This window comes from Rutidosis leptorrhynchoides, chromosome 3 (assembly GCF_046630445.1).
Source record: "Rutidosis leptorrhynchoides isolate AG116_Rl617_1_P2 chromosome 3, CSIRO_AGI_Rlap_v1, whole genome shotgun sequence".
NCBI classification, from domain to species: Eukaryota; Viridiplantae; Streptophyta; class Magnoliopsida; order Asterales; family Asteraceae; genus Rutidosis; species Rutidosis leptorrhynchoides.
This window is the reverse complement of record NC_092335.1, coordinates 381,833,375-381,905,463: the sequence shown is the minus strand read 5'-3', so window position 1 is coordinate 381,905,463 and position 72,089 is coordinate 381,833,375. Positions and strand designations below refer to the sequence as shown.

General features: G+C 35.5%; 1 protein-coding gene and 1 non-coding gene across 6 annotated transcripts; both read left to right on the top strand.

Annotated features, from left to right (window-relative positions):
• The first annotated feature begins 39,707 nt into the window (after window positions 1-39,707).
• On the top strand, window positions 39,708-39,814 carry LOC139903742 (small nucleolar RNA R71). Its single transcript, XR_011778537.1, has one exon. It is a non-coding gene; the product is annotated as a small nucleolar RNA R71 (small nucleolar RNA).
• Window positions 39,815-58,780: 18,966 nt separating this feature from the next.
• Window positions 58,781-63,279, top strand: LOC139897666 (protein JINGUBANG-like). 5 transcript variants are annotated; one of them, XR_011776722.1, is made up of 6 exons: window positions 58,781-59,617; window positions 60,507-60,987; window positions 61,470-61,562; window positions 61,629-61,642; window positions 61,993-63,183; window positions 63,218-63,279. XR_011776722.1 is itself a non-coding variant. In XM_071880361.1 (4 exons), exons 1-4 carry the CDS (start codon window positions 58,863-58,865, stop codon window positions 61,716-61,718), a joined length of 1,419 nt encoding a protein of 472 aa, XP_071736462.1. In that variant the 5' UTR covers window positions 58,781-58,862; the 3' UTR covers window positions 61,719-63,197. The 5 variants fall into 5 exon arrangements, 3 of the variants coding, with proteins under 3 accessions (XP_071736462.1, XP_071736464.1, XP_071736463.1); XR_011776721.1 differs by having other exon boundaries at window positions 61,629-63,183; XM_071880361.1 differs by lacking the exon at window positions 63,218-63,279 and having other exon boundaries at window positions 61,629-63,197.
• Window positions 63,280-72,089: the final 8,810 nt, after the last annotated feature.

The following is a 72,089-nucleotide window of genomic DNA, read 5'->3' as shown; positions in this document are numbered from 1 at the left end:
CTTCAAGTCAAGCGAATAATGGTCCAGAATTCGTAGCTATACATTTCGGAATGAACATAGTTAATGTTCTAAGAAAGAAATTATAATGACACGATCTTGATTTGTCAAATTACTAGAATATCTGAAAAAGGCCGAATCATCAAGAAAAGTATTTTCTTGATATATTTAGAGATTAAATAGAATGAAAGAGTTATGTAACATGGTTCATGATGAGGGTGGGATCTGTGAACCTTTATCACATTCCATTAGAAACTCAGCATGACTTACTGTAATATAATCACATTGATCAAGTGTCGTTATATTATACTAACTCATGCTTCAATTCCCAACATTACTTCAAAACATCTATTTTTCGAATTTTTCAGATTTTAGAAACTAAAATAGTTTCTTTTATGATGTAACACATATAGCGCAAAGAGATGAATGATTTAAGATAATAGTGGGTATAAAAAAATATCTTTAGAAATATTGAGGATATTTATAATGAAAGATACAATGATATCTTAGAATTTCTAATATCAGAGGATGATGCAAAAATCTGTCTGTGAAGGTTTAGAATAAGAAGTAAGGTTCTTACTAATGGTTTCAGCAGACACTAAATTATTTGGATTCTTTGAAGGTAGATTTCGTCCTTGTGATTTTTCCACAGCCTCCTTCATAGTCTGCTCAATCCGTTTTCCAGTTCCAAACCTTCTCTTTTTCTCAGCTTTACCACCATACTATTCTTTATCATCAAACTTTTGATTGTTAAGGCCATTTACAGTTTTTGCTGCTTCATCAGTATTGTTCCAATTTCAAAGAACTAGTTCATAGTTTGGGATGTTTTTCAGAAACTTCACTTTCGAAGTAAGTAAGTCTAGGAGATAGACATTATATGTATATATATAACTGTTGGCGTAGAATTGTTGCGAGATTCAAAATACTGATTGCTAATTCCCGGTAATTGGTATGGCAATGATTGATAGAAGATGTAGACGAGTACATGATAGGGTTCTAATGAGTATAATAATTTTTTGGAAAGTCAAAGATCAGTGAAGTTGTTGGTAAGTTTATTTGTGGTGGAACATAAACGGTTCCCTGGTAATGATGGCGAAAGGGGCAATGTATATATCAAGGTTATAATAAGGCTGTTTCGACTGAAGAATTGAAATTGACTTGCCGGGGCTGTGACAAAACTGACTACTTTGTAAAGGGATTGCAAAGTTATTTTAGCTAATAAATGCCAAAGGGTCTAACACGGATACGTGTTAAACTATGACTTTGGTTTCAAGAGTTTTTCAGGTACATAACTGTGGGTAACATATGGTTGGATCATCATCTCGATGATTCATTATTTGAAGTGTCTTCAGGAATTTCGAAGGGTTTGAACACATATTGTAATCATTAATATACATATAATGTTCTAGCACAGTTTTGAAGTCAAAGTATAGCTTTGAAAGATGTAGAGATCTAAGAATGATGTCACCCGTTAAATCTTGACTTGGATTCTGATCCGTCAATATCAGAATATGTAATTGAATTTGTATGGAAACGATTGTATATCACTGTGAGCATAGTTAATAATTTTTTTTTAATCAAAGTTGAAGAATGTACAATATAACATATTAATTGTGAACTTATATATTTCCCAGGAATTACCTACCCATTAAAGATTTCACAAGTAATATTTTGTACAAAAGAATTTTCATTAGTCTTTATGAAAATATATGTATGTATATTTCTTCAGATGTAATACGGATTTAATGAGTTAATATCATATTAAGCTCATTTGATTTTCGGCTTGACTTAGAAATGATTAATCTCTAAAACATTAAAGATTACATAATCTTTGCGGAGTTTTTCACTAATGAAATCAACACTTCATTATTTAATCTTATTGATATTCCTCGGTGAAGGATGTTGGTGCTCGTGGAATTTTTGTGAACCTTTCAAGGCACAGATGATGTTTTCTGTAAAGTTTCGAGTATATCAAAATTAAAAATGTAAAATCAATTATGTAATTGATTAATACACTTGGTTTATTATGAAGTGGAATTCATTGGGTTGAAACAGAGATTGTAGTTAACAATGGTTAAGTTGTTAAGGAAGGATGTACATCATTGCATATTAGTAATATGAACTAACCGAGTAGTACCTACCAGTTAAGATTCACATGTAATAGCTTAGTATGAAAAGATTTATTTTGATTTCAAAATTCATATATTAAATATACATAAAATTTCTTCAGGGGAAATGAGTTAATACTTTATCGGTTATTGTTGCTGGTATTTCTTGGTAACTACAGTGCGTATGACGTTGATGCTCGTGGAAAAGATTGTGAAGTTGAGGTTTGCGATGCGGATGTTGTTGGTGGTGGTAATGGTACTGTTGGTATTGTTGTCGGTGGTACTGTTGATGCCGGTGATGCTGCTGGTGCTTGTAACCTTTGCACCATATTCTCCAAAGCCACTACCCGAGCGCGAAGCTCGTTGACTTCTTCTACTACACCGGGATGATTGGCAGTTCGGACGAGCGGATGAATAAGATCCAGAATTTGAGAGAGTATATGATCATGACGAGATATTCTAGAGATGAGAGAGAAAATGGTATTACGAACAGGTTCGCCGGTAAGTGCTTCAGGTTTTTCGCCAAGAGGGCAATGTGGTGGATGGAAGGAATCGCCTTCTTCTTGTCTCCAATAATTAAGTAGGCTACGAACCCATCCCCAATTCATCCAGAATAGATGATGGCTAATTAGTTGATCCATTCTGGTTACACTGTCTTCGAAATTCAGGTGAATATCCATATCGGAATAGCTGTCAGAGTTTAAGGAATTTGAACTAGATACGGGATCCATCTTGTATAATTAGGGAGATGATTTTTGATATGAATTAGATTATAGAATTTAGTTTGGTATTCTTTAATACATAATTTACATATGTATATATAATACCAAATTCCATAAATCACGGAGAAATTTTTGGAAGATGTCAGGAAAAGTTTACAGTAACAGATATGTTAAGATATGAATTTTGTCTATACACTATTCATGCAATAAATGCAGGAAAACGTGTCTAGACTTAAGAATGATAAGCATGTAATTTTTGACAAGAAATGATAAGCAAAACTTTTAACATGCAGACACGGTCGAAGTCCAGACTTACTAATGCATCTTAACAACTATCAGTTAGACACACTCATGCAAGACCTGGTTCGCTAGGACCAACACTCTGATACCAACTGTGACGATCGCTCCAAATCCATATGGACGAACACGTCATTCATCGATTTCCTTGCGAGGTATTTGACCTCTATATGATACGTTTTGTAAACATTGCATTCTTTTGAAAAAGGCATACCATAAATGAATATTTAAATCAAAGGTTTTCGACATCTGATGATTTCTACATATAGACAATCACCGTAAATAATAGTTTACAATAGTACTTCCATTAACAATGCAGTCAAAATAAGATACATGGTGATGATTTGGTGAATGCAACGTTTCCTTGATAAATATGCCTTGTAAGACTCCATGCACATAGCTTGTCTAACATATAAGAAAACAGCGGAAGACTTCTAGGAACCTGAGAATAAACATGCTAACAACTGTCAACACAAAGGTTGGTGAGTTCATAGTTTTAGTGTTTCGCATAATCTGTATATAAAAGTGGATCACAAGATTTCAGTTGTTTCATCCAGAAATGTTTATCAAAATATTCTACGAAATTGAGTACTCTGGTAACTAAACTTAACCAATATATAATAAGTACCCATGTTTTAACATACATGCAACCAACATGTACAATACACGCAAACCAACGTGTACTAAACTCAAATAGCATACGTCCGCTTTATAGTTCAGGCTAGGGTCTCTATACCTGGAACGGACGGGGATGTCAAGCCCTATGGATCCATATACAACTATTCGCGCCCACCAGTTTTTATAACTGGCAGCTACTAGTTACCAAAGCTAAGGGATTTTCGGTTTAAACTCAGTGTAGAATTAAGTATGTACTTGTATCCATTGCGTTTAAAATAAAGTGCATGTATAGTCAGCCCAAAAATATAGATTGCAAAAGCAATTAAAAAGGGAGCAAATGAAACTCACCTTAGCAGCATATAAAGTCGTTCACCAAAATGTGATCGAAACTCGGATTACCAAATAACCGTAGATCTCAACGTATCAATATTTAGATTCAATATTGTAAGAAAGTACGTAGACGTAACGGAGATGATAAACACTAGTTTGACTCACGAGCAAAACCCTAAAATCATACCCATAACCTCCTTAGTAATAACCCATAATTTCCTTAGCTCTAGCTTACTCGAAAACTCGTTTTGAAATCATTTGGACATCACTCCGTCGTAATATTTTATGTATATTATTATTTTTGTATCGTAAAAATAATAATACTAATACTATTAATAATAAGATTAATAATAATCTTAATCTTAATATTAATAATAATAATAATAATAATAATAATAATAATAATAATAAAAATAAAATAATAATAATATAAATACAATAGAGAAAGAGATCGAGATAGTTGGAGGATATGAAACTGAGCCAGACTTCGAGCTTTTATACATGTGTCCTGAAATCTACTGCCATGCGATCGCATGGCTGTGTAGGCATTTTCCCATGCGATCACATGGGCCATCTGTCCTGCACTAAATTGATTTGTAATCTAGTTCGTCGACATAATTAATTATAATATATATAATATATATAATTTAAATAATTAATTATATATTATATTAAATTCACGTGTATAGTTCACTTGTAATTTTTGTTCCGATGACTCGTACGTCGTCACTCGACTTATGTCCCGATTCCGGTTTTTCGAAAGTCTCTTCGTACGCTGAGAAAACTTGTAATTTATATTTTGGGACACGTACCTTTGTCAAAAATTAAACTTAATCATTGATAAACTATGTCACTCGAAGTGTAGCTTTAATCAATTAAGTGTTTTGGTTATTTGCTTCTATAAATCATCATCTCGTAGTATATACATATACGTATATATACATTTTCATTTTGAAATAGTGTTTTACTGTAGCAAAGTTACCGTAGCAAAGTTCTTTTTTACTGTAGCAAATAGTGATTTTCGAAGACACTGTAGCTTTTTGGGTAATGTAGCAATTCAAAAATACTGTAGCAATTTAGTGTTTTACTGGTTCATCTTAAACGTTCTAGTTAACTTATCTAATTATATCAATCAGATAATCAAACCAATAAGTTTAATGCACAATATCATATACACAACACTTTGTTACATTTTCAAGTTATAGTATATATATATATATATATATATATATATGTGTGTGTGTGTGTATCTATTTACATATAATTGTTCGTGAATCGTTGAGAACAATCGAAGGGTAATTGAGTAGTTCAAGAATTTTGAGATTTAACTTTACAGACTTTGCTTATCGTGTCGAAAACATTAAATCATTTAAAGATAAAGTTTAAATTTGGTCAGAAATTTCCGGGTCATCACAAGAATCTTCAAGCCTAACGCAGTACCCAGTGACATGTCTTATGACAGGGGCGTTTAGGACTAGTGTAATGAATACAAGGCCTCTGCCTATTCATGAGCCAGCATTCCATAATCTCGGTAGAATAACTGATGAAGTCATAGTATGCATTCAATTTAACCTTATCTGAATTACGAATTTTATCGCATTTACTTTATCTATCTTATAATTTAGAAAATCCCAAAATTAAGTAACCACTACTCCGTCATAACTATCTTAGGCTTAAATATAGGTTCGATTCTACTGATATCTCAAAAATACTACTCTAGGTCATACTTTCCTTACTCATACTAAGGAGTAGTACGATTTAGGCCCCGCTAAATATAAATTTAAAACAGTACCACCCCCTTGATGGTTGATTCTGGCGTGCTGCGGCCCGACGACACCGCACAAATAAAACCGTCCGTTTCGGCCGTATCAAAGGGGAGTCTAGTTTTTGGCACCGCTGTCGGGGAACTGGTATCAGACAATACTTCTCTCTATCAAACTTATTCACAAGCATTTAGTGGTTTCTAAGAAAGACAATTATACACGGACTTGGTTGTTGGATTTTTCGAACAGTCTCCAATTATATTGGGACCAAAAGGATCCTGCCTCTTCGTAGTCAGCCTGGCCACTTGGTTTGTTGAATAGTTCGTGCGGAGCTCTGTTATCAAAAAACCAGGGAGTCAGTAGCCAGAAGCAAAAACATATTCAACCATAGGATAGTTAATTAAGTTAAATTAGATTACCTAAGACTAAGACTACCTTAGATTAGATTACTTTAGACTAGTTTAGACTACCTTAGATTAATTTAGAAGTTTAGTTTATTTGCTAAAAATTAAAAACGAAAAGGCATACCCAGTGTATGACCCAAACCCGATCTAGACCAGGGCTGTTGTTATTCGTACCTGATCCAGACGCAATAATCTCTAAAGCACGCAAGGAAGCACGAATCAGAAACCGAATGGCGTTACGCATTACTTTAGCAGAAAAAACCAAACCCTCGATTGAAGGTCGAGGAGGACCGATCAGATTTCCAGATATTCGAGGACACTCGTTCGAGTTAAAACATCACATCATCCAACTCATCCAGAATAGCTGTCAGTTTCATGGATTATCGAATGACGATCCTAATTCTAACCTTGATTAATTCATATCTCTTTCGAACTCCTACAAACAGCCAGGGATAGGACAAGATATAGTCCGGCTATACTTGTTTCCCTATTCTCTCACTCATCATGCTCAAACATGGTTCGAAGGACTGGAAAAAGATTCCATCACGTCATGGACGGAGATGGCTGCTAAATTCCTAACCAAATATTTCCCTCCTTCTAAACAAACCAAACTAAAGAATGACATCATTAACTTCAAACAAAGTTATGATGAATCTCTTTACACTGCATGTGAGCGATTCAAAACCCTACTGAAGAAATGCCCTAATCACCTGCTAGAACAGTCAGCCCAAATCTGTACCTTCTACAATGGTCTTATGGTAAATCATAGGACGACGATCGATGCATCAGCTCAAGGGAATCTGATGAACCAAACCGCAGACGAAGCAAAGGAATTGCTCGAGAACATGACAATGCATCATCATGACTGGAATAGTGGTGAAACAACTTCATCATCTGGCCCACTCTCTGCACTTAACAATCAAACGGAGGCCATCAAATCCCTCACAGATAAGATGGAATCTCTTGCTAAACAACTCGGAGAATTGAAGACGCAGCCGCAGCAGGTCAACCAAGCTCAGGCTTGTGTTAATTGTACCAACTCGTAACCTACTGAAGAATATCAAGTTGAGTACGAAAACCCTGAAGGTTCAGTATGTTACGTTCAATACCCAGCTCGTCCACCGAATACCGAATTCAATCAACAACCTAGGGTTGATCAATTTCAATGAAGCAATCATCCTTTTCGCTATCGCTATCCACCTTATCCAGCCCAATAATCTCAATTGACCTATAATCAACCACTTCCACTCACTGGATCACTAGTCGAGGAAAATTTCCCTACTACCCAGATTACAAAAGCAACTGACCCCACTCTCGGAGCTGATGATCAGTTAACTCAGTTCATTGAAGGACAACAACAACTAAATCAGAGAACTGCAGCCAGAAAAGATCAGACGGAGATACTAATGAGAAATCAATTGGCTCTGCTCAAAAGTCTAGAGACGCAGCTCGGACAGTTATCACAACGCCTTGAAACCCGACCGCATGGAAGGTTACTAACTAATACTATCCAAAATCCCCACATAAAAGAAGCAAATCAAATGGATTCCGTAATACTAGAGGAAGAACCACGGAGAAGGTCAGCCAGACTCAAGAATAAATCAACATATACTCAGAAGCTGACCCCTGAAACTCCAGTTCGAGTACCCTATCCTGGAAGGCTACAGGAGGAGCCATCCAAGCTTGATTCCTTCAAACTTGATGGAAGATTCCTGGACACTATATCCAAAGTCCCCAACCAGAAGAGATACATCCGAAATATTCTCTCTACAAAGGAAAGGATACCAGATTCTAACAAAATTCCACGGAGTGAATAATGCTCTGCATTACTCAAAAACTCTCTACCACCAAAGCTAGGAGATAGGGGCCGATTCGTTTTCCCGTGTTCAATCTACCAATCTGGTACCATTCATGCGCTAGCAGATTTAGGAGAAAGTATCAACCTAATCCCCTACTCTCTACAAGAGATTAGAGTTAGGACACTTGTCACCAACTAAAATGACAATCCAACTCGCCGATCACACAATTCGATATCTTAAGGGAATAGTTGAGAATGTCTTGGTGAAAGTCGACAAATTCTTGTATTATTAAGGAAGACCTACACACACCAGTAGTGTTAGGAAGACCTTTCATGATGACGGCTAGGACTGTCATTGATGTGTACAATCAAACCTTGATCTTACGATCACATGGGGAGAGCGTTACCTTCAAAATTGACCGACCAACCGATCTTTCTGGACAGGCAGAGATGTTTGCTATTTCCACCAGATGAATCACTGTCGATGATGAGTTTTGACCACCAGCCGATGATATCGAGATGGGTGTCGAATCACAGTCTGTAGACGACCCAGAAATGGAAGAAGAGGATCTCAGCGAAGAAATAGAGGAAGAAGAGGAATCTGAAGAGGAAGAGGAAATGGGAGACGTAAAAGAAACTGCTACAATACCCACTTTAAGCATTAAGCGTCATGAAGAATTAATGAGGCTTGAGACGAAAGATCGCAGTTTAATCATTCGCTTCAAGAAGAAGACCGATAAGGCTGAGGTTAAGGATATAGAAATTGATCCTGCTAGTATCAAAGTGGAGAATCAGAATACTGAAGAAACCCGTCCATCAGACGCATCCTCAGAAGAACAATATACCGATGATGATGAGGAAGAGCAACATGAAGACATTCTGAATAACTCACACTCTCCAACTGAACCAGATCATGGGGAGCCGGACTCTTCTTTAGATCGAATTCCGATCATATCCATACACGCAGACATGATAACCTTCATCAATGATACCAATGAATTTGAAGATATTATCGAAGCCATCTGTAAATCAACAATTGATTTTACGCTACGCCTAACGGAACGAATTATGGCTATCCGAGAAGAACACAACCTCTATCTCCAAAGAGAAGACAATGATGTTGAAATCCTAGAAGAACGCATTCAAGACTTTATCAATTCTCTTCACGATCATATCTACCAAGAAGAAAGGCAACGAGAGCACAATTCAGTGGTTCGCACTATTCTTGAGACAAGATTCTGTCGAGATCAGAAGATCATTTACTCTAAGGTTTATAACGCCTTAACCGGATCTGCACTTCCGTTCTCAGCAAACCAACGAGCACTACTGACTCTCATCTTATGATGACCCGAAAATTTCCGACCAAATTTAAACATAATCTTTATATAATTCCGACTTGATAAGCAATGAATTTTAATAAATCTTGAACCTACAGAAAGAGTTTTACACAAGCTTTTGGTCACCCTTTTATTTCGACGATTCACGAACGTCATAACTTGATTTAATTGTTTAATTTTTTAATTATTGTGTATATATATGGATTTATATATAATTAACTTGAAAATATGATAATTAAATATCTCATTAAGTATATTAACAAAGTATTTTATATATATATATATATATATATATATATATATATATATATATATATATATATATATATATATATATATTTTCATACTACTAATTTAAAGAGTTTTCAAACAATATGTATATTACTATTTAAACGACGTAATTAACTTATGTTAAAATGTATTTACATATAATGTATTACGTGTGTAAATACATCCTCACAATTATTGAATACACTTTATAATATACCAATACATATAAAGGATAGCTATACTCATATTTCCGTTCAATTTTCTCAAGAATTCTACTAGCATTCATACGGTATTTTTACCCGTATTATACACAGCTTCTAGAAGTATTTACTATTGATATATACCAATAAAAATCTGCAATTATTTGTGTAATATGTCATCCATGACCTAATAAATTTAATATGTCATGCATGACTTAATACAATTTAACTTATCTTAGATATTTTTACTAAAAGCCAAAATTATAAGCTTATAAATAAGGACCATTTTAACTCAATTTTACTCCACATTTTCTTAAACTAAAAACACACACTTGAATGCTCTCATATCATACTTTAATCTCAGCAACTTTTCTCTTCAAAATCAAGGTAAAATACTTCTCAAAATCCTTGTTCAATTCCTTATATAGTTGATATCTTATTAGACTTATAAAACTTGTAAAAACTATAACTTGTTTTGGTGAACACCAAGCTTGTTTGAAAAACTAATCTAATCTTTCTAAATTAACTCTAATAACACTTATTTATATGTATTATGATGTTATATTAAGTTAATATAAGAACTTATAACTTGTACATATGAAGAACACCTTGAAACTTAACATATATCCTTTAATCTCCATTCGGTAAAAAGCGGGCTATTTTGGGTTGGAAATTAAAAACCTATCTTAGACTTTGAATTCAAGTCTAAGACTTTGGAAATATGTTAATATATGTAAATAAGACTTCCAGTATTTTTTCATGATTTTAGACAAAGTGGAAGTATTTTATCAAAAATCATATATTGGGTGGATGCCGGGATTTTTCCAAATCTGTCCGCCGACACAAAAAGAGGTTAAAGCTCTAAAAATTACTACTTGGGATGAACTTTTTGAATTGGTTTTGTAAAATTTAATTCTTAATGAATCCATACCAATTTTATTTACTTTAAACGGAGTTTTATTGAATATTTAGCGAGCAAAACAAAATCTGCTAAAATTAACGTTGTATGGACGAAATTTATATTATAAAAACTATATTAACCATATCCTTGTTGACTTTTCCTATATCCTATATATATTTGGACATGTTATCAGTAGTATAACAAAATATTATAATCTTGGTTAATTCTGTGATTGTATATATGTATAATAATATTCTTGGTACGTCCTAACACAATAAGTATACAATACGTTTTGATAAATCCTAAGACAACACGTACACAATATGTCTTAGTTAATTCTAAGACACTACGTATACAATACGTCTCTGGGTTGATTCAAAGACAATACGTATACAATACGTCGTAGAGTAATTCTAAGATTATATATATATATATATATATATACCGATTATTGGACTGTTGGACTTTTCGGACTATTTTGGACTACTAACAAAGGACTACTAACAATGGACTACTAACATAAAATGTTAAAAATTATTATATAAGTATTCTATGAACTTGCTTTATTTTATTCATATGTCGTATTATTATCTGAATTGTTATTATTGTTATAGGTTCGTGAATCCAAGGACGACGGTCATATTTTTAATAAGTTGAAAACTTATTATTAATATACATTTACTTCTGTGAGTATATAGTCCCATTTTTAAACTCTTAAAATATTTTGGGATGAGAATACATGCATTTTATGTTTTATGCCATGGACACAAGTACTTCAAAAATATATTCTACGTTGAGTTGTACCACCTTGCATATCTTCCCTAATAGCTTGGTAACTAATATTTACATGTTGTAAGAACATGTAAGCGCGAATTCTATTGATAGATCTATCGGGTTTGACAACCCCAACCGGGCTAGTCGCTCTAGTATCGTAAACGGTTGCATAGTACTTCGTTTTTACTACACTTAGTACAGTGTAGGGAGATTTCATAATAAAGGGAATATGTCACATTAATGGTTAAGTATGGTTACCGAAGCGCTCAACAACTGATGTGCGTGATCGTGTCCTTTTATTTTGAACAGATTTAGATTGAATTTATTACACGAATTAGTTGTGATTATATGGCTTTTTTTATGATTTCGGATTGATTTCACACATATAGGCAACTTTGTCCTATCCGTATAGTAATATTTTATTTGATAAATCCTGTTCGTTCTACAGGGAAATGGAGTTTTCAAGATTTTTAATTGCTAAAAGTTAAACTATTTAAAAGGGGGATTTTGGATTAGGCTTTACTTATAACTAAACGCAATAACTAAATTAACGATACTAAATAAAACTACAATTTATACTAATTTGTAAAAAATAGAAGAACTAAGGTTTTTCATGGCAATATAGTAAAATAGTAAAAAGTAATTAAAATTTACTATATGGTAAAAAGTAATACGGTAGAAGTAAATAAAATTTATCTGCGTAGTAAAAAGTGAAATTGATGAGATTTAAGATAGAGTAAAGTAGTGGCTACTAAAATATGTCCCCTCTGGATTATGGATTGTTTTTAAGTCCGATTACGATATTTTAATATATATCCTTATATTTTATCTTTCGATTTATAAAGATTTAACTAACTAAAATTAAATCTAACTTTCGTTAGATATTGTTTTAGCGAATTAAATTATACCCCGACTATTCAAATTGAGATTTAATCCGATTTTAACTGTCGCTAATACCAAAATTATAACGGTCTTCCCTTTTTATAATTACACGATTATATAAACTATAATATTACCCAAACCACCGGATCACACTTCTAAATTATTGTCAATAATTTATCCATATGTCCGTCTAGATCACTAAAGTGTTGAAGCACAATTTATGTAAATTTAATTAACTTTTGCTTATCAATTTTAATAAATCATGTGATAGAGGTGAAAATATTAAATTATATAACAATGGGTCGGTGATTAAACTTAATATTAAATAGTCAAAGTTACATCATAATATTATAATATGGTTCAATCCATTTGTCTGGAGGATCTACATTTTAGTTTCCACTATGGGTTTTTAGTTGGACATTATAACAGCATAAAAATATAAATTATATAAAGTGGACATGATAACAATAATAATAGGAACAATAAATAATAACGACGATAATAATAAATGACAATAATAATAATAAAAATAGTAACAATAATAATAACGACAATAATAATAACGATGGTAATAATAAATAATAACGATAATAATAACTACGATAATAACAATACTTAATAATATTAACAAAGTTGGGACGTGGAGACTTACAGCGGGTTGGAATGGTAGAAAAGCAGTACTATAATACCCGTAAGCTTGAATTATACCACAACTACTACTTGGGTAAATATTAAATACTACTAATATTAAAAAGAAAGTGAGAATTGAGAATTGAGATGTGAAACTATCCTACTGATCGATGAGATGTGTATTTTTCTTCTTTGCACCTTACTCCTTATTTATAGAGTTTAAAAAGTCACTATTGATTAATGGAAAGTTTGATGGGAACATCTTGACTCACTTCATCCGTTCATTTTAATTCTGTACCTTGTCGACATAATATATATTATTATATATTATTATTATTATATTATTATTATTATGAATTATTTATATATTATATTATATTCTTGTGCATAGTTGACTTGTAATTTTAGCTCCGTTGAGTCGTACGTTGATACTTGGTTTATGTCTCGGTTCCGGATTTTCGAACGCCTTTTTGTATGCTTAGATTGCGTTCCGCAGCTTGTACTCTTGTCAATTTTTAGCCGTTATTCATCGATAAATTAAACCACTTAGAGTGTAACTTGTACTTTTGAGCATTTTGGACGTTTTGGTCTTTCAAACCTTCGTTTTCGTCTTTAAATCTTCATTTTCGAGCAATTTTCGTCTTTCATCTTCGCACTTATTTATTTAAACGATTACAACTAAAAATAAGGAAATTACAATTAAAAACATTACATATTGGAACGATGTTGCAAAATGTTTTTGTGGGTTGTGTGGGTTTCAGATTTTAAAATTTTAGCTCAAAACTTGCGGTTTTGTGTCACCCACTTGCTAACCTTGTATTAGGAAAGCAACACGTCCAGTATACTTGCTCCGTATATTACCTTTCGGTAAACTACCGTCCGGTTGTAAAGGAAAGCATTGAACAAACAACTGTTAAGGCAATGTCTAATGACATGCATTTGATTATGGTCCAAAAACGTGTCAGATGCAATTACTATCCTTTGTAGGAGAAATAGCAAAGATCACCCTATAATTTTTTGGTCTGGCACAAGGTCCTGTCTTTGACCATGCTATGCAACCACCGTTCTTACGGTTGACACCCGATTTGGTTCAGGTGACCTAATAAATTCTTATGAATTCTTAGGATTTTACGTTCAATGGTAATGAACGCATTGAAAATAGGTTTTCAGAAAACAAATCGGTTTTAATTTGAACAAAATATTTTCTCGTTCAAGCTCGAGTTTAGATATCATTGAATTCCATGAGTTTGTAATTCTCAATCTTTAAGGTCAATCTCAAGGATTGAGTAATATCAAGCTTAAAAGCTGATTTTTACTCTTTAAGGAGATTATCCTTTCTGGAGGTCTGATTCGTTAGTCTTATCAAGCTAATTTGCAAGGCGCCCTCCCCATTTTACGAGACAGATCCTCTCATGGTTAGGATAAGTCTGACCACTTGGCGACCATGTTTGATGCTGAGGTCCGTGGATTTCCAGCTGATTTTCGAGAAAACTTTTCAAGGTTTTTCGTAGACTCTACAACTGGTCTGGACGACAACTTCCTGACCTAAATCAAGAAGCGCGTTTCTTTTTCTGAAGACTTTACTTCATTTTAATGATAGAATTGATTCATCGTGTAGATCCATCTTTTCTTCCATTTATATTACAATTTAATGGGTAAAACAAATTTATACATTCCAAAGCAAAAGTACCTGCAATAAACTTCCACAAACATGTGATAACAGTTCATATATATTGACAAATCTCCCCACACTTAGCTTTTTTTCTTGAAACTTTTTATTCCTGATTTAATTAAATAAATTCATAAATTTGGTAGTTTCTCAGTTTATGGTCTCCTTGAGGTAACAATAATTTCGGTATTAACACCTAGTTTTATCGTTCATAAACATATTAAACGAGATTTGAATTCATTTAGTTAAAATTTTTTAAAATTTTCACAAAATTTAGAAAATAAGTCAAGTGTATAAACCCGAGAGAATTTATAATCCCTCCCCACACTTGAGATCATGCAATGCCCTCAGTTGCAATAAAATCAGAAAATATAAAATTTACGAGGGCAATTAGTATAGAAAGAGAGTTAAAACCTCTTTAATTAAAAAGCTATAACTTAATACCAGTCTTTGAAAATGCGTCTTTTGCCCTTATATAAACTACAAACATATATACATATTTTTAAAGTTTGGTATATTACCCCACATTCATATAATATTTTTGGGATACTTTTGATCAATAATATTAAAATAATGATAATAAAATTTTTCGCCCCATCCTTGGGTAAAGCAATTTCGGTTCTACGACTTAGTGTTTAACTCACGACGAATTTTAGAAATCATTTTTTTAAACTTAATGAAATAAAGTAAATTTTGTTTTTAAATTCACACAAAACTTAAATTTAAAAAGCTTATTAATTTCATACAAAACTTAAAAAAAAAATTTCAGAATGGAGGGAGAAGACTAGTTCTTTAGTGTCTACTAGGGAAAGACCAATCGGGCTCCACTCTTGAAATATTTTGAAACGTTTTAAGAAGGCGAGTGGTTAGCTAAAATTACCCTGTATTCATTTATCTTTAGGGTAGAATGTGATGTCATCTCCTTCAGTGTTGTTGAACCCTTCATAATAGAATTTAAGTCTATGACCATTCACATTAAAAGTACCACCATTCTTGCCATATAACTTTACGTATCCAGATGGAAATGTGTGTTTTACTTCATATGGTCCCGTCCATCTGGACTTAAGTTTCCCAGGTAAAAACTTAAAACGTGATTGAAAAACTAGAACTTTGTCTCCCGATTCAAATGTTTTCTTCTCTTTTAAGCGAGCATCATGCCATTTCTTAGTTTTCTCTTTGTAAGATCTCGAGTTTTCATATGCTTGAAGTCTTAGCTCGTCTAATTCATGAAATTGTAAGAATCGATTTTCTCCAGCTTCCACAAGGTCTGTATTACTGTAACAACCCAACCCGTATTTCATACGATAATTTTTTTTAAATAATACACATTTACGCGCCAATTAAATATGTAACCATTCCATACGTTCGTTGGAACATACAACAAGTTTTAGTGTTTACAAAAGGCACAAAGGCCATTAACGAATGAGGTACAAGTTTGACCAATACAAAAATGATAGTTTTAAACCAAACAACACATCGAGCATGGTTTGGGACTAAACTACCCAAAACGCTAGGCCAACTTACAAAAGCTCCAACAAAACGTCATCAAAGGACACCTAATGCCCGATAACCCCTTTGCCCTTATCCACACCTGCATCTAAAAAGATAAACAACGAGAGGGGTAAGCTAATGCTTAGTGAATGCAATAATTATACATACACATATATAATATATCTACTTGTAAACACTTACACAATACTGTACACAAGCTTGCAATTCGACAACCATGCAAAACATTATGCATATACCAATAACCGCAAATCACATTGAGCTAGGAATAACAAAAGCATATAGTTCATATTTAAGTATGCTAATGCACAATTCATACAACCATGGTTAACCACTCGTAAAAGGAATGGTACTCTAATTTCCCTTTGGTGTTCATAACAACCGTTAGTGCACAACACATATATCACTAACCCTTGGACAACACATATCCGTTTATAAAATCGTTAGTGTACAACACATATAACACTAAATCGGACAACACATATCCATTCATAAATCATTAGTGTACAACACATATAACACTAAATTGGACAACATATATCCGTTCTTAAAAACGTTAGCGTACAACGCATATATCACTAACTTGGACAACACATATCCATTTCTACAAGTAAACACATCATATACGTACATGTATACTTATTCCACTCACCTTGACACAGGGATGATGATTATGCACGTCCGAACTTCAAGACAATGTACCTAATTCATTAAGTACACAATCAATACACCAACTAGTGGAATTAACCACATTACACTTACTTGAGCATTTAATGACCCAATTCACATTAAATGACTCAATCACACCAATACCGCCCTTAAATGGCCAAGACCTGACTTTAACCACTAAAGCTAGTGAATTAAAGTCTACTAACTTCAATTAACACAAACTTAGGGTAATTCATACCCATTTCACCCAAACTAGGTCAACTAGTACATTTTGACCCATTTTAAATTACTTAGCCTCTCAATCAAGTCAAACTTACCCATTAACACTTCTTCTATAAATCCAAAAGTGTATTAGTGACTAGCAATACCATTTGACACTTACAACCTCAAATCATAAGACCAAAACCCTAGTTTGTGGCCATTAGGGTTTCATTACAACAACATAACCCAAATTCACCCATTTTACCCTCAAATGGGTCATACAAGTCTCTAGTAACCAAAACCCTAGCCATTAACCAATTAAAACTTAAAACATAGAGTTAGAACTTACCGAGACTATCAACACATAGCTAGAGACAAGAGGAACAATTTAATTCTTACTCCAAAGATCAACCCTCAATCCTTCACTCTCAAAACTCACCTTTAATTCAATTGGGTTTTAAGTTTTGGGAGAGAAATTAGAAAGAAAAGGGAAAAGAAATTAAATGAAATGGATGAGTGGTTGGGATTTAATGCTCCCATAAGATTTATACGCCAAATTACCAATTTGCCCCTTAAAGTCATTTAAATTGAGCTAAAACTGGAGTCTGTCCAGCAGCATTGCTGCGGCGCGGCCCATTTGTCGCGGCGCGACATATCGAAGGAAAAACGACCCTTGTTAACCTGACTTCTGATCTAGAAATGCTTGCAATGCCGCGGCGCGGACCCATTTGTCGTGACGCGGCATAAGACCGCATCTGAACAGTTCGACCATCATAAACAAGTTTCGACTTAATTTAATTTGTACATTCCAAACCCGCTTCCTATTTTCACCTAGCCTTCAACAATAGTCTCACAAGACGTAACGCTAACTAAACCCACGTATAGACTTGCATATGCATACATTATCAAATATACGTTTATATATATCTATACGTATTTTCATACATTTACACATAAGCTAGCGAGTTATAAATGTACAAATGATCAAGTATGTACCTTTCAATACGTACGGGAAAAACGGGATGTTACAATTACATTCTTTTAGTGCCCAATACGCCTTGTGTTCAACCTCAACAGGTAGATGACACACCTTACCATATATTAATCGGAAAGGAGTGGTACCAATGGGCGTTTTGAATGCGGTTCTAAATGCCCACAGCGCATAATCTAGCTTCCGATGCCAGATTTTTGGATTATTCTTAACTGTTCTTTCTAAAATTCGTTTAAGACCTCGATTTGTGTTTTCAACTTGGCCACTCGTTTGAGGGTGGTAAGAAGTTGAGAAACGATGATTAACTCCGTACTTTTTAAGTGCTTTCTCGAGTAATTGACTTGTAAAATGAGTTCCACGATCACTGATTAATGCTTTTGGAATCTCGAAACGTGAGAAAAGGTTTTTAAGAAAGCTGACAACAACTCGAGCATCGTTAGTGGGTAGGGCTTTTGCTTCAGCCCATTTAGAAACGTAATCGACTGCTACGAGAATGTATTTACATTTGTTAGAGGCGGGGAATGGACCCATGAGGTCAATACCCCAAATGTCAAATACTTCGCAAACTAGGATGCTTTGTTGTGGCATTTCGTCTCTCTTGGAGATATTTCCAGATCTTTGACAAGCGTCACAGGTTTTTACCATATTGTGTGCATCTTTGAAAATTGTAGGCTAGTAAAAACCTGAGTCAAAGACCTTCTTAGATGTATAGCTTGGTTTCGAAATATCCACCAGCCGGTCCTTCATGACAGTGCACTAGAATTTGTTTAGCTTCTTTTCCATATACACATCGACGAATAACTTGATCTGCGCCTATACGAAAGAGATTAGGGCTTTCCCAGAAGTAAAACTTCAGATCAGCAAAAAATTTCTTCTTTTGCTGATAAGTTTAATTTTTAACAAGAATTCTTGCGGCTAGATAATTGGCAAAGTCCGCAAACCATGGAATTTCTTTTTTCGTTTCAATTTTCATTAGGAACTCATCTGGAAAAGTATCGTGAATAACAGATTCGTCGAGTGTTTCTAAGTTAGGATTTTCAAGACGGGACAAGTGATCTGCATCGAGATTTTCAGCACCCTTTTTATCCTTGATTTCAATGTTGAATTCTTGTAGGAGAAGAATCCAACGAATAGGTTTAGCATCTTGCTTTTAAATAAGTACTTTAGGGCTGAATGATCGGTATAAATAATTGTTTTAGATAACACTAGGTAAGATCTAAACTTATCGAAAGCAAAAACTACTACAAGAAGCTCCTTCTCAGTAGTTGTGTAATTCAACTGAGCTCTTGTAAGTGTTTTACTTGCGTAGTAGATTGGTTGAAATTTGTTACCTTGACGTTGACCTAAAACAGCTCCCAGCGCGAAATCACTAGCATCACACATTAGCTCGAAAGGTTTGGACCAGTCGGGTGATACCATAATGGGTGCATTCGTAAGTTTCTCTTTCAGAATGGAGAAAGCATTTAGACATTCATCGTTGAAATCGAATGTACAGTCTTTCTCAAGAAGTTTAGTCATGGGTCGAGCGATTTTGGAAAAGTCCTTTATGAATCGCCGATAGAATCCCGCATGACCAACGAAACTACGAATTCCTTTAACATTGGTTGGAGGAGGAATTTTTGAAATAATGTCGATCTTAGCTTTGTCTACTTCCATTCCAGCTCGAGAAATCTTGTGTCCTTAAACAATGCCTTCCTTCACCATGAAGTGGCATTTCTCCCAGTTTAAAACAAGATTTGATTCTTCACAACGAATTAGCATTCGTTCAAGGTTTGAGAGACATGAGTTGAAGGAGTCTCCAAAAACAGAGAAATCGTCCCTAAAGACTTTTATACTTTCTTCAATCAAGTCATGAAAAATTGCCATCATACACCTTTGGAAGGTGCCTGGTGCGTTGCATAATCCGAATGGCATTCGTCGGTAGGCAAAAGTACCAAATGGACAAGTAAGTGTGGTCTTGTCTTGGTCTTTTGGATCAATTGGAATTTGAAAATAACCGGAGAATCCATCAAGGAAATAGTAGTAATCTTTTCCCGCCAAACGTTCTAGCATTTGGTCGATAAATGTTAGCGGGAAATGATATTTCCTTGTGGCGTCGTTTAGATGACGATAGTCTATACAGACTCTCCACCCAGTGACTGTTCTTGTAGGAACGAGTTCGTCTTTATCATTTAGAATAACAGTCGTACCTCCTTTCTTGGGTACTACTTGTACAGGACTTACCCACGGGCTATCGGATATAGGGTAAATTAACCCGGCATCAAGTAATTTGATGACCTCCTTTTTGACAACTTCTTTCATGTTAGAGTTTAACCTCCGTTGCCTTTGTACCACGGGTTTAAAATCTTCTTCCATTAGGATTTTGTGAGTACAATAAGCAGGGTTAATCCCAGGAATATCAGTTGTTTTCCAGGCAATTGCCTTTTTGTGGGTTTTTAAAACAGACATTAACCTACCCTTTTCGTCATCGGAAAGTTTTGATGAAATTATGACGGGTAATTGTGACGTTCCTTGGAGATAAGCATACTCCAAATGTTCCAGGAGTTCTTTAAGCTCCAAGGTGGGTGGTTCTTCCAAGGAAAATTTTATCCGAAACCTATTACCATCGGTAATTTCTTCAAAAGGTTCATCTTCCCTGGGAATTTCCTCTTCTACGTATTCTTCATCAGTGAATACCTTCAACAGCTTGTCTAACTCTATATCAACATCAAAATCTTCACCTTCACCCATCGGTGTGAAATCTGAGGTGTCGACATTTAACAGTTCTTGTAGTTCTTCCTTAATACAACAACCAACAATGTCTATTTGGAAACATTCGTCATCAGGAGACATAGGGTGTTTCATTGCCTTATCTATGTTCAATATAATTCTATCCTCCCCCACACCTAAGCTGAGATTTTTCTCTTTTACACACACAATTGTGTCTACAGTATTCAGAAAGGGACGTCCTAGAATTAGGGGAACCTTACTATCTTCTTCCATTTCAATAAAAACGAAATCAGCAGGAAATATTAAGTGATTTACTTTAACTGGTAGGTTTTCAGCAATGCCAATAGGATAGTTGTAAGTTCTATCAGCTAATAGTATACACATCCAGGTTGGTTTTAAATCACCTAAGTTCAATTTTAAGTATAAGGAGAGAGGCATAAGGTTAATGCTCGCTCCTAAATCAGCTAATGCATCGTACATTACTGAATCTCCCATCAGACAAGGAATGATGAAACTTCCAGGATCTCCAAGTTTTGGTGGCATATTTTGCTTTTGTAAAATTGCTGAACATTCCTCATTAAGGAATGTGGTTGAAACTTCTGCATATTTTCCTTTTTCAGCTATGAGATCTTTGATAAATCTTCCATAATTCGGCATACCCGCAAGAACATCTACAAGCGGTACATTTATACAAATTTGCTTAATCATGTCAGCAAACTTGTTGTATTGTGCTTGTAATTTATCTTTCTTCAAACGTTGCGGATATGGAATTTGAGGTTTGTATACCTTCAATGGTGGTTGATTTTGAGTCTTTGGTGCACTTGTTGTTGGCATCATATTTCTTCCACCACAGGTTCTTTGTCTTTTGAAATAGGAATAGGAGCATGAGGGTTTGGAATATCGGGGTTAATGGTTAACCCACTTTTCGTAGTTATGGAATTAACTTGCGAAAAATTACTTGGATTTTGAGTTTCCTTATCCTTAGGGTTTGGTTGCGTGTTGGATGGTAAAGTTCCCGATTGCCTTTCAGCAAGCAATTGGGACATTCTTCCCATATCTCTTTCAAGGTTTTGAATTGACGCTTGATGATTCCTTTGTACTTGCTCGTTTCCCGTTTGGACTTGATGTAATTGTCTCTTCACTTGCTCATTCATTTCTGATTGACTTTTGATAAAATTCATCATAACTTCTTCAAAGTTAGATTTCTTCTCTACTGGTTGCGTGTTATGATTTTGTTGTTGATATGTTAATTGAGGTAACGGTTGTTGTTGAAAATTTTGTTGAGGTGGAAATGGAGGTTGGTTTCTATTGAAAAAGCTAGGTGGTCCATTTCTTTGAAAAGCAAAATTCTTCGGGTTTTGATATCCTGGGTTTGCAGGTTGATAATTAGAATTTCCTACTTGAAAATTGCCTTGTCTTTGATTAGCCATAAAATTAACTTGTGCTACTGAGTTCATTGGTCGATCATTGATATCACAATCTTTCGTGAAATGTGGCTGTTCACAGATTTCACAGCCTACTTGCAATGCTAAAACTGTTGAATTTAGTTTATCTTGTGCCCTTCTTTATCACAATTGAAACAAGTAAATTTGGGTGTGGAAGGTGAGTTGGGGCAATCACGAGAGATGTGACCTTTTTTCCCACAAGTATAGCAAGTGGGTACATGACCACCGGAGCCACCTTTCTTCACACTGTTAACATTTTCGGAGCCCTTCTTGTTCCTTTTGTTGGAAAAGCTCGATTGACTCGAATTCTCGAACTTCCTCTTTCCAAAAGTAAAACTATTCTTTCTCAACACAAGCGCTTCAAAACCCTTCGCCATATTGAACAATTCATCAAAGCTCTTCACCACGTTCACACTAATTTTCTCTTGATAATTATCATTCAAGATTCTATAAAAATCTTCCTTCAACATCTTATCGTTCCCGACATACTCCGGGCAAAATTGGGTCTTGCACAAAAATACGGATTTGAGAGTGTTCATATCCATCGACCCTTGCCTCAAGGAATGTAACTCATCCTTAAGCCTAGTTAGATCGATCGAAGTTCGGTACTCATCCAAAAACTCTACCTTGAATTCATCCCAAGTAAAATCCATGCATTGTTCTTCACCATAAACTTGGATTTTCGCATCCTACCATAGCTTAGCGTCACCCCTTAACATGCTACAACCATACCTTGTCTTCTTATTAAGAGGACATTCACAAGTACGGAAAGCCCCCTCCATATCGGAGATCCATCGGGCACTCTTGAGACGGTCTCGTTCACCTTCAAAGGTGGGAGGTTGAGAATCCTTAAAATTCTTATAAAAGAAGTCCCGTCTCCCCACATTATCCTCTTGATGAACGGCCTTCACTTGCTCCTTGACTACATTGACTAATTGCTCGTCAATCGTATCTAGAAACATTTTCTTAACATCCTCGAGGAACTCCGCCTTTTGACGTTTAAAGATGGCCTCAACTTTGGCCGTGAACTCAACGTCCTCACTCGTACCCCCCATTTTCGGTGTCGTGTCCATTTCTCATCTTCATTCTATAAAACGGAAAAAATTAAACAACGAACGGAACAAAAGGACATAGCACGTATGCATATACGTATACCCCACACTACTCCATCTTACTCAACAATCATCATACATTACTTGTTTGATACGATTTACACCCGTAACAATGGTAGCTAATCATTGTTACGCGAACACGTCGCATTAACTTGTTACTACAACGTCCATCTCGCTTGATGATTGCTAAACACAACACATATCAATTAGCACGAGGTTAATTCACATAAACCAAAGTACTAACCATTCCCGATTAGACCCAAAGCCCTACAAGTCCCGCATAAAAGCGCATGCACAATAAAGTCTAAGTCTAGGCACCTATCTCAAGTCGCCTAAATCCCTTAGACCATGCTCTGATACCACTTGTAACAACTCAACCCGTATTCCATACGATAATTTTTTTTTTAAATAATACACATTTACGCGCCAATTAAATATGTAACCATTCCATACGTTCGTTGGAACATACAACAAGTTTTAGTGTCTGAAGGAGATGACATCACATTCTAACTTAAATTTAAAAAGCATATTAATTTCATACAAAACTTTAAAAAAAAATTCAGAATGGAGGGAGAAGACTAGTTCTTTAGTGTCTACTAGGGAAAGACCAATCGGGCTCCACTCTCGAAATATTTTGAAACGTTTTAAGAAGGCGAGTGGTTAGCTAAAATTACCCTGTATTCATTTGTCTTTAGGGTAGAATGTGATGTCATCTCCTTCAGTGTTGTTGAACCCCTCATAATAGAATTTAAGTCTATGACTATTCACATTAAAAGTACCACCATTCTTGCCATATAACTTTACGTATCCAGATGGAAATGTGTGTTTTACTTCATACGGTCCCGTCCATCTGGACTTAAGTTTCCCAGGTAAAAACTTAAAACGTGATTGAAAAACTAGAACTTTGTCTCCCGATTCAAATGTTTTCTTCTCTTTTAAGCGAGCATCATGCCATTTCTTAGTTTTCTCTTTGTAAGATCTCGAGTTTTCATATGCTTGAAGTCTTAGCTCGTCTAATTCATGCAATTGTAAGAATCGATTTTCGCCAGCTTCCACAAGGTCTGTATTACTGTAACAACCCAACCCGTATTTCATACGATAAATTTTTTTTTTTAAATAATACACATTTACGCGTCAATTAAATATGCAACCATTCCATACGTTCGTTGGAACATACAACAAGTTTTAGTGTTTACAAAAGGCACAAAGGCCATTAACGAATGAGGTACAAGTTTGACCAATACAAAAATGATAGTTTTAAACCAAACAACACATCGAGCATGGTTTGGGACTAAACTACCCAAAACGCTAAGCCAACTTCCAAAAGCTCAAACAAAACATCATCAAAGGACACCTAATGCCCGATAACCCCTTTGCCCTTATCCACACCTGCATCTAAAAAGATAAACAACGAGAGGGGTAAGCTAATGCTTAGTGAATGCAATAATTATACATACACATATATAATATATCTACTTGTAAACACTTACACAATACTGTACACAAGCTAGCAATTCGACAACCATGCAAAACATTATGCATATACCAATAACCGCAAATCACATTGAGCTAGCAATAACAAAAGCATATAGTTCATATTTAAGTATGCTAATGCACAATTCATACAACCATAGTTAACCACTCGTAAAAGGAATGGTACTCTAATTTCCCATTGGTGTTCATAACAACCGTTAGTGCACAACACATATATCACTAACCCTTGGACAACACATATCCGTTTATAAAATTGTTAGTGTACAACACATATAACACTAAATCGGACAACACATATCCATTCATAAATCATTAGTGTACAACACATATAACACTAAATTGGACAACATATATCCATTCTTAAAACCGTTAGAGTACAATACATATATCACTAACTTGGACAACACATATCCATTTCTACAAGTAAACACTCATATACGTACATGTATACTTATTCCACTCACCTTGACACAGGGATGATGATTATGCACGTCCGAACTTCAAGACAATGTACCTAATTCATTAAGTACACAATCGATACACCAACTAGTGGAATTAACCACATTACACTTACTTGAACATTTAATGACCCAATTCGCATTAAATGACTCAATCACACCAATACCGCCCTTAAATGGCCAAGACCCGACTTTAACCACTAAAGCTAGTGCATTAAAGTCTACTAACTTCAATTAACACAAACTTAGGGTAATTCATACCCATTTCACCCAAACTAGGTCAACTAGTACATTTTGACCCATTTTAAATTACTTTGCCTCTCAATCAAGTCAAACTTACCCATTAACACTTCTTCCATAAATCCAAAAGTGTATTAGTGACTAGCAATACCATTTGACACTCACAACCTCAAATCATAAGACCAAAACCCTAGTTTGTGGCTATTAGGGTTTCATTACAACAACATAACCCAAATTCACCCATTTTACCCTCAAATGGGTCATACAAGTCTCTAGTAACCAAAACCCTAGCCATTAACCAATTAAAACTTAAAACATAGAGTTAGAACTTACCGAGACTTTCAACGCGTAGCTAGAGACAAGAGGAACAACTTTAATTCTTGCTCCAAAGATCAACCCTCAATCCTTCACTCTCAAAACTCACCTTTAATTCAATTGGGTTTTAAGTTTTGGGAGAGAAATTAGAAAGAAAAGGGAAAGGAAATTAAATGAAATGGATGAGTGGTTGGGATTTAATGCTCCCATAAGATTTATACGCCAAATTACCAATTTGCCCCTTAAAGTCATTTAAATTGAGCTAAAACCAGAGTCTATCCAGCAGCATTGCCGCGGCGCGGCCCATTTGTCGCGGCGCGATATATCGAAGGAAAAACGACCCTTGTTAACCTGACTTCTGATCTGGAAATGCTTGCAATGCCGCGGCGCGGACCCATTTGTCGCGGCGCGGCATAAGACTGCATCTGAACAGTTCGACCATCATAAACAAGTTTCGACTTAATTTAATTTGTACATTCCAAACCCGCTTCCTATTTTCACCTAGCCTTCAACAATAGTCTCACAAGACTTAACGCTAACTAAACCCACGTATAGACTTGCATATACACACATTATCAAGTATACGTTTATATATATCTATACGTATTTTCATACATTTACACATAAGCTAGCGAGTTATAAACGTACAAATGATCAAGTATGTACCTTTCAATACGTACGGGAAAAACGGGATGTTACAATTACATTCTTTTAGTGCCTAATACGCCTTGTGTTCAACCTCAACAGGTAGATGACACACCTTACCATATATTAATCGAAAAGGAGTGGTACCAATGGGCGTTTTGAATGCGGTTCTAAATGCCCACAGCGCATAATCTAGCTTCCAATGCCAGATTTTTGGATTATTCTTAACTGTTCTTTCTAAAATTCGTTTAAGACCTCGATTTGTGTTTTCAACTTGGCCACTCGTTTGAGGGTGGTAAGAAGTTGAGAAACGATGATTAACTCCGTACTTTTTAAGTGCTTTCTCGAGTAATTGACTTGTAAAGTGAGTTCCACGATCACTGATTAATGCTTTTGGAATCCCGAAACGTGAGAAAAGGTTTTTAAGAAAGCTGACAATAACTCGAGCATCGTTAGTGGGTAGGGCTTTTGCTTCAGCCCATTTAGAAACGTAATCGACTGCTACGAGAATGTATTTACATTTGTTAGAGGCGGGGAATGGACCCATGAAGTCAATACCCCAAATGTCAAATACTTTGCATACTAGGATGCTTTGTTGTGGCATTTCGTCTCTCTTGGAGATATTTCCAGATCTTTAAAAAATGTCACAGGTTTTTACCATATTGTGTGCATCTTTGAAAATTGTAGGCTAGTAAAAACCTGAATCAAAGACCTTCTTAGCTGTATAGCTTGGTTTCGAAATGTCCACCAGCCGGTCCTTCATGACAGTGCTCTAGAATTTGTTTAGCTTCTTTTCCATATACACATCGACGAATAACTTGATCTGCTCCTATACGAAAGAGATTAGGGCTTTCCCAGAAGTAAAACTTCAGATCAGCAAAAAATTTCTTCTTTTGCTGATAAGTTTAATTTTTAACAAGAATTCCTACGGCTAGATAATTGGCAAAGTCCGCAAACCATGGAATTTCTTTTTCCGTTTCAATTTTCATTAGGAACTCGTCTGGAAAAGTATCGTGAATAACAGATTCGTCGAGTGTTTCTAAGTTAGGATTTTCAAGAAGGGACAAGTGATCCGCATCGAGATTTTCAGCACCCTTTTTATCCTTGATTTCAATGTTGAATTCTTGTAGGAGAAGAATCCAACGAATAGGTTTAGCATCTTGCTTTTGAATAAGTACTTTAGGGCTGAATGATCGGTATAAATAATTGTTTTAGATAACACTAGGTAAGATCTAAACTTATCGAAAGCAAAAACTACTGCAAGAAGCTCCTTCTCAGTAGTTGTGTAATTCAACTGAGCTCTTGTAAGTATTTTACTTGCGTAGTAGATTGGTTGAAATTTGTTATCTTGACGTTGACCTAAAACAGCTCCCAGCGCGAAATCACTAGCATCACACATTAGCTCGAAAGGTTTGGACCAGTCGGGTGATACCATAATGGGTGCATTCGTAAGTTTCTCTTTCAGAATGGAGAAAGCATTTAGATATTCATCGTTGAAATCGAATGTACAGTCTTTCTCAAGAAGTTTAGTCATGGGTCGAGCGATTTTGGAAAAGTCCTTTATGAATCGCCGATAGAATCCCGCATGACCAACGAAACTACGAATTCCTTTAACATTGGTTGAAGGAGGAAGTTTTGAAATAACGTCGATCTTAGCTTTGTCTACTTCCATTCCAGCTCGAGAAATCTTGTGCCCTTAAACAATGCCTTCTTTCACCATGAAGTGGCATTTCTCCCAGTTTAAAACAAGATTTGATTCTTCACAACGAATTAGCATTTGTTCAAGGTTTGAGAGACATGAGTTGAAGGAGTCTCCAAAAACAGAGAAATCGTCCATAAAGACTTCTATACTTTCTTCAATAAAGTCATGAAAAATTGCCATCATACACCTTTGGAAGGTGCCTGGTGCGTTGCATAATCCGAATGGCATTCATCGGTAGGCAAAAGTACCAAATGGACAAGTAAATGTGGTCTTGTCTTGGTCTTTTGGATCAATTGGAATTTGAAAATAACCGGAGAATACATCAAGGAAACAGTAGTAATCTTTTCCCGCCAAACGTTCTAGCATTTGGTCGATAAATGTTAGCGGGAAATGATATTTCCTTGTGGCGTCGTTTAGATGATGATAGTCTATACAGACTCTCCACCCAGTGACTGTTCTTGTTGTAACATCCCGCATTTTTCCGTTAAATTTATTTTAACACCGTCTTTTTTTTTTTTAATAATATCTTTCGTCATTTAATTTGGTATCTTTCGTTAACTAACGTTCATAATATCCTCGTTATTTAATTATAACGTCACCCGTTTACTCGAGCGTTTTAAAATATTCGTTTGGTTATTTTCCGCACCCGACTACAAACTCGAGGGACTAAAATTGACACGGGGCAAACTAGTTGACTAGGTCACCTAGTCTACCCCAATCACCACCATTCAACCATCTCTCTCTCTCTCTCTTTCTCTCTAGCAAGAACACACCCAATTTCCAAATTCATTCAATCATCATCTAAATTCGATCTAGGAGGCTTACAACAAAATAAACTACATATTTGTGACCCTCTCTTCATCCTCTACATTTTGATACCAATATCATCAAGTTTGGGTAACATTTCTAAAACTCTAGATTTCTTTAAATTCGTGTTCTTGACTTATAAAGTTGTTAATTAGTGTCTATGGCTCATCGTGATGTCGTGTATGTAATTTGTATGCTCGATTCGTTGTTTTTGGTGTAACTAGCTCATTATGAAAATTTGCTTGCTAAATCTTTGATTTTGAATGATCAAATGTTGTTAGATTGTTAAAGTGCATGTTTTAAAAGTGTTACTAGTATCATTAGCTTCGTTTTGATGTATAGGTTGATTAAGGAAACTCCAAGAACATGATTAGTGATTTTGTGAACTTGGATTAGGGTTTGATAAGCTTTATATGAACTTTTGGTGCATCAAATGCTATGAATTGTTGTTTATAAGTGTTTAGTTTCAATGTGTGTTTGATTACCTTCGAAACGGCATATCATACATGTAAATTGGTTGCCCGAATCATGAAATGCGTTTTTAGAACTTGAAACTTTGATTATGAACGTTTAATGCGGTTTTTGGTTGTTGTTAGTGATGAATTTCTTGATGAAATGTTCTTAGTTGTTTTCCTTGTCAAATTACCTTTCCAACGATATATAGTATGCATTTTGGATGTTTTCGGTTCATAAAATATGTTAATTTGAGTTTTGGTTCGTGACTTGGACCATTTTTCTGCAAACTGCATGTTTCCCAGGTATTGCGCGCCGCGCATATACCCGCGCGCCGCGCAGAATTAGAAATCCCAGATGTTTGCCTTCGTGGTTAAGTTCTGACCAGGATTTACACTTGGGTGCGCGCCGCGCAACCCATTGCGCGCCGCGCATATGCCCAGCTCATTTTTGTTTTTATTTTTCCTTTCACAAAATGTTTCCCGCTTAACCGTAACTCCGATTAACATGAAACTTGGCCATTCTGCTCATAAATGATTTCTCATCATGGGAAAATTGTCGGATACCCGACCCGACCCCGTTGACTTTGACTTTGACCAAGTTTGACTTTTAGTCAAACTTAACCAAACAATTATACGATCGTTCTAACATGCTTAATTACTTGTATCGTGCATGAAACTTGACTAATTGATTCACATGCTACATAATCGAGTTGTAACGAGCCATAGGACTAATTGAACATCTTTGACCGTTTGTGTTTACCGTTATTGATACAACCTATATGTTTAGGTCAAGACTAGCTTTGTCTTTGCACGCGTTTACTTGTCGAAGTACTTTATTAACTCTTGCACTCAAGGTGAGATCATAGTCCCACTTTTACTCTTTTTGAACTTATATTTGGGATGAGAAAACATAAACGATTCTTTTGAACTAAGTGAACACAAGAACGGGAAAACAAACATTCTACATACGAGTTTAGAACAAAAATCCTCAATTCGATTATCATTAGTTACACTTGCCGGGTGTAAGCGAGAACTTATGTTATATGGCCATATGGGTTGACAACCCTCATCTTTGACGGTTCGCTACCGTCTACGGATGAAATATATTTTCGAGAATCAGTGTTTGTTCTAGCACTATGGATGGGGTATACAATGGATGGAATGTTAAGCTTTGATAATTGGGTGCTCGTGAAACAAACTTTTGGAATGTATTACTATTATTTCATTGATGCAAATCTTGTGGTTCACTTGTACTCACTTACTTAAACCTATGATTTCACCAACGTTTTCGTTGACAGATTTCTATGTTTTTCTCAGGTCTTGCACGATATGTGAAACATGCTTCCGCTTACTATTTGATACTTGCATCCGATGTCGAGTATACATGCATTTCATGGAGCGTCTTTTGACTTTACTTTAAACCGTGTCGCCTAGATTTCAATCGTACTTATAACGTTGTAACTTAACTTTTGGTTGAACAATTCTTGTAAACTTTGAAACAATCTTTATTTTGAAATGAAGGCGACATATTTTGGTCAAACGTTATCTTAAAGACTTATAATCAGGTAATGGGACCCACGTAGCCGACGCCGTCACTTGACGATTTGTCGGGGTCGCTACAAGTGGTATCAGAGCCTTGGTTGTAGGGATTTAGAGTTCATTTGTGTCCACCCCGAGTCATAGGGTACATAGGTGAATCTAGACTACAACCGGCATATAGACTGAAGTAGGAATTATTTGACTAATTGTGCATTTATACTCGAACTCTTCTATCATATCTAACTCGTATTCGATCTTGATCTTACGTTGATAAATTTTGTTGATGCGCCACCTTGACTTTATGAAGTAATGTTAAATGCACATGAGAATCAGGGTAATATAATTTCCGGGATTATATTACGGTGATTCACATGGACGTTCCGACATTATGACATAGAGAATTTAAGGCGAGTCAAGGAAAATTTTCTCTCTATCCTTATTCCATGCCACGGTTAGTATTGTTGAAAATACTAACCAACGATATTCTTGTCTCATGAAGGAACAATGGCTCACCAAGGTCAACACAATACTCCTCTCGAAACTCTAGAACAAGCTCTTCAACGAATGATAACCACCGCCGTGGGTACGGCCGTGGCCGATCACTTTTCTAACAACAACAATCATGAAGCCGGTAATTCAATCGAAGGTTGCTCCTACAAGAACTTCATGAAGTACAATCCTCCCACTTTCGATGGAACCGGGGGACCGGTTACTCTCACCCGATGGTTTGAACAAACAGAATCCGTTTTTAGCATAAGCGGTTGTCAGGACCAAGATAAGGTCAAGTTTTCCACCCTCACTCTTACCGGTATCGCTCTCTCATGGTGGAACACGTATGTACAATCAGTGGGTATCGATGAAGCCTTACACTCTCTTGGACCGAATTAAGAGAAAGAATGATCACCGAATACTTCCCGCGCGATGAGACTCGAAGGCTCGAGCAAGGGCTAAGGAATTTAAGAACGGTCGGGAATGACCTCGGAGCTTATAATCAACGGTTTACCGAACTAGTCTCAATGTGTCCAAATCTCATGACTCCCGAATCCCTAAGAGTCGAACTTTACATGGATGGCCTCCCTAAGAGCATTCAACACGGGGTAATGGCATCCCAACCCACTAACCTACAAGAGGCTTTAACAAAGGCCCACCAAACTTTAGAAACGGTGAATGAAATGGAAGCACCGGTACGAATGGTCGAGAACCACCCGGGTAACAACAAAAGAAAATGGGAAGCCCCCAATCGAGTAACTACAACAACAACTTTTCCAAGGAACCTCTCACCCCTGTCGGCAAGAAAAGTTATGCCGGGACACGACCTTTTTGCAACAAATGCCACAAGCATCATTTTGGTGAATGTGGCAAGCTAATTTGCCATCGGTGCCAAGGTAGTGGTCATATTGCCAAGTATTGTGGAAGTACCGCCCCCGTCACTCAAAAGGGGCCCGACGCACCAAAGCCGAGTATTTGCTACAAATGTGGCCAATCGGGTCATTTTAGGAATGAATGCCCAAAGAATAAAGCAAAAACCAACGCGCGCCGTTGAACTTACAACATCGACACCTAGGATGCCCGAGACGATGATGGACTAGTCACGGGTACGTTTCTTCACAACAAATCGTATATTTCATACTTATTCGATTCGAGTACCGTTAGACGTTTTATAACCAAGGATTTGACTCGTGCTCTTTATATTCCACCTCTTTCCCCCAGATACTACTTAGATGATTTAAGTGACCGACGGAAAATATTGTGTGCCTATAAATTTTATCGGAGGATATGCGTTAAGAAATTGGACTCGACACCTATAGAACTAAGGAACTCAAAACCTATTCATTAAGGAGAAATTGTTGCCCTACATTTATGTATAGATTATTGTGAACTAAGTAACTTTCGGTTGGAAACCACTACTCTCTTCCTCGTATCCATTACCTCATGATTATTTGCGTGGATCCCGTGTATTCCAAATCGACCTCCGTTCTGGTTATCATCAATTGGGGGTTAAGTGAGACGATGTCTCCTAAGCCACTTTCCGAACTCGCAACGTTAGTTGTAAATCTCTCTTAGTACCGTTTGATTTATTTAGGGCTCGCCCGTATCCATAAACCTCTTGAACCGCGTATGCAAATTCATATAGACTAATCTGTTATCGTATTTATAGATGACATCTTAACTTATTCAAGTAAAGAAGGAAAACGAACAACATCACCATCTTAAGCTCGAACTTTTGAGAAAAGAGCAACTCTATACCAAAGTCTCTGAGTGAGAATTTCTGTTGAACGAAGTCCAATTTTCTAGACCATGATGTTTATGGTCAGGTCGTTACAATCAATCTCGAAATCAAGCCACATGTAATCAGGAAACTCTCCCAACTCAGACTTGTATTCGTAAAAATCTTAGATCTCACCGGTTGTTACCGAAGATTCATTTCTGACTTTTCTTGTGTTAAACAACTTTAAACCTCTTCATGACTGAGCCTTGAACGTGATTCTTCACACCAACCTTCCTAGCTAAATTCGTTATTTTGCGCGAAGGATTCGAATACTAAATTGTGGATCCGATCAACTTTCTCGTCATCACGTACCACACTACATACCTATGTTATTTCACCGTTACCGTCTGATATTACTGGAATTTAAGATAACACACAATCCAACGATACTTCACTCTTCTTTGACTTAACGCCCTTGCGTTGCTGATAATCGTCCAACCATTATTCAACCCCGAACTATACAACTACGTGTACTATCTCGTTTCTCTTTCAGACTTCAACTTTTGACAACTAGAGGCACATTATGGCAACCTCGAGATGCAAGCTCATCCTATTCTAAGTCCTCATTTCACTCCTATCTTTATCGCTCGCTTTTCCGTTTAAAGAAACTCCTTGTAACATTTCTCCATGGATAGAGAAACTCCTCACATTACATTAGTATTCGCCACGAGGGTGAATAGTCCTAACGAACATTTTTTTTTGTGAACCCTAACTGACTTGTTCAAAAATATCTTAAGAGATTCTATTCCAACACGGTGTATCCTTGTCAATTATCCCGTATCGAAATACTCGTTTCACTTCTAGTTTTACAAGAAACCTTGGAGACCGCTTAGACATGAGTACCGCGTACCACCCACAAACAGACGAACCGAACAAACGAACGATTTACGTCTTCGAAAGACATGTTTCAAACTTGCATGGTCGCTTTTAGTAGATCCCTCTTACAACAGTAGTTACCACTCGTGTGTTCGCACGCACTTTCCGAAACCCTATATGACCGCTAATGTCATACCCCTATTCGTTGGACCAAAGCATGTGGCAAACAAAACACCGAATCTTAACTCATCCAAGAAACAACAATTGAGATAATCCAAGTCCGAGAAGGGCTCGAGACGACCCGTAGTCGCCCAAAAGAGTCATACCAAACTTAGATGAAAACCTCACAAATCCCAGTGTGTAACCGCGTAATATTGAGAAACCGCACCTTGGAAAGGTGTAATCCATTTTGGAAAAATCGAGAAAGGCTATATCCGCAATATCGAACCTTTTGAAACCTTGGGGCGTATTGGAACCGCTTCCTATCGTTTATAACTTCCGACTAAATTAAGTTTCCGTTTACCCTACATTTCGTGTAACAAACTTAGAAACGTGTCCTGCGGAACAGGAACGTGCAATCCTTCTAGATGCACCAACTATTGATGACAAACTCCTCCTCGTAGGGAAAACCGGCTGAACTTGTGGATCGTAAAACCAAGCCCTAATACAACGTAACACCCCGACTATCCGGATTCGTGGAATGTCCAAGAAAGTACCTTCAATCATTCGTAGAGTTACTACACTAGGTCTCGAGTAAGAGACATCGACTATTACTTCCAACTAAATTTCGGGACGAAATTTCTTTTGAGGTGTGGATAATGTAACATCCCGCATTTTTCCGTTAAATTTATTTTAACACCGTCTTTTTTTTTTAATAATATCTTTCGTCATTTAATTTGGTATCTTTCGTTAACTAACGTTCATAATATCCTCGTTATTTAATTATAACGTCACCCGTTTACTCGAGCGTTTTAAAATATTCGTTTGGTTATTTTCCGCACCCGACTACAAACTCGAGGGACTAAAATTGACACGGGGCAAACTAGTTGACTAGGTCACCTAGTCTACCCCAATCACCACCATTCAACCATCTCTCTCTCTCTCTCTCTTTCTCTCTAGCAAGAACACACCCAATTTCCAAATTCATTCAATCATCATCTAAATTCGATCTAGGAGGCTTACAACAAAATAAACTACATATTTGTGATTCTCTCTTCATCCTCTACATTTTGATACCAATATCATCAAGTTTGGGTAACATTTCTAAAACTCTAGATTTCTTTAAATTCGTGTTCTTGACTTATAAAGTTGTTAATTAGTTTCTATGGCTCATCGTGATGTCGTGTATGTAATTTGTATGCTCGATTCGTTGTTTTTGGTGTAACTAGCTCATTATGAAAATTTGCTTGCTAAATCTTTGATTTTGAATGATCAAATGTTGTTAGATTGTTAAAGTGCATGTTTTAAAAGTGTTACTAGTATCATTAGCTTCGTTTTGATGTATAGGTTGATTAAGGAAACTCCAAGAACATGATTAGTGATTTTGTGAACTTGGATTAGGGTTTGATAAGCTTTATATGAACTTTTGGTGCATCAAATGCTATGAATTGTTGTTGATAAGTGTTTAGTTTCAATGTGTGTTTGATTACCTTCGAAACGGCATATCATACATGTAAATTGGTTGCCCGAATCATGAAATGCGTTTTTAGAACTTGAAACTTTGATTATGAACGTTTAATGCGGTTTTTGGTTGTTGTTAGTGATGAATTGCTTGATGAAATGTGCTTAGTTGTTTTCCTTGTCAAATTACCTTTCCAACGATATATAGTATGCATTTTGGATGTTTTCGGTTCATAAAATATGTTAATTTGAGTTTTGGTTCGTGACTTGGACCATTTTTCTGCAAACTGCATGTTTCCCAGGTATTGCGCGCCGCGCATATACCCGCGCGCCGCGCAGAATTAGAAATCCCAGATGTTTGCCTTCGTGGTTAAGTTCTGACCAGGATTTACACTTGGGTGCGCGCCGCGCAACCCATTGCGCGCCGCGCATATGCCCAGCTCATTTTTGTTTTTATTTTTCCTTTCACAAAATGTTTCCCGCTTAACCGTAACTCCGATTAACATGAAACTTGGCCATTCTTCTCATAAATGATTTCTCATCATGGGAAAATTGTCGGATACCCGACCCGACCACGTTGACTTTGACTTTGACCAAGTTTGACTTTTAGTCAAACTTAACCAAACAATTATACGATCGTTCTAACATGCTTAATTACTTGTATCGTGCATGAAACTTGACTAATTGATTCACATGCTACATAATCGAGTTGTAACGAGCCATAGGACTAATTGAACATCTTTGACCGTTTGTGTTTACCGTTATTGATACAACCTATATGTTTAGGTCAAGACTAGCTTTGTCTTTGCACGCGTTTACTTGTCGAAGTACTTTATTAACTCTTGCACTCAAGGTGAGATCATAGTCCCACTTTTACTCTTTTTGAACTTATATTTGGGATGAGAAAACATAAACGATTCTTTTGAACTAAGTGAACACAAGAACGGGAAAACAAACATTCTACATACGAGTTTAGAACAAAAATCCTCAATTCGATTATCATTAGTTACACTTGCCGGGTGTAAGCGAGAACTTATGTTATATGGCCATATGGGTTGACAACCCTCATCTTTGACGGTTCGCTACCGTCTACGGATGAAATATATTTTCGAGAATCAGTGTTTGTTCTAGCACTATGGATGGGGTATACAATGGATGGAATGTTAAGCTTTGATAATTGGGTGCTCGTGAAACAAACTTTTGGAATGTATTACTATTATTTCATTGATGCAAATCTTGTGGTTCACTTGTACTCACTTACTTAAACCTATGATTTCACCAACGTTTTCGTTGACAGATTTCTATGTTTTTCTCAGGTCTTGCACGATATGTGAAACATGCTTTCGCTTACTATTTGATACTTGCATCCGATGTCGAGTATACATGCATTTCATGGAGCGTCTTTTGACTTTACTTTAAACCGTGTCGCCGAGATTTCAATCGTACTTATAACGTTGTAACTTAACTTTTGGTTGAACAATTCTTGTAAACTTTGAAACAATCTTTATTTTGAAATGAAGGCGACATATTTTGGTCAAACGTTATCTTAAAGACTTATAATCAGGTAATGGGACCCACGTAACCGACGCCGTCACTTGACGATTTGTCGGGGTCGCTACACTTGTAGGAACGAGTTCATCTTTATCATTTAGAATAACAGTCGTACCTCCTTTCTTGGGTACTACATGTACGGGACTTACCCACGGGCTATCGGATATAGGGTAAATTAACCCGGCATCAAGTAATTTGATGACCTCCTTTTTGACAACTTCTTTCATGTTAGAGTTTAACCTCCGTTGCCTTTGTACCACGGGTTTAAAATCTTCTTCCATTAGGATTTTGTGAGTACAATAAGCAGGGTTAATCCCAGGAATATCAGTTGTTTTCCAGGCAATTGCCTTTTTGTGGGTTTTTAAAACAGACATTAACCTACCCTTTTCGTCATCGGAAAGTTTTGATGAAATTATGACGGGTAATTGTGACGTTCCTTGGAGATAAGCATACTCCAAATGTTCCAGGAGTTCTTTAAGCTCCAAGGTGGGTGGTTCTTCCAAGGAAGATTTTATCCGAAACCTATTACCATCGGTAATTTCTTCAAAAGGTTCATCTTCCCTGGGAATTTCCTCTTCTACGTATTCTTCATCAGTGAATACCTTCAACAGCTTGTCTAACTCTATATCGACATCAAAATCTTCACCTTCACCCATCGGGGTGAAATCTGAGGTGTCGACATTTAACAATTCTTGTAGTTCTTCCTTAATACAACAACCAACAATGTCTATTTGGAAACATTCGTCATCAGGAGACATAGGGTGTTTCATTGCCTTATCTATGTTCAATATAATTCTATCCTCCCCCACACCTAAGCTGAGATTTTTCTCTTTTACACACACAATTGCGTCTGCAGTATTCAGAAAGGGACATCCTAGAATTAGGGGAACCTTACTATCTTCTTCCATTTCAAGAACAACGAAATCAGCAGGAAAGATTAAGTGATTTACTTTAACTGGTAGGTTTTCAGCAATGCCAATAGGATAGTTGTAAGTTCTATCAGCTAATCGTATACACATCCAGGTTGATTTTAAATCACCTAAGTTCAATTTTAAGTATAAGGAGTGAGGCATAAGGTTAATGCTCGCTCCTAAATCAGCTAATGCATCGTACATTACTGAATCTCCCATCAGACAAGGAATGATGAAACTTCCAGGATCTCCAAGTTTTGGTGGCATATTTTGCTTTTGTAAAATTGCTGAACATTCCTCATTAAGGAATGTGGTTGAAACTTCTGCATATTTTCCTTTGTCAGCTATGAGATCTTTGATAAATCTTCCATAATTCGGCATACCCGCAAGAACATCTACAAGCGGTACATTTATACAAATTTGCTTAATCATGTTAGCAAACTTGTTGTATTGTGCTTGTAATTTATCTTTCTTCAAACATTGCTAATATGGAATTTGAGGTTTGTATACCTTCAATGGTGGTTAATTTTGAGTCTTTGGTGTACTTGTGGTTGGCATCATATTTTCTTCCACCACAGGTTCTTTGTCTTTTGAAACAGGAATAGGAGCATGAGGGTTAGGAATATCGGGGTTAATGGTTAACCCACTTTTCGTAGTTATGGAATTAACTTGCGAAAAATTACTTGGATTTTGAGTTTCCTTATCCTTAGGGTTTGGTTGCGTGTTGGATGGTAAAGTTCCCGATTGCCTTTCAGCAAACAATTGGGACATTCTTCCCATATCTCTTTCAAGGTTTTAAATTGACGCTTGATGATTCCTTTGTACTTGCTCGTTTCCCGTTTGGACTTGATGTAAGTGTCTCTTCACTTGCTCGTTCGTTTCTGATTGACTTTTGACAAAATTCATCATAACTTCTTCAAAGTTAGATTTCTTCTCTACTGGTTGCGTGTTATGATTTTATTGTTGATATGTTAATTGAGGTAACGGTTGTTGTTGGAAATTTTGTTGAGGTGGAAATGGAGGTTGGTTTCTATTGAAAAAGCTAGGTGGTCCGTTTCTTTGAAAAGCAAAATTCTTCGGGTTTTGTTATCCTGGGTTTGCAGGTTGATAATTAGAATTCCCTACTTGAAAATTGCCTTGTCTTTGATTAGCCATAAAATTAACTTGTGTTACTGAGTTCATTGGCCGATCATTGATATCACAATCTTTCGTGAAATGTGGCTGTCCACAGATTTCAGAGCCTACTTGCAATGCTAAAACTGTTGAATTTAGTTTATCTATTTCTCTTTCAAACTTTTTGAATTGATTCAACAGTGAAGTTATGGTTGTGTTGTTGCCTTCATTTTCTTCAAGGCTTGCCACCGTCCTTCTAGGTTGTTGATCTCTAGACGGTGTCCATTCAAAAGTATGAACTGACATGTCTTCTAACATGTCATACGCTTGATTTGGTGATTTGTACATAAATACTCCTCCAGTGGAGGAATCTAATATACCACGAGTATGTTCATCAATACCACGATAGAAAGTTTGTACTATTTTCCCTTTTTGCAATCCGTGTTGCGGACAATTTCGTAACATTCTTTTTAATCTTTCTCATGCATCATAAAGAGTTTCATCTGACTTTTGTTTAAAAGTGGTGATTTCAGTTCTAAGTCTTTCGGCTTTTGCCGGTGGGAAAAATCGGGTAATGAATTTATCTCTTAATTCGTTGAAAGTTGTGATAGAATCAGGTTTTGATGCTTTCAACCATGCTTTTGCGTCTCCGATTAACGAGTATGGAAAAGTTCTTAACTTAAATGCATCTGAAGAAACATCTTTGGTTTTGTACAGTTCACATAATCTTCAAAAGCTTCTAGATGTTCTATCGGATTATTATTAAGTCTTCCGTCTAATTGGTTCTCACATACCATGTGCATAAACTGTCCCTTGACTTCCCAGTTTTCAGCCTCAATTTCGGGTCTTCTTATAGGTGCAAGAGCGAGAGGGGGAGCAGTTTGTCTGGTATTCCACATTGGTAGATCATTTAGATCAAGTGTTACTTCAGCCATTTCTTCTTTAATGACGATGATTTCAGGTTCAGTTTTGATTTTTGGTTGATAACTAGTGTTTCCTACTTGTTTTTCCTGTTTTAATCTTTTAATCAAGCCTCTTTCAGGTTCTGGATTAAGTGCAACGAGTTTAGGATTTCCTGAACGGGTTATACAATTACTAAATTGTATGTAGTCTTGAAGGATTTATTCACTAAGTGTATAAACATTGAACTTTCTTGAAAATGAATTTTCACAAAAGGATCGAATAACATAAAAACAATGATAAAACCTTTAAACAAACAGATTTTCCTTCTGATTTTGCCCACGTTTCGAATAGCCAAAAGATGCAGCAGAGGGGCAGGATTCGTTTGGTCCCAATATAATTGGGTACTATTTGGCTCCAATAACCCAGTCCACGTACAAATCTAACTACTACTACGAATCAGAAAAATTATCTATTTATTTAACTGCCAACTTTCCCCGCAGCGGCGCCAAAAAGTTGATGTGCGTGATCGTGTCCTTTTATTTTGAACGGATTTAGATTGAATTTATTACACCAATTTGTTGTGATTATATGGCTTTTTTATGATTTCGGATTGATTTCACACAAATATGCAACTTTGTCCTATCCGTATAGTAATATTTTATTTGGTAAATCCGGTTCGTTCTATAGGGAAATGGAGTTTTCAAGATTTTTAATTGCTAAAAGTTAAACTATTTAAAAGGGGGATTTTGGATTAGGCTTTACTTATAACTAAATGCAATAACTAAATTAACGAAACTAAATAAAACTACAATTTATACTAATTTGTAAAAAATAGAAGAAATAATTTTTTCATGGCAATATAGTAGAATAGTAAAAAGTAATTAAAATTTACTATATGGTAAAAAGTAATACGGTAAAAGTAAATAAAATTTATCTGTGTAGTAAAAAGTGAAATTGATGAGATTTAAGATTGAGTAAAGTAGTGGCTACTAAAATATGTCCCCTCTGGATTATGGATTGTTTTTAAGTCCGATTACGATGTTTTAATATATATCCTTATACTTTATCTTTCGATTTATAAAGATTTAACTAACTAAAATTAAATCTAACTTTTGTTAGATATTGTTTTAGCGAATTAAATTATACCCCGACTATTCAAATTGAGATTTAATCCAGTTTTAACTTTCGCTAATACCAAAATTATAACGGTCTTCCCTTTTTATAATTACACGATTATATAAACTATAATATTACCCAAACCACCGGATCACACTTCTAAATTGTTGTCAATAATTTGTCCATATGTCCGTCTAGATCACTAAAGTGTTGAAGCACAATTTATGTAAATTTAATTAACTTTCGCTTATCAATTTTAATAAATCATGTGATAGGAGTGAAAATATTAAATTATATAACAATGGGTCGGTGATTAAACTTAATATTAAATAGTCAAAGTTACATCATAATATTATAATATGGTTCAATCCATTTGTCCAGAGGATCTACATTTTAGTTTCCACTATGGGTTTTTAGTTGGACATTATAACAGCATAAAAATATAAATTATATAAAGTGGACATGATAACAATAATAATAGGAACAATAAATAATAACGACGATAATAATAAATGACAATAATAATAATAAAAATAGTAACAATAATAATAACGACAATAATAATAACGATGGTAATAATAAATAATAACGATAATAATAACAACGATAATAACAATACTTAATAATATTAACAAAGTTGGGACGTGGAGACTTACAGCGGGTAGGAATGGTAGAAAAGCAGTACTATAATACCCGTAAGCTTGAATTATACCACAACTACTACTTGGATAAAATATTAAATACTACTAATATTAAAAAGAAAGTGAGAATTGAGAATTGAGATGTGAAACTATCCTACTGATCGATTAGATGTGTATTTTGCTTCTCTGCACCTTACTCCTTATTTATAGAGTTTAAAAAGTCACTATTGATTAATGGAAAGTTTGATGGGAACATCTTGACTCACTTCATCCGTTCATTTTAATTCTGCACCTTGTCGACATAATATATATTATTATATATTATTATTATATTATTATTATTATTATGAATTATTTATATATTATATTATATTTTTGTGCATAGTTGACTTGTAATTTTAGCTCCGTTGAGTCGTACGTTGATACTTGGTTTATGTCTCGGTTTCGGATTTTCGAACGCCTTTTCATATGCTTAGATATCTTGTACTTTGCGTTTCGCGGCTTGTACTCTGTCTATTTTTAGCCGTTATTCATCGATAAATTAAACCACTTGGAGTGTAACTTGTACTTTTGAGCATTTTGGACGTTTTGGTCTTTCAAATCTTCGTTTTCGTCTTTAAATCTTCATTTTTGAGCGATTTGCGTCTTTCGTCTTCACACTTATTTATTTAAACGATTACAACTAAAAATAAGGAAATTACAATTAAAAACATTACATATTGGAACGATATTGCGTCTAAATATATGATCATTTTAAGCAATATCAACAACTTATAGAATACTTGTATACACTTGCGAGTGTACATATATTTATAACTATGAAATCTTGTGGTCTATATTTATATCGATGATTAATCTATATATCTCACCAACCTTTGTGTTGACTGTTTACGCATGTTTATTCTCAGGTCTTTAAGAAAGTCTTCCGCTGTTGCATTATCTGAGCAAGTTGTGCATGGAGTCTCATACTTTTATTTAAATAAAGTGTTGCATTTAATAAAACCTTTGTCATGTATTATATTCAACTGTTACGTCACGTGTGTAGTATTTAGAAACCGATGTATTTTGGGGATTATTTCTTAAATAATCGCCCACTTGTTTAAAATATGCATTATGTATAATAATGATGTGCTTTTTATGAAACGAATGCAATATTTTCTAAAACGTATCATATAGAGGTTAAATACCTTGCTATGGGACCAATGAGAACGTACTGCGTTTATAGTAATATGGACAGGTTGTTTCACATCTGGAAGCACATGGATCTTTCCACCGGACGCCTGACTTATCACTCTGATTTGCAAATGATCGAGGATATTCACAGCTTGTTCGCTCTCCTAGAAAGAGATAATTTCGAAAGCACACCAGACAGGCTAGTGATTTATGTAACAATTGATCACCATGCTGATCTGATTATCAAAGATTTATGAGACGCTGTTACGGAGGAAGTCAGGCGAAACAATCCGTTCTCTCATCTTGAACCAGATCGAGTCAACATTGCCACCTATGTTACGAAGCAGATATCACGTATCTTCCACGAATCCAAGATCCTAGTTTCACATTTAAAGCTAGATGTTGGGAGATATACTCAAAGACGGTGACATTAATGCTCGGATCAGGATTGCTATTCACTTCTTTTCAGCTTCGTCTTTTAACAAATCTGTGCAAAGCTACAGACTCTTATTGTGGAGATCACCATTCCGAAGACTTCGAAATTCTAAAGATACAGTTTCTAACATTGTTTCAAGACCCCCGAAATGAGTATCCCATCAGAGAAACAAGCACCACCAGTACTGCTTCTATGATTGACATTCATGGGTCAACCAGCAGAGCCGTAGATCATATTCTCATCGGACTTCAAGACTTATCAAGAGCCAAAATTGCGCACTACTTATCTTTCAGAAGATCTTCAAGAGAAGTGTCAGATCTTCTACCACTATTGGTCCGACACTTTCTCAGGATTTACCCGCCAAGACTCACATTCCCTCGAGAAGACCAAGATTACAACCATCAGCGAGGAATGTTTGCTTTTTAAAGTGTCACTACGGTCGAGCCACGACCTTAAACAAAAGCGCTTCTCGGGAGGCAACCCGTGCAATAAAGTAGAGTAGAAGAATAAAGGATGACAAATGAGCCGATCAATAAAAGACGCAAGGATTGAAAACCATCCGCATCTGCAAGGGGTATTTCTTTCTTTTCGCTACTAGCTCAAGATTCAAACTATGCCACATCCTAGCTTATCACTAAGTGTGGGATTCCTACCCAATTAAAACACTAGACAAATACTCCCAAATCTTCAACTAAAACTCCTAAGTGTGGGATACACTAGGAACATTGAGGACAATGTTTGTCTAAGTGTGGGATGTTGGTATAATCTTTTTATGCTGTATTAAAATAACCCGTTACGAAGATTCCAAGTCCTTAAGCCAAATTTCAAAATTTTTGCAAAAGAAAGCCTTTTCGAAAAAGTATTTTTGAAAACCTAAAACGTTTGTCAATAAAAGTAAGGCTTAAGTAGGGTGGAAATCTTGTTAGGTTGAACCAAATCTCTAATAGATCATTGCATGACTAAGGCATTATCGACCTAAATTGATTATGGTGAGGCACCCCAAATAAGACCAGCATTCATCTTTAATGCTTCACTATTTTCCGTTGAGAGAGCCGATGTCTGTACTCAGAACCAGAACTTTCTTTAGGTCTACATTTTCGAGCAGCGAAACGAGATTCGGTTATAATCAGAAGAGCTAGCCATTTGTCAAAAATAAGCCTTTCGCACCTCCACTACTTCTACTCCACAACCACACCCACATCATCTTTGCTATTACTCGAAAAATCTAGAAAATGAGATTCCTTTCGAAAACCTGATGTTATAAACCTCTTAAGTATCATGGCAAAGGTCTTGAAAAAGTTTACCGGCAAAAAGTTTCTCGAGATGAAATCTCCAGAATATATATATATATATATATATATATATATATATATATATATATATATATATATATATATATATATATATATATATATATATATATATATATATATATATATATATTTCAAAGTTCTGAAAAAAGGAGCAGAAGTTAATAAGAGAAATGCTGAAGAAATCTTGATCGAAAATGATTATCAAATGAAGAAAAGTTCAAAAGTGCTTCTCAAATACTTCAGCACTCCTATCTATCCAAATAAAAGTCTGTATAAAGACTACATTACCCTTTTATCTCACCCTTCAAAAACAACTTCACTACCACTCCAAAATTCCTTTTCCATCATTGACAAATGACCTAGAAGCTAAGATTACTAACGTTCTCGCCTTAGCAGCAAGGATTTGAGTCTTTATCAAGCCTATGACGATGGGTGCAGCATGACTGGCTACGAGTGAAGTCATTTCTTAGATCTATAGGGAACCCTAAATACTTGTGTGATTTGAGTGACCTATGAAAGCTAGCCTATGTCATGTAACCTCCTCGCATGCTTGCAGAGATAGTTTCAATGATAACATAGATGACTCACCTTATCTTTTTACTCTTATAATAAAAGAAAACTGCTTAGGCTATTAGAAAAGAATTTCCGAAAAGATTCTTAAGGAAATGAGAGTTTGCTTGAGGACAAGCAAAGTCTAAGTGTGGGATATTTGGTATCGGCTAAAAAGTCACGTTTTCACCCCGGTATTAAGGCCCAAAAACAATAAAGATTCGAACTTTGTCGGCAAAATACCCACTTCGTCGGTTAGAATTGAAGAACAAGTAATTACGAAGACGGTGCAAAAAGAATCAAGAGAATCGGAGCTAAAACGAAGATTCTAGAGCGAAAACGGTGAAAGACAAGAAATCAAGTTACGATCCAGGGTATCAGCAAGACAAACGGCTTGCCAAACAGGTTGCCAAACGGCCTGCCAGTGTGGCAAACAGCCTGCCAAATGCCCAGATCAAACGACCTCGTTAAACGGCTTTCCTTAGCAAACGGTTCCTGCAAACGACTTGCCAAACGGCCTGCCAGCCGTTTGCAGGCAAATGTTGTGCTTATTTAAAGGGTCTTTGTCATTCATTCCAACGCACACTTCAATTCACATCTTTCTCTCTCTTGTACAATATTAGTCATACTCTCAACTCTCAAGTCCTTCGACTCCGTGCGGGAAACCTAGTACCCAGAAAAGAACGCCGAAGATTGTATTAGGAGCGGTCTGGAGTCTTGAAGTTGTCACTTTTGTATTCAGAACTCATTTAATCTACTGGTACTTCTATCCCTTATCTCTATATAATCATTATGTTCTGTGATATTGTTGCCATGATTAGGGAGTAGTTATCTTTAGTGTATGCTATGATGTAAGCAGTTATAATGCCGAAATAATATTATGGTTTGTGTATGCTGTTGAAATGCTTTCTGATTACGCTTTAAACTCAATCGCTTTTCCAACTAATAGAACGTAGTTATTGGCTCTGTTATTGGGAAGTCGCGAACCCCGATTCAGAGTACACTATCTGTGTCACCCCTTGGTAAGAGAAGTCTATCGGATACAACGTAAGATCGACTGAGGCACACCGGTTGTAGTAAGTCTATCAAGCTTTGGATTCCAACTGAGGACTCTTTCGTAGTGAAACATCTGACTAGACCCTTAGTACATTGTCGGTCCCAGACCATGATAGTGTAGTCACCAAGCATATAAACTCCGTACGTGCACGCTGAAGCATAGTGGTTGTTGTAAGTTGTACCTCTGCTAAGTAAGGCCATGGAACCCGGTCAGTGTTGATTAGTACACTGTACCATAACGCGGTCTCAAGCATTGCACCCCGCTTGAGGGATTCTTAGTTAATTAAGGAACTGTTTGTTTAGAAACATAAAGGATTGGACCGTTAGGATAACCGAACGTGTTCATGGAAGTCAGCTTGACTTGGCCATGTTGTTCTTTATGGTTGAACTCTTTTTAAGGGCTTAACTATCTTTTAAAACCAATCATTAACGAAAGCATTGAAACACATCACGTCTCTCGGATATGGTAAACCATGTATTCTATTATGCTTAAGAAAGTTTAGACCTTTGTGGAATGTTAATATGTCACCCAACCGAGTCACTCAATTGGATGAGCCGTCTGAATGTGTATGCCTGTAGTCAGACTGCACGGGCGTTGGGGGTAAGGGACGTTGCTGTCTATTCAGAATCTTCAAGCCTAACGCAGTACCCAGTGACATATCATATGACAGGGGCATTTAGGACCAGTGTAATGAATACAAGGCCTCTGCCTATTCATGAGCCAGCATTCCATAATCTCAGCAGAATAACTGATGAAGTCATAGTATGCACTCAATTTAACCTTATCTGAATTACGAATTTTATCGCATTTACTTTATCTGTCTTATAAATTAGAAAATCCCAAAATTAAGTAACCACTACTCCTTCATAACTATCTTAGGCTTAAATATAGGTTTGATTCTACTTATATCTCAAAAATATGAATCTAGGTCATACTTCCCTTACTCATACTAAGGAGTAGTACGATTTAGGCCCCGCTAAATATAAATTTAAAACAGTACCACCCCCTTGGTGGTTGATTCTGGCGTGCTGCGGCCCGACGACACTGCACAAATAAAACCGTCCGTTTTGGCCGTATCATCGGGCGTCCGGTGGAAAGATCCATATGCTTCCGGATGAGAGTTAGTAGTGGTCGTTGGTTTGCTGAGAACGGAAGTGCAGATCCGGCTAAGGCATTGTAGACCTTAGAGTAAATGATCTTCTGATCTCGACAAAATCTCGTCTCTAGAATAGTTCGAACTACAGAGTTATGCTCTCGTTGCCTTTCTTCGCGATAGATATGATCGTGAAGGGTATTGATAAAGTTTTGAATGCGTTCTTCTAGGATTTCAGCATTATTGTCTTCTCTCTGGAGATAATGATCGTATTCGTTCTTGATAGCCGTGATTCTCTCGGTTAAGCGTAGCATGTAGTTAATTGTTGATTTTTGGATAGCTTCGAGAATCTCTTCAAATTCATCAGTGTCATTGATGAAGGTTATCATTTCGGCGTGAGTAGATATGATCGTAATTCGATCTGAAAAAGAGTCCGGCTCCTCCTGATCTGATTCGAATGGAGAATATGAGTTATCCAGAATGTCTTCATGTTACCCTTCCTCGTTATCATCGATAGAATAATCGTCTGTAGATTCGTCCGATGAACGGGTTTCTTTAGTATTCTGGTTCTTCACGTTGACACTTTCGAGATCAATTTCTATGTCCTTAACGTCAACCTTATCAGTCTTCTTTTAGAAGCGAATGATTAAACTGTGATCTTTACTCTCAAGCCTCATTAATTCTTCATGAAGATCAGGGCTTGGAGATGGTATCATCGCAGTTTCTTTACGTCTTTCATTTCCTCTTCCTCCTCAGGTTCTTCCTCTTCCTCTATTTCTTCGCTGGGATCCTCTTCTTCCATTTCTGGGTCATCAACCGGCTGTGACTCGACACCCATCTTGATATCTTCGGCTGGTGGTGGAGACTCATCATCGGAAGTGATCCGTCTAGTGGAAATAGCAAACATCTCTGCATGTCCAGAAAGATCGGTAGGTCGGTCAATTTTGAAGGTAACGCTCTCCTCATGTGATCGTAAGATCAATGTTTGATTGTACACATCAATGACTGTCCTAGCCGTATTCATGAAAGGTCTTCCTAACACTATTGGTGTGTTTAGGTCTTCCTGAATGTCCATCACTACGAAATTCGTAGGATACAAGAATTTATCGACTTTCACCAAGACGTTCTCAACTATGCCCTTAGGATATCGAATTTTGTGATCGGCAAGTCGGATTTTCATTTTGGTTGGTGACAAGTCTCCTAACTCTAATCTCTTGTAGAGAGATTAGGGGATTAGGTTGATACTTGCTCCTAAATCTGCTAGCGCATGAATGGTTCCAGATTGGTAGATTGAACACGGGAAAATGAAGCGGCCCATATCTCCTAGCTTCTGTAGTAGAGAGTTTCTGAGTACTGCTGAGCAGTGTTCACTCAGTTGAATTTTGTTAGTATCTGGTATCTTTTCCTTTGTAGAGAGAAGCCTTCGGATATATCTCTTTTAATTAGGCACTTTGGACACGGTGTCCAGGAATCTTCCATCAAGTTTGAAGGAATCAAGCTTAGATGGTTCCTCCTGTAACCTTCCAGGATATGGTACACGAACCGGAGTTGCGGTGGACAACTGCTGAGTAGACGTCGATTTGTTCTTGATTCTATCTGACCTTCTCCATGCTTCTTCTCCTGGGATTACTGACTACATTTTCTTAGCTTCCTCTATGTGGAGATTTTGTATAGTATTACTAGGTAACCTTCCCTGGGGTCAGGTTTCAAGGCGTTGTGATAACTGTCCGAGCTGTGTTTCTAGACTTTTGAGAAGAGCCAGTTGATTTCTCATTAGTATCTCTGCCTGGTCTTGTCTACATGCAGTTCTCTGATTTAGCTGTTGTTATGCTTGAATGAACTGTGTCAACCGATCATCAGTTCCGAGAGTGGGGTTGGCTACTTTTGTAATTTGGGTCCTTGGGGAATTTTCCTCAGCTGGTGGACCAGTGAGTGGAAGTGGTTAATCGTAGGTCAATTGAGATTTTTGAGGTGGGTAAGGTGGGTAACGATAGCGAAAAGGTTGGTTGTTTCTTTGGAATTGGTTAACCCTAGGTTTTTTATTGAAGCCAGGATTTGATTGGCGAGCTGTGTATTGAACGTAACAGACTGAACTGTCAGGGTTTTCGTACTCAACTTGATATTCTTCAGTGGGTTGCAGGTTGGTACAATTAACACAGGCCTGAACCTGGTTAACTTGCTGCGGCTGCGTGTTCAATTCTCCGAGTTGTTTGGCAAGAGATTTCATATTGTCTGTGAGAGATTTGATGGCCTCTATTTGATTATTGAGTGCGGAGAGTGGTGGAGATGATGAAGTTGTTTCACCACTGTTCCAGTCATGATGATGCATTGTCATGTTTTCGAGCAACTCCCACGCTTCGTCTACGGTTTGGTTCATCAGATTTCCTTGAGCGGCGGCATCGATCATCGTCCTATGATTTACCGTAAGACCATTGTAGAAGGTGCAGATTTGGGCTGACCGTTCTAACTGGTGGTTAGGGCATTTATTCAGCAGGGTTTTGAATCGCTCCCATGTAGTGTAAAGAGATTCATCATAAGTTTATTTGAAGTTAATGATATCATTCTTAAGCTTGGTTTGTTTAGAAGGAGGGAAATATTTGGTTAAGAATTTAGTAGCCATCTCCGTCCAAGACGTGAAGGAATCTTTTTCCAGTCCTTCAAACCATGTATGTGCATGATGAGTGAGTGAATAGGGGAACAAGTATAGCTGGGCTATATCTTGTCCTATCCCTGGCTGCTTGTAGGAATTCGAAAGAGATATGAATTTATCGAGGTGAGAATTAGGATCGTCATTCGGTAATCCATGGAATTGACAACCATTTTGGATGAGTTGTATGATGTGATGTTTTAACTCGAACGAGTGTCCTTGAATCTCTGGAAATCTGATTGGTACTCCTCAACCTTCAATCGAGGGTTTAGTGTTTTCTGCTAAAGTAACGCGTAACGCCATTTGTTTTCTGATTCTTGCTTCCTTGCATGCTTTAGAGATTATGGCGTTCGGATCAGGTACGAAAAACAACGACCCTGGTCTAGATCGGGTTTGAGTCATACACTGGGTATGCCTCTTTTTGTTGTTTTAAATTTTAAACAGATAAGCTAGGTTCCTAATTTAGTCTAAGGTAATCTAATGAGTAATCTAAGATAGTCTAAGGTATTCTAAGCTAAGGTAGTCTAAGGTATTCTATTTTAAGGTATTCTAATTATCCTAATTATAGATATGTTTTTGGTTCTTGCTACTGATTCCCTGGTATTTTGATAACAGAGCTTCGCACGAACTATTCAACAAACCAAGTGGCCAGGCCGACTACGGAGAGGCAGGATCCTTTTGGTTCCAATATAATTGGAGACTGTTTGTAAAAATCCGACAACCAAGTTCGTGTATAATTGTCTTTCTTAGACACCACTTAAATGTTTGTGAATGAGTTTGATAGAGAGCAGTGTTGTCTGATACCAGTTCCCCGGCAGCGGCGCCAAAAACTCTGATGTCACCACAATGATATGGCCAAAAAACGGACGGTGTTATTTGTGCGATGTCGTCAGGTCGTAACGCGTCAGCTTTGACTATCAAAGGGGATATTAGTTTTAAATTTATATTTAGCGGGGCCTAAATCTTACTACTCCTTGTTATGAGTAAGGGAAGTATGACCTAGAGTCGTATTTTTGAGATATCAGTAGAATCGAACCTATATCTAAACTTAAGATAATTATAAGGTGCTGGATTAGTGGATGATTACCTAATATTGGGTTTTCTAGATTAAGTAAATAAAGTAAAGTACGATAAAATTTGTAATTCAAATAAAGCTAAAACAAGTGCATGTTACGATTTCATCAGTTACTTTGCCGATATTATGGAATGCTGGCTCATGGATAGGCATTGACCTTGTATTTACTATACTAGTCCTAAACGCCCCTGTCATAAGACATGTCACTGGATAATGCGATAGGCTTGAAGATTCTGAATAGACAGCAACGTCCCTTACCCCCGACGCCCGTGCAATCTGACTACAGGCATACACGTTCAGACGGCTCATCCAATTGAGTGACTCGGTTGGGTGATGTATTAACATTCCGAAATGGTCTAAACTTTCTTAATTATAATAGAATACATGGTTTTCCATATTCGAGAGACGCGATGTATCTTAATGCTTTCGTTAGTGATTGGTTTGAAAGATAGTTAGGCCCTTAAAAAGAGTTCAACCTATAAAGAACACCATGGCCAAGTCAAGCTGACTTCCATGAATACGTTCAGTTATCCTAACAGTCCAATCCTTTATGTGTTCGAACAAACATTTCCTTAATTAACTAAGAATCCCTCAAGCGGGGTGCAATGCTTAAGACCGCGTTATGGTGAAGTGTACTAGTCAACACTAACCATGTTCCATGGCCTTACATAGCAGAGGTACAGCTTACAACAACCGTTGTGCTTCAGCTTGCACGTACGAAGTTTATGTGCTTGGTGACTACACTAGCATGGTCTAGGACTGACAATGTACTAGGGGTCTAGTCAGATGTTTCACTACGAAAGAGTCCTCAGTCGGAATCCAAGGCTCGGTGGACTTACTACAACCGGTGTGCCTCAGTCAAACTCACGTTGTATTCGATAGACTTCTCTTACCAAGGGGTGACACAGATAGTGTACTCTGAATCGGGGTTCGCGACTTTCCAAAAGCAGAGCCAATAACTACGTTCTATTAGTTGGAAAAGCGATTGAGTTCAAAGCATAATCGGAAAGCATTTTGATAACATACACAAACCCTAATATAGTTTCGGCATTATAACTGATTACGTCGTAACATACACTAAAGATAACTACTCGCTAATCATGGCAACAGTATCACAAAGCATAATAATGAAAGACATTATATAAAGACAAGGGATAGAAGTACCAGTAGATTAAATGAGTTCCGAATACAAAAGTGACAACTTCAAGACTCCAGACCACTCCTAATACAATCTTCAGTGTTCTTCTCCGGGTACTAGGTTTTCCGCACGGAGTCGAAGACCTTGAAAGTATGACTAATATTGTACAAGAAAGAGAAAGAAGTGAATTGAAGTGTGTGTTGGAATGAATGACAAATGCCCTTTAAATAAGCCAAAATTTTCCCTGCAAACGGCTGGCAGGCCGTTTGGCAGGCCGTTTGCAGAGGCCGTTTGCCAGACCAGGCCGTGTTCTTGGGCCGTGTGGCTGGCCGTTTCTGAGCCAGGTAAGCCGTTTGGCAGGCCGTTTGGCTTGCCTGGTCAGCTGATTTTCCTGGATCGCAACTTGATTTCTTGTCTTTCACCATTTTCGCTCTAGAAGCTTCGTTTTAGCTCAGATTCTCTTGATTCTTTTTGCACCGTCTTCGTAATTACTTGTTCTTCAATTATAACCGACGAAGTGGGTATTTTGCCGATAAATTTCGAATCTTTCTTGTTTTTAGGCCTTAATACCGGAGTGAAAACGTGACTTTTTAGCCGATATCAGAGGGCATTTGGGGTTCGTCAAGGGTGGTTTCATATTTTAAGGACAATTTCACGCACTATGTCATTAAAGAGGATCCGAAGAGTAATGGATTGTTGTGTCATATTACATAAGATGATTCAAGAAGATAATGAATTTTTTACTTTGTCATTAAGAGTAATATATGATTACTGAGTATGTGGAGAATTGTCCTCAACGTATAAGAAATAGATGACGAGATCAAGACACGATAACAAGAGAAATTAAGGATAGGGGGTTCACAACCAAGTTACTGAGGATCTAGTCGAGCATATCTAGAACCTTCCATCGACCTTTCGCCCCTTGCATTTTTTTTTAATGTAATCTTGAGTTTTAATATGTTTAGTTTATTTTATATGTCTAACTTTAATAATAGTTAAATTTTATGTAATGTTGACTTTTAATGAAAAATTAAATTATGTCCTTTTTTATATTTAATATGTATATGTATTACAGAGTATATTTTATTATATTTATTCAAAATAAAAAATAAAATCAAGAATCGTGGGCTCTACAAAAATTTGACATTTAGGGTTAAAAATGATCAAATTCTGACTTTGCCACGTGACACGCACATTTGCACTTTTTGATCAAAAAGTACTAAAACTGCGTTCACGTTTCATGAAGGGTTAGTCTTAGACCATATATAACCCTGCATCTAACGTGGATGCAGAGAGACCACTTTTGGCTAAAAATTTCAAATCTGCCTGTGACGTGTCAAAGTCAGAATTTGACACTTTTTAACGATAAAGGTCAAATTTTTGTGCCAATTATTGCAGGGCTCTCGTTTTTTTATTTTCTTTTTTTTGTTTGGAATAAATATGATAAAAATAATACTTTAAATCTATAAAATACATATTATACCAAAAAAATATGAACTAATATTTCATTAAAATTAACCATTACATAAGACTTAATGATTACATAAAATTAGAAATTTAAAAATAAACTAAACATACTTAAACTCGAGATTACATAAAAAACTAATGCAATGTGAGAATGCCTATGGAAGATTTCAAATTTGCTCGACTAGATCATCTTGAAGGTGGTCGTGCAACCCCTATCTCTTATTTGTCTTGTTATCGTTTCTTGATCTCGTCCTTTATCTATTATTATCTAAGGACAGTTCTCCACATCCTTGTTAATCATATCTTCCTCCTAGTGGCAAAGTGTAATCCATTATCTTCTTAAATCATATTATCTAACGCATCTTGTTCACACTCATAGTACGTGAAGCTGTCCTTAGAATACGAAGCCGACCATCTAGAACCTCAACTGACCTCTCTATATCCTTCCACGCAATTGCTTGCAATCTAGTGAACTTAGCCATCTGTCGGACAAGACCACCCTTTGACTAGTGCCGTCCAATATATATATACCATCGACAAGGTAATAACCTTTAGTATACTTATGTCCATTAACTTCAAATGGTGCGAGTGGAGCAGTTTATTTCTTAAGTTTATCAAATATAGGGGATTGATATAAATGTAGGGGATTGATATAAAACATTTATGTCATTATTAAAACCCTCCGTCCCAAAAATGCATGCAAAATCCACAAATATGAGCAAAATTTTCGGTTTTTTGTGATCACCTCTTATGTACTGTCCTTTTAATGCGAACGAAAAATTCTTCCACTCCCAATGCATACAATCAATACTCCCAAGCATACCATTGAAACCATGGTTTTGTTCATGTGCACTATATAATCGTGCAATATCTAGTGCATTCGGAGCTTTTAATTTCTCACTTTTGTATAAGATGATGATACATTTACAAAAGTGGTGTAGGCATGGTATTGAGAATTTTTTTACTTAGTTGTAGGTATTTATCGAACATATCGATAGCTGTTTCATACGCCACTCGGCGTACTTCTGGAGTACACTTTTGTAAAGTAGTAAGATTTTGTTTACCAACAACATCAATACCTTCTGAAAAATATCTAAAATGTTGTGGAATATTATTACTAGGCAATTTAGATAAATAATTGACACCGCATACCGAAACGTCTTTTTAAATTTTGGGCATAAATTTTCGCGTCTCATTAAAGTAATCTTGCCACAAGCGTTGTGCAGCAACCTCACGCTCCTTCGGAATGTATCCTCGAACTCTTGGAATAAGCTCAGGCTCATACTCTTTCTCTAATTCTTGGATACATTCAACAATTCGCTGGTCTTTCGAAATGGATTCAAAATGTTGTAAATATGACTCCATAAATTTAAATATTATAAAATGTGAATGTAATGATTTGTGAAATGTGTGTTTTTGGTATGACAAAATGAATGTTGATTATGAGTTTTTTTAAATACAAAAAAGGATTTAAAATAAACTAAATAAACGGTAATGTTACCGTTTGAAACGGTTAAAAATGCGTGCCAAATCATAGCTCGACACGTGTCCCTGTCGCGCTTATTCAGTCAATTTGCTGACTGACGCCTCTGGCGCGTAAGACCTAACGCCGCGTTAGGGCCATCAGGGGGCGTAAAAAAATGTCACGTGAGCTGACGGAGAGCTTGTAACGCCGCGTAAATTCAGTCATAGATCACTTTTAGTCCTGACTATGACATGGAGGCAAAAGTGGATTTTTTACTGTGATGTGACAGTGTCAGTGAATAAAAGTAAATAATGATGAGTGTTAAATTTGAGTGAGAAGTTTTTAGATGATTTGATACAATATGATTGAAAGTTTTGTGTGACTAAAATAAATAAAAGAAGAAATGAGGTGTCAACATATTATTGGATGTCACTATTTATTTTTTTGGCTTCACAAAAGTAATTGATTCGTGGAATCCTCACTTTTGACGTTAGGGGCGTCATATTTTTTTGTTGAAGCCCTATTTAATATGTTTGGTCGTGGTGCGTATGTAAGTTGTGAGCGTTGGTGCGTAGAACCACGTAGATCAACGGTGCAAATGAACTTTAATTGAATAGAGTTTTTTAATGGATTGTTTTTTCTCTCTTAGTTCACATTAATACAATTTGTCAGCTATGCCATCAGATTAGTTCGGGGTCTCTTCGGTGCAGCAGTTGGTGGAGGATTATACAACTACAAGAGATGATCGCGCGGGTGATTTAATCATAAGTAATCTCAAACTACTTAAAAAAACAACACTATCACATCAATACAATTCTCCCGAAAATACCACAATACTCATTTTTCCATACAATATGGTCTAAGCTATAACATAAACTATATAGTCAAAAACTATGTCATTTTTCCATACATTATGGTCTAAGCTATAACATAAACCATATAATCTGTAAGGATACGTATTACTCCCTCCTTCCCATATTTATTGTCACCAGACAAAAAATACACAGTTTTAGGAAATCTCACTAACTTTATTTCTCCACCAATGAAATATCTTCTCTCTCCAGATCCACCAATGAGATATCTTCTTTCCTTTCTATTTATGGAAGCGGACAATTAATTTGGGACATCCGAAAATAGAATACTGGACAATAATATAGGGACGGAGGGAGTACTTCTCTTGCTCAAGTAAATATATTAAACAAATCAACTTACGTATCAACCTACCGAATCAATCGACCTACTTATCAACTTATTAAATAATATAATGACACATGAAAGATTCAAGATTTATGTATTGAAGAAAGAATTACTGAAAGACTTATGTCATATTCCTATAATTGTAGGTTGAAAGTTAGGTTGAAATGGTAGAATGAAAAATTATTTTTAATAAAACAACCGTATTTTGTTCCTTTAACTTCAAATCTAAAAAATAAATATAGATAACAATAAACCTAAATGTATTAGGTTTATCATTTTGTGTTAATATATAAATCGTCATGATTTGTACCCGATTAATTATTCATTTTGGGTGTTTCAAATTAATAGCTCACCTCTATAAATAGAAAAGAATAAGAAATTTAAGTTCTATTATGCCCTTAATGTATGTGGATAGAATTAAGTGGAAAAAAAAAGGTAAGGGTAAAACCAAAAAGTATACAGAAATTGCAGTACCTTTATAACATTTTAAACTGTGTGTTTTTTATCTGTGTTCTATTTATATAAGACGGGAGTATGTTTTATGAAAGACTTAATTACACGTTTGATCACTGTGGTTTGTCAAAAATTGCAACTTTAGTCACTATGATTTTTTTCTTGCAATTTTAGTCACTGTGGTTTCAAAATATTACACGTTTAGTCACTCACGTTAACAAGCGTTAATTTTTTCCGTCAGACATTAGTCATGTGTCAGACATGTGAGGGTATATTTTGAAATTAACGGACAAAATTAACGGACAAAATTAACCCTCACAAGTTTGGCACATGACTGATACTTAACGGACAAAATTAACGTTTGTTAACGTGAGTGACTAGACGTGTAATATTTTGAAACCACAGTGACTAAAATTGCAAGAAAAAAATCATAGTGACTAAAGTTGCAATTTTTAACAAACTACAGTGACCAAACGTGTAATTAAGTCTTTATGAAATTGTACAATATAATATCATTAAAATATATTAAGGTTAATAGGACTAAAATTTAATTATATATGGATGAACACCTTATATTAGAGGTGTAAACGAGCCGAGCCGAGCCCGAGCTTGGTAGTGTTCGAGCTCGGCTCGTTTGTTTTTCAGAAAGCTCGAGCTCGAGCTCGGCTCGACTCGAGTTTTAATTTTTTAGCTCGAGCTCGGCTCGTGATACACTGTAAAAGCTCGAGCTCGGCTCGTTGTAAGCTCGTTTTTTCTTAAAAAACTTAAACTATCTTTAGCTCGAATTGAGCTCGGCTCGTTAAGCATATATTGAAGCTCGTTAAATATACTCTATAGTTAAGTAAGCTTTGTTAGAAGACAGGCATGGAATCTAGATTTCAAGTTCAATAAGCCACAAACACACTAATCTGCTCAAAAAGAACCTGCAACGAAAAAGGATGGCATTCATAAAAAAATATCGAAGATATGATTTGTTATTCTTGTTTATCACAGTATCTTTCAATCGAAGATACGATTTGTTATTCTTGTGTATTTATACAAATTAAATGATTTCTTGAAGAAAATTAAAATTCTTATATTTGAGATTGAGGAAGAAACGGAGTGAATAGACTAATCAGTTATTTGAGGTTGGATCTAGCTTTTCAGAAAAAGGAAACGGGAGAATGAAATTGAGAAGATGATGAAAAGATTAAAGTTCTATTAGTCATGTTGGGAAAAGGAATTAGGGTAAATAACTATTGGGTTTGGTGGTCTAGACATGGCCACATCGGGTAAATATATATTGGAATACTGTGTCGTAAGAATCATTAATCACTTATCAATTTAATTACTTTATTACATTACAAATTATAATTAAATTACAATTATATAATTATAGTTTATGATAAATAAAAATAAAATTATCAATTTTATATATAAATATAGAAAAGCTCGTTTAGGCTCGCGAGCTTAAACGAGCTCGGTGTGTGAAGCTCGAGCTCGAGCTCGTTTGTTCAACGAGCTATGTTTAAAGTTTGAACTCGGGCTCGAGCTCGTTTAGGCTCGGCTCGAATCGAGTTTTTAACGAACCGAGCTCGAGTAGCTCACGAGTAGCTCGGCTCATTTAAAGCCCTACCTTATATAAATACATAAATTTTTTATATGAAGTTTTATCTTCAGCAACTCTACAGTACAAGTCACAGTACCATTCCTCATCACTTTCTTGGGTCCCACATAACCCCACTTCTCCATTCCCATGCTAAAATACGCCGCCAAACCAAACTCCATATAATATATTCCAAATTTACTTCCATCACAGATTCACATTCATATCGACATAAAATTTTCTCCACAGTGGGCTTCCGTCACCGGAATATTCCCCGCCGGTCATGGGGTTCTTTTCATGTCCATGCACACGCACATTAAACAACTCATCAAGACATAAACAAGAAAAAGAGGATTTGTCATTATCATCACAATCACAAACAACAATTGATCATTTTGATACAAAATCACTTTCTTCACAACCAAGTTTACCTTCGGTACCTTCACTAACTTCACATTCACAACCACCATCAACCACCGCAAACCATCATTACGTCACCACATTTAAATCTCATACATCTTCCATATTCGCCTTAACACTCACCCCAAAACACCTCATTTCTGCTTCGTCTGATGGCCAAATTCGCATTTGGCCATCAGACGTTTCATCTAATTTATCTTTATCTTTATCTTCATCTTTACCACCGATTGCTTTATGCGGGACCGCAGTGAAAACAATGGTGGTTCATGGTGACAAACTATTTACCGGTCATCAAGATCATAAAATTCGTGTATGGAAATTAGATGAGGAGCAAAAAACAATCAAATGTGTTGTGAGTTTGCCTACGATTAATGATCGAATAATGAAGCTCGTTTTTGCGAAAAATTATGTTAAAATAAGAAGGCATAGAAGATGTACATGGGTCCATCATGTGGATGCAATATCGGCGCTGGCTTTATCGAAAGATGGTTCGTTGATTTATTCCGGTTCGTGGGACCGGACGTTTAAGGTGTGGCGGACGTCCGATTACAAGTGTCTAGAATCGGTTTGGAACGCGCACGATGACGCTATTAGCGCTATTGCGGTATCTCATGATTGGTACTCCTTTTCTCTCAAAAATATTATTTTTTATTTAACTAAAGATAAGTTTACTAATGTTACTCTTATCCTCCTTTTATGGTAAGTTTTATTAAATTTCTAGAAAAATTAAATGAATGAGACTAAATGAATGAGGATAAAAGGTATAAATTTATATTTGGTAGTTATTTTTGAGAATTGATGAGTATATATTAGGTAACAAATATAAATCGTATTGTGAACTTATTATTAGTCTTTTGAGAATGAAAAATGTATTATTATTATTATTATTATTATTATTATTATTATTATTATTATTATTATTATTATTATTATTATTATTAATTTTTTTTTTTTAAACTTTATTTTTTGGTATTAGTAGATCATTTATTTCAACGACCTTCAGCATTTGCACGTAAAATACACGTTCGGGCTGAAATCCGAACCCGATCGACGGTACTCGGGAACACATCTATTCGGGCAGTGTTTCGGGTAGAGGTCCGTGAAAGAATCCGGTAAAACCTCCCTATATGGTCAATTGGTTTAAAGAAAACATGTCATTCCTAAGGATCGAGTCCATGAATTCTTTCGATCCCATGACTCAAAGGACATGGAGAGAATCATTGAGCTATGCCTGCACGTTCATATTATAATTATAATTATAATTATAATAATTATTAGTAATTAGTTATTATTATTATTATTATTGTTATTATTATTATTATTATTATTATTATATTATTATTATACATTACGTACATTTTATTATTCGTTTTGTAACATATTGTTCTTTTAAAAATCTACATACGATTCATTTATTCATAAGTCATAACTGCGTACACTGTATACCATTATCTAGGAAATCACGAAACTATAAATTTAACATGTACAATTTGTATACCTTTTGTAGTGTTTACACGGGTTCTGCTGATCGTAAAATTAAGGTGTGGAAGAGACACGATGGAGAGAAAAAACATAGATTAGTTGACACTTTAGAAAAACACAAATCCGCAGTAAATGCGTTAGCTTTAAGCGCCGATGGGTCAGTTTTATACTCCGGTGCTTGTGATCGGTCGATTATCGTGTGGGAAAAACAAGTTAGTGGCGGCGAAGGGCGGCATATGGCGGTGGCGGGGGCACTAAGGGGGCATAGTAAGGCAATTTTGTGTATAGCGGTGGCGGATGATATTGTGTTTAGTGGATCAGCTGATAAAACAATTAGAATATGGAGAAGAGGTATTAATGGTAAAAGTTATTTTTCTTTAGGTGTTTTGGAAGGGCATAAAGGTCCAATTAAATGTTTGGCTGTTGCATTGGAGGGTTGTATATCTGGCAATCCAGGTGGTACATCTTATCTAGTTTATAGTGGGAGTTTGGATTGTGAGATAAAGGTATGGAAATTATGGGTGCCCTTCCTTTGATATTTTATATTTTTCTTCTTACTAAAATTTGTGTAATGAGATAAAGGTATGGAAATTATGGGTGCCCTTCCTTTGATATTTTATATTTTTCTTCTTACTAAAATTTGTGTAATTTTGATATGTTTTTGACTACGAAATCAATGTTTTAATGAAAATAAGAGTGAGTGATATGATAGGAGTACTTAATATAAGCAGTGCATAACCATTTTGTATCTTATTTATTTATTTTCATGATTGTGTATTATTATTATTATAATAAACTATTTTCTTAATAATCAATTAGAAATTAGATAGACTACTTTCGAATTATGATATATCAAATTTAATAAATTCAATACAATTATATATGAAGCATTTGCACGGTGCATATGATCTTCTATCTATGTATGATCTCCGGATTAAAAGTTAACCTTAAAAAAAGTAACTTATACGAAATTGGGGTATCAAAACAGGACGTCGAAGAGATGACGAACTACATCGAATGTTCGGCGGGCTTAAACCCCGTTCACCTATCTCGGACTTTCCATCGGTGTCCCCACTACAAAAACCTCATCGTGGAAACCCATTATCGAAAAATTTGATAAATGCCTTTCCGATTGGAAGGCTAAATCCATGTCATACGGAGGTCGCCTCACTCTTATCAAATTCGTACTTTCCAGCATTCCTTTATACTATTTCTCCCTATTCCACGCACCTATTAAAATAATAAATACACTTCAAACAAAAAGAAGAAAATTCTTTTGGAGTAGATCTGACATGGAAAATAAAATAAATTGGATTAAATTGGAACATACACTATTGCCATACGATAAAGGTGGGTTGAACATCGGGTAATTATTTTGCAAAAATTTATCCTTATTATGTAAATGGTGGTGGAGATTTCACAATGAAAAAACGCACTTTGGGTGAAAATCATATCGAGCATATATGGGGAAGGGGGGTTGTACTAACGTTTTTTTTCTAGAAATATTTCAGGTTGCAGAATTTGGAACGAAATCATCAAAGCTGGAAAAATAGCGGACAACCTAGGAGCTAACTTCTCCTCATCGATCACCAAAAGCATCGGTAACGGCAACAATACCAAATTTTAGCTAGACAATTGGTGCGGAACGGAACAATTTTGTACACAATTTCGAAGACTTTTCATGCTTGAATCCAACAAGGACGTAATGGTCTCCGAACGACTTACTACAATTAACTCGTCCACATCCGTTTCTTGGAATTGGCTTAGAACGCCTACCGGGAGAGTACTCAATGAATTAACGGAATTAAACAACCTCTTAACTTCAATCAACCTCTCTGACAAACCCGACACTTGGAGATGGAACATGGACCAAACCGGCATATTCACCACTAAAGTCTTCGCGTCAAACCTCGACAATCTAAAACTAGAAAACCTTGCCAATCCCACCTCGATGCCTAGAAACAAACTCATACCACAAAAAATCAATATTTTCATGTGGCGAACTTTTGGTAGAATCCCAACGCGCGTAGAACTTGACAAACGCAACATCGATCTCGACTCACTACTTTGTCCTATATGAAACACAAACGTCAAGACTATCGAGCATAAACTCTTCCATTGCCCATGCACAACATCCGTTTGGCACTCGATATTAAAGTGGTGGAACCTTCCCATTAACTCACTCACCTCACTACAAGACGTAACCACAAATAACCAATCCTTTACCTCATCTCAAATCGGTTCGTACATATGGCAAGCCACCAAATGGGCCTCGATTTACATAATATGGAAACATCGTAATAACAAAGTCTTCAACAAAAAGGAGTGGAATATCGCAACAATCCTCTCCGAGATCTAAACTCAAACTTTCGCATGGATCTCAAAAAGACTTAAAAAATCATCAATCGAGTGGCAACAATGGTTAATCAACCTCTCCTTCTACATTTCACCAAACACACATAGAACGGGTATTGGCTAAACCGGAACCAAAGGCGCCCCTCGGAAAAAATAGGCCAACTTATCGGATTCCCTATATTTTTTCTTGACGAGGATTCCCACTTTTCACTTGGTTAAATGGGTAGTAGCATCTAATTTTGTCATCGCAATTGCGGTACTGTATGGATACATCTCTCCCCAGCTCGTCTTTTCAAGTCCGTGGTGTTTAGTGGTCTCCCATTAAGATTTAATAAGGGAACTCGATTGTACTTCTTCTTATTCCTAGATATTATTGTATAGATACTTCTTCTTATTCCTAGATATTATTGTATAGATATAGGGTCTTGTATGATTACGTGATATTAATAAAAGTTTACTTGCTTTTCAAAAAAAAAAAAAAAAAAAAAAAAAAAATCTATCTATCGATAACGTATAATAAAAATTATGCATTACTAATTACATGTCACTGTTTAATTGCTTCTTTAATCTCTCTCTTGATATATAATTTTTGAGATTAAAACCGCATAAAATAGATTAAACATAAAAACTCCACGTAACATATATAAAAAGTTACAAACACCTCCTGTCCAGTTTGAAATTATATTAAAATATTAAACTCTTTAATAAAATAATAAAATAATATATTAAAGAGAAACATACAATTAAATTAAAATATTAGACTCTCTAATAATAAAATAACTAGCTTAAGACCCGCAAAATTTGTGGGTTTCGGCAATAAAAATTTCAAATATAGTCTATTATGTAAGAGATAATATAAAATACATACCAAGCTATATGTTGTAGGTATTACCAAGTGGACATATAACTGAATTCCAATAATAACATAAAATATATTTAAAGTTCAAATGAGTGAACAAAAATAAAATGCGGAACAACTTAATTTATTAGTAGTACTTCATTTTGATAAGAAAGCACAGTTATGTAGCTAAAAATTTCTCTGACGACTTTCCCACAGATGATTGAGTGTGAAGAATCTTTTGAAGTACTCATTTAGTGTTAACACAAAATAAATTTGTTGTTTTTTTTTAAGAATACTTCGAATATCCTTTAAACTCTTCTCACGGAGTTTATCACCCTACATCAAAAAGAAAGAAAAGTTAGTATTTGAAAATTTCATTGGAATTGATCATATTATGGATTTAAAGTTTATTATTTGTTTTACCTGTTCCATTAAGTCCAAAAAATGGTAAATTTTCCTGTTAAAGCTGACATATGCGTTGCAAAATTTGTCATAGCACAAGCATCCCCTTTATTGACAAAATCTTGTCCGGATAAAGAAGTGGCAATGGTTATTTGCAAATTGTCTAACTCTATAGTACTTTTAGTTTCTTCCTTCATCAAAATTGCTTTCAAAGTAAGCATTTTCTTCTTTTGTTCATTTGACATCTCTACATGATTGATTAGCAACTAAGAAAATAAAAAAGTAAGGGTTAAAAGTTATTTTTAGTTACTATAATGTAACTAAAAAATACAAATTTGTAACATATTTAAGTTAATATAAATACCTCAATAACATTAGATGGACGGAATCCACCTATCCACATTATACAACGGGCCGGTGGTGGCATCCAAACACCATATAAAATACTGAAGATATTTATTTGCGCAGCTGTTTGCTTCTTTTGAAATAGTTCATTGTAATGTGAAAAAATAGCATCCAGAGTTGGAATAATTGCAGAGACATTGAAGTTTGACATCATCTTTTTACGCAGAGTTAATATAAGTCGTTGATGTTCTTCAAACCAATCCGAATATATTTTTGTAAAGTTAAGTGGATCTTTAATATATGCATGTGTTTACGACAAGTAAAATACAATTAGCATATATATATATATATATATATATATATATACTATGACAATAGAATAAAGAAATAGAGATGTGTATAGGAAGCAAAAACGTTACCAGTCTGTATGTCTCCTTGCATGTTTGCCTGTAAAATATGTTAAGGTTTTTTATTGGTTGGTAATAAAGTAATAGAATACACAGACATTTGTATAGGCGATAAATTTGTTGTACACATTGTCATGAAAAAATGTTTAAAATTAAGTTCCTTTACATGAAGATCCTTTTGAATCTGTGTTGCTTGTTCTCGAACTGTCTTTTCCAGTTTAGTTATATATGCCTATATTTAAAAAAAAATCATATGTAGATTATCTACATTGGAATAGACACAACATATTTCTACAAACAAAGCTGAGTACGATTCATAACTATTACAACATTATATATCTACTTTCATACGATCATTTAACAAATAAATATTTTTTTCATCTACTACTATCCATCAAAGTAAAGCATTATATTATATTTCGTAATATAATAAAACTGAATATTTATTTAAGTGTTGTTTTACATGTTAACCTTCAATCTAAGGCATTACAATTCTACAATCTAAAGCATTATATTTGGTTGTGAATACAAAACATAAAATTATTCTGTGAATGTTAAGCAAAGCATAGAAAGATTAGATGAGACTTAATAAACGAATTGACAATTGTCAATTGACAATCCGTTTTGGTAGATAATAATATAAGAGGTCAAATTATTTATAACAATTCTGAGGACTTCTTTCATGATACAATTGTTTATGCAATTGAAATGCAAAAAAATAACTAATGATGAAACACACCTCTTTTCGCATCCTGCATCTCCTATTTGCCTCTCTTTGTTTAATTTTTTTTTTCCATCCTCTATGTATAAATAGAAGTATCAAATGGCTGAGTTATGAAAACGTAATATTTTCAATATTTGATCCATATAAATCATTTTTTCTAACCTTTTCCTCTTGATTGTTGTTAGTTTCGTTGTTGATGGCTATCTTCTTTGATTTCATCACGAGTTCCATATTCATATCCGAATGCTTTTTCGTCACCATGATGTTAAATAGGCGTAGTTATAGAGTTCGCTCAGATGACACCATGTATATAGATAGTACATAGACGTTGTGTATATATATACGTATATTTAGGGTTAATTTTATTTGTTAATGTAGGCAATTGTATTGATAGCTCCATAATTTATTTGTGTATATATATACGTATTTTTATTTGTTAATGTTGATTAGCTCCATAATTTTAGCATGATTGCCCATAGTGTAGTAAAACTCGTGAAAAAGATTAGTAATCATAAACAAAGATTATAAATAATAATCATAAATAATAAAATCATAAATAATAAAGATTATATATTTAAAAAAAGGTTTATTTTTGTAAATGATTTTATCCCTTGTTTTGAGGAATTGAACAACTGTAAATTTTATACGACGACTGAAACACATCATTTGTTAGTAATGGTTAATTTAAATTAACCAAAAAATTAGTACGTAATTGAATTTCAGTTGATTTTATTTACCAATAATTGCTTTTTAAAAGTAACATAATTAGTTGGCATTTATGTTGAATTGAATATATCATTTGTTGCATAGTTTGAAATAATTTCTAATTTATTTAAGAATTTTTATGGATCATCGTGTAATAGTTGAAATTTTTTTGAAAATTTGAGATATTTTGTTATTTAATTTACATAGACCGTAATATATTTTTATTATAAACCACGATTGATGCAATGAATGTCTTGGTTTCAAAAAATAAGTATATTGTAATTTGTGGATACATTCATAAAACATTCATTTAGATGGTACATTCCAATGTGACTGTTTAATTTTTTGTAGGATTAGTTTGACCTACCGTAAATAAACATGTTAATGAATGATTGCCTCATATATAAAGTAGATTCATGTGAAGTTAAAAGCTGATTTGAAAAGAAACTTAAGTTGCAAAAGAATGAATACCACACCATATATATATAAATATATAATATAATATAAATATAAATGATAACCAAAAACAAAATAGATAAACGTTTCAGAATAACATAACATAACAATGAGATTATCAAAGCAAAATGTTAAAAACATAATTGAAAATGAAACTTCATTTATAGGACGGCTTTATTTTGGTCAAGCATTGCCTTCATTTCTCTAATCTTCAAGAAAAACAACCCCACCATTTTGCTCATTCACACCATCAACGAAACCTTCACCACCAAGGTTTTGTAGACTATATTTATAAATATAAGAATTATTAATAATTCAATTGTTTATGAAATATATAAGTCTGAAAATGAAATGATTTGAAATAATATAATATGTCTTACACTGCCGTATAGTCAACTATAGAGTCGATATGCTCATTGATGAAAAGGCGAGTACCCCAAACGTGGTTAGTAACAACATGACCACCTATTAGAAACAATTACATTAGGGGCTAAGTTGAATTTAACCTGTTGTAATGGTTAAAGGTCTAAATTATATGTAATTGAAAATGAGAATTTTATAAGGCATTATATAAATATAAATATAAATATAAATATAAATGTGATTACCTTCCCACTCTTTAATGAAGCAGTTGTTAAGCAAGCAGATTATTGGAACTGCATCATTTCCATGAGTTGTAGCATAATCATACAGCTGTACCGCGTTGGTCGAAGTAAATGAAACTGTGATCCTATGACCACTGTCATGCATACACACATAGGATTAAGACTTTTTAAAATTGTTGTTTTCAATTTCAAACATCAGTAGCATAAAATTTAAAAAGTTGCAATATACATAATATGTATGAAATGTAGCCTAACATACGTTAAATCTTGGAGAGTAAATCGAATAAACTGCATAGGGTGTCCGTTGACAAGTGCCACACGTAGATGTCTTAGTTCGACCAGTTGTCCAACAACATCTAAATTTAAAAAAATATAAAACAATATATTCTTATTTCGCTTAATATAATACAATATAATTGGAATGTATCTATATATTTTAGAAGGAAATATAGAAAGCATACCAAAAGCAAGAGTTGGATCTAATACCGACGAGAGGATGTCAGGGTAATTAACAGGAAGGTATCCGTCATTTGGAAGATTAAAAGGTGGACATGGCTGAAGGTTGGTGTGAAGTAGAAACTGGATCTTCCACAATTGATCTAGCAACTTATAACGATCTTCGTATGGAACCACATTAAAACCCGATATGTCAAAAAAATGACCTTCAACTAAGATACCTTCAAACACTGGTATTAAACTCCGATTGATGGATGCAATGATTTTATGTCCCTATTTAAAATAATTATAAGTGACCATTTGTAAATTGGATTGGAAACATGTGAAGGTATATGTAATAACATTTATTAGGTATATACATTAACATAATGATTAACATAATGATGATAGTACCTGTTGATCAATTAGCACAACCTCCAAAGAAAGTACATTAGCCGGAGTCTTCCAAAAGGTTTTTCTCGTTACTGCAAAAACCTTGACTCAGACATTAGGATTTAATAATCCAGGCTGTAAATTGTTCAAGTCAGTGAACTGCACTATATTGTCCATTATTTGGACGATTTTAACAAATGATTGAATGTGTGATGAATAGAAGGTAATTGGCATATCTATATATAGTGGGTTGAATGATCTTTTTTAAAATTGAAAAGATTTATTTGAGTTAATGAGGAGCTTATAATTAGCAATAATAATGCAGAATAATTGTATTATGACTGTAGATTTTATTTTTCATGCAAAGCACAAATAACTTTGATTATGTTTTAGGCGTATTTGATATATAATTAAAATTATGCAAGATAATACAATTAATATGCATTTATTATAATACAATGACAATAGTTGTACATCTAGTCTAGGATTACCTGTCGCAAAATTAACCATTCTATGCAACTTAATTAATATGACTCAAAAGCTGATCTCGTTCATATATCACCAATTTCACAAATAAGTAGTGATGATGTACCTAAAAAACAACACAACCATAAGAATTAATTAAACATATACAACCCATTAGTACTAAAAATCATATATGTTTGTAAGTGACTTACCTTCCAATAACCTTGATGTTGAACCTGCTGACTTAAATAAGTCATAACAGCAAAACATCAATTACATTAGTAATAAATAAAAGGTCTGTGTATACATAAAAGATCTGTGCACAGACCTGGTAATTATAAATTATAAACCTCAATTACATCAGCAGAGAATGACTTTGAATATTACACAACCTTAAATTACAGGCCTTGTGATGCAAGAAAATCAAATAAACTTAATCTTGTAATTAAACAATGCCAGGTAAATGTTATAAAAGGATAAATCAAAACTCAGAATTTGCACATGTAAAAAGGTAAAAAAAATAACAAATATACTTAAAAATACTTTAAGCTAAATACACCTTAACACTTCCTTGTAAACCACATTTTTGGTTGTTTTTGAATCATTCCCGTCCTCGTCTAATATAACCACCTTCAAACCCTTCTTTGTAGTGACACGAGAAACAGCGACATACAGCTGGCCATGAGTGAAGACGGGCTTCCTAAGATATAACCCAACATTTGAAAGCGATTGACCCTGACTCTTATTAATTGTCATCGCAAAGCAAACAGATACAGGAAATTGACGTCGTTGAAACTTAACTACAATTTTCTTGTCCGTAGGTGCAATGATCATCCTCGGTATGTACGTAAGGTTACCGAAAGAGTGTCCAGTAATTATACGTGCTTCAATGGTATGTTCTGCCAACCTTTCAACTTGTAAGCGTGTACCATTACACAAACCTTTTGACTGGTCAATGTTACGAAGTAACATTATAGGTACTCCTACCTTCAAAGCGAGTCTATGGTTAGGAACACCCGGAACCGTAAGACCATTTAAAATTTCAGGAGAATATAACTGTTGAGCAAAAATATCATTGTCCTCATCAGGGGTTAGACTATCAGAACTATAGTATACCCTTTCTTCACCGATTAAAGTTGATAAAATCTGATCGTTTATCGAGTTTACTTCTTCGTTTGTCGTAGCTAAGATTGCCCTGGTCTGGAAAAATTTTGGATCTACTAAATTTTCATCAAGTGAAGGATATGTCGAATTAACTATTGTTTCAACAGGGTTGGAACCTGTTTCAAGTAAGATCTCATCAGGAAAGTCTACGTCTGCTTCACCATCGTTTGGAGTGTTAATCTTTCCCTCTCCAATTTTTAATATCCACTCAGCAAAGTCAGCATTCTCCTTCATTTCAGAATCATTGCTATCACATCTGAGACGCATGTTTTTGGTTAATTTCAGAACCTTACATTTTCGCCATAAATATGATGAATGAATTGAGGCATCAACTATTTCAGACCTTGTTCCTCGTTGTATCACTGGAAGAATTTGGCGAAAATCACCACCAAAGACAACTACCTTGCCACCAAATGGCTCAGAACTCTTATTCGATTTGATAATGTCTTTCATTGTACGATCAAAAGCCTCAAAACAATGCCTGTGCATCATCGGGGCTTCATCCCAAATGATTAACTTTGCCTGGTTCAACAGGGCAGCAAGTTCACTTTCAGGTTTGATTGAACAGAATGAATCCTCTAACACGTTAATCGGAATGGCGAACCTTGAATGTGCTGTTCTACCTCCGGTTAAAAGTAATGCAGCTATTCCACTTGAGGCAACGTTAATTACTATATCTCCGCGTGATCTTATTGCTGCTGCAAGAGTTTTCCAAACAAAAGTCTTTCCGGTACCTCCGTAACCATATAAGAAAAATAGTTGTGATTCATCATTATCAATTGAAGCAACGATTGTGTCATAGGCTAACTTTTGTTCAGATGTCATTGTTGATAAAAAAGTTTTATGTTCTTCGCGAAGAGTCTCTACGTCATATGACAGCTCATCTTGAATCAACATGTTGCACGACTGTTGTATGAACTCATAATCGGCAAATGGCATATTGGGTATGTTTTTTAAAGTTGACCCCGACCTATTTAATTGTTTCTCAATTCTAGCAAGAGCGAGGTTGTGCAAAACATGCTTCAATGCATCTGGATCTGGCACAAAAGAAACATAGTTACAACATGTAATAATATTATATACACTGATTTTATATATATTTGTTCTCCGTTTTCTGATTTGTTATATTCAATGAGTTTAACTTTATGAACATATTGTTTCAGTATGGTATTATATCTGTATCATGTATGCAGTATGTATATTTTATATAAATATCAGTATACAAAATAAATTATATGATTATACACTTACCATTAGATCTCAGACGTTCAGGGACTTCATGTGTGAGGTCATCTGATAGTAAGTCGTATGTTTGTTGCCACACACGTTCAGGACATGAGATACTATCAGATGTAATCAATGAAACAAAGAGGTCTCGACATTGTTCACCACAAGCCCATTGATGAACCTCTTTGATCGAAGCAACGTACTCTTTATCGTCCGCTAACAGTCCCATAGCATAGCAAGCATCCTTGTAAGTATGGTATAAAATACCGTTCATAGTGCGTATGTCTTCGTAACAGGTTGGGCCTTTAACTTTATTGAGCAAGATACGAAGATAGTAAGTCTCACCAGCTTTTGGAGGGACAAAATGAATGCGACCGACAGTTCTTTGACTTGTTCTCTTAGTCTACTTCCTTTTAGTGCTGTTCCATACGTAATGGCGCGGGAATTCAATGTAAATATACTGCCTTGCTTCAGCATCAGAACTATTAAAGTTCATCCATTCTAAGAATTGTGAAGCACCAACAGATGGCTTAGCTAGTACTGAATCCATGTCATCATGAGCATCGAATACAATTGGTTCTTGGTTTGGCAAATGGAAAGATAATCTATACACGGCAGGTTGTCTGTATAATATTGGGTAATCAAATAAACGCCATGAAGCCTCATACGCAGAAATATACCGACAGCTAAAATATTCAGCAATTTCATCTTTAGCTTTTGATATATTCTGGCACGCATTAGTATCCGGGTTTGTTTGAAAAGACACTGTTATTCTATCAGCTCCCTTGTTGATGTATTTAAACAAATATTTAATGGAACCAACTTGATTGCACCACTCAACATTTATATGAGCTTGGTATTCTTTGAGTAGCGTCTTGTTGTATGCAACTACGTTTCTGCAGAATTTGATAACTTAAATAAGTAAACGTTACAAGTTTTTAAAAAGTTAGTTTTTTTTAATAATAAGTACTGTAAATACGAACATAAAGGTTACCTGTTGTCAAGCTCTGTTCCCGATTTCATTATAAATTTACCATCTTCACGACGTCTATAAACTGGATATCCTTCACTGTCAAATCGAGTT

Excerpts from the sequence above, each read along its gene's own strand:
- LOC139897666 (XM_071880361.1), top strand. The coding sequence starts at position 58,863 with ATGGGGTTCTTTTCATGTCCATGCACACGCACATTAAACAACTCATCA. Across the intron at positions 59,618-60,506 it reads ATTGCGGTATCTCATGATTG|TGTTTACACGGGTTCTGCTG; the intron begins GTACTCCTTTTC and ends TACCTTTTGTAG. Across the intron at positions 60,988-61,469 it reads GTTTGGATTGTGAGATAAAG|GACGTCGAAGAGATGACGAA; the intron begins GTATGGAAATTA and ends GTATCAAAACAG.